This window comes from Schistocerca piceifrons, chromosome 4 (assembly GCF_021461385.2).
Source record: "Schistocerca piceifrons isolate TAMUIC-IGC-003096 chromosome 4, iqSchPice1.1, whole genome shotgun sequence".
NCBI lineage: Eukaryota > Metazoa > Arthropoda > Insecta > Orthoptera > Acrididae > Schistocerca > Schistocerca piceifrons.
In genome coordinates this window covers 820,719,633-820,791,721 of record NC_060141.1, presented here as the reverse complement: position 1 = coordinate 820,791,721, position 72,089 = coordinate 820,719,633, and positions in this window count along the sequence as shown.

Genomic DNA, 72,089 nt, shown 5'->3' with positions numbered 1-72,089 from the left:
AAGCATTACTCTCCCGGAGAGAAATCGTTATGGTGCCTGTTGTATTCAATTCCGTCGCAATTTCTGTGTTTCATCGTCAAGTTGAAGGTCCACAGGTTACAGTAAACCTAGCCCTGTCCATCGGAACCTATTACTGGATTCCCAGGAATGGATCAAAGAACAGACAGTTAGATACATTATTCTCCCGGAGAGAGGTCGGCATGGTGCCTGTTGGAATATATTCCGACGCAATTTCTGTGTTTCATTGTCAAGTTGAAGGTCTACAGGTTACAGTAAACCTTCCCATGTCCATCGGAATCTATTACTGGAAACCCAGGATGGAATCAGAGCACAGACTGTTGGAAGCAATACTCTCCCGGAGGGAAGTCGGCATGGTGCCTGTTGTATTCAATTCCGACGCAATTTCTGTGTTTCATCGTCAAGTTGAAGGTCCACAGGTTGCGGTAGACCTTCCCATGTCCATCGGAATCTATTACTGGAATCCCAGGAAAGAATCAAAGCACAGACAGTTTTAAGCATTACTCTCCCGGAGAGAAGTCGGCACGGTGTTTGTTGTATTCAATTCCGACGCAATTTCAGTGTTTCATCGTCAAGTTGATGGTCCACAGGTTACAGTAATCCTTCGCATGTCCATCGGAATTTATTACTGAATTCCCAGGAAAGAATCAAAGCACAGATAGTTAGAAGCATTACTCTCCCGTAGAGAAACTGGCATGGTGCCTGTTGTATTCAATTCCGACGCAATTTCTGTGTTTCATCGTCAAGTTGAAGGTCCACAGGTCACAGTAAACCTTCCCATGTCCATCGGAATCTATTAATGGAATCCCTTGAAAGTATCAAAACACAGACAGTTAGAAGCATTAGTCTCCCGGAGAAAAGTCGGCATGGTGCCTGTTGTATTCAATTCCGACGCAATTTCTGTGTTTCATCGTCACGTTGAAGGTCCACAGGTTACGGTACACCTTCCCATGTCCATCGGAATCGATAACTGGAATCCCAGGAAATAATCAAAGCACAGACAGTTAGAAGCGTTACTCTCCCGGACAGAAATCGGCATGGTGCCTGTTGCATTCAATTCCGACGCAATTTCTGTGTTTCATCGTCACGTTGATGGTCCACAGGTTACAGTAAACCTTCTCATGTCCATCGGAATCGATTACTGAACTCCCAGGAAAGAATCAAACGACAGACAGTTAGAAGCATTACTCTCCCGGAGGGAAGTCGGCATGGTGCCTGTTTTATTCAATTCCGACGCAATTTCTGTGTTTCATCGTCAAGTTGAATTTCCACAGGCTACAGTACACCTTCCCATGTTCATCGGAATGTAATACTGGGATCCTAGGAAGGAATCAAAGCACAGACAGTGAGAAGCTTTCCTCCCCCGGAGAGAAGTCGGCATGGTGCCTGTTGTATTCAATTCCGACGCAATTTCTGTGTTTCATCGTCAAGTTGAAGGTCCACAGGTTATAGTAAACCTTCCCATGCCCATCGAAATCTATTACTGGTATCCCAGGAAAAAATCAAAGCACAGACAGTTAGAAGCATTTCTCTCCTGGAGAGAAGTCGGCATGGTGCTTGTTGGATTATATTCCGACGCAATTTCTGTGTTTCATTGTCAAGTTGAAGGTCTACAGGTTACAGTAAACCTTCCCATGTCCATCGGAATCTATTACTGAATTCCCAGGAAAGAATCAAAGCACAGAGAGTTAGAAGCACTACTCTCCCGGAGAGAAAACGGCATGGTGCCTGTTGTATTCAATTCCGACGCAATTTCTGTTTTTCATCGTCAAGTTGAAGGTACACAGGTTACAGTAAACCCTCCATTGTCCATCGGAAACTATTACAGGAATCCCAGGAAAGAATCAAAACACAGACTGTTACAAGCATTAGTCTCCCGGAGAGAAATCGGCATGGAGCCTGTTGTATTCAATTCCGACGCAATTTCTGTGTTTCATCGTCAAGTTGAGGGTCCACAGATTCCTGTAATCCTTTCCATGTCCATCGGAATCTATTACTGGAATCCCAGGAAAGAATCAAAGCACAGACAGTTAGAAGCATTACTCTAGCGGAGAGAAGTTGGCATGGTGCCTGTTGGATTCAATTCCGACGCAATTTCTGTGTTTCATCGTCAAGTTGAAGGTCCACTGGTTACAGTAAACCATCCCATGTCCATCGGAATCTATTACTGGAAACCCAGGAAGGAAACAAAGCACAGACCGTTGGAAGCAATACCCTCCCGGAGAGAAGTCGGCATGGTGAATGTTGTACTCAATTCCGACGCAATTTCTGTGTTTCATCGTCAAGTTGAAGGTCCACAGGTTGCAGTAAACCTTCCCATGTCCATCGGAATCTATTACTGGAATCCCAGGAAAGAATCAAACCACAGACAGTTTTAAGCATTACTCTCCCGGAGAGAAGTCGGCGCGGTGTTTGTTGTATTCAAATCCGACGCAATTTCTGTGTTTCATCGTCAAGTTGATGGTACACAGGTTAGAGTAATCCTTCGCATGTGCATCGGAATCTATTACCGGAATCCCAGGAAAGAATCAAAGCACAGAGAGTTGGAAGCATTAATCTCCCGGAGAGAAACCGGAATGGTGTCTGTTGGATTCAATTCCGACACAATTTCTGTGTTTCATCGTCAATTTGAAGGTCCACAGGTCACAGTAAACCTTCCCATATCCATCGAAATTTATTACTGGAATCCCAGGAAAAAATCAAAACACAGACAGTTAGAAGCATTAGTCTCCCGGAGAGAAATCGGCATTGAGCCTGTTGTATTCAATTCCGACGCAATTTCTGTGTTTCATCGTCAAGTTGAAGGTCCACAGGTTACAGTAAACCTTTCCATGTCCATCGGAATCTATTACTGGAATACCAGGAAAGAATCAAGGCACAGACAGTTAGAAGCATTACTCTTCCGGAGAGAAGTCGGCATGGTGCCTGTTGTATTCAATTCCGACGCAATGTCTGTGTTTCATCGTCAAGTTGAAGGTCCACAGGTTACAGTAATCCTTCCCATGTCCATCGGAATCTACTACCGGAAACCCACTAACAATTAAAGCACAGAATGTTAGAAGCGTTTCTCTCCCGGAGAGAAGTTGGCATGGTGCCTGTTGTATTCAATTCCGACGCAATTTCTGTGTTTCATCGTCAAGTTGAAGGTCCACAGGTTACAGTAAAACTTCCCATGTCCATCGGAATCTATTACTGGAATCCCAGGAAAGAGTCAAAGCACAGACAGTTAAAGCATTACTCTCCAGCGCAAAAGTCGGCTTAGAGCCTGTTGGATTCAATTCCGACGCAATTTCTGTGTTTCATCGTCAAGTTGAAGGTCCACAGGTTACAGTAAACCTTCCCAAGTCTATCGGTATCTATTATTGCAATCCTAGGAGTGAATTAAGGCACAGACAGTTAGAAGCATTACTATCCCGGACAGAAGTCGGCATGGTGCCTGTTGTATTCCATTCCGACGCAATTTCTGTGTTTCATCGTCAAGTTGAAGGTGCACATGTTACAGTAAGGCTTCCCATGCCCATCGGAATCTATTACTGGTATCCCAGGAAAATATCAAAGCACAGACAGTTAGAAGCGATACTCATCCGGAGAGAAATCGGCATGGTGCCTGTTGGAATATATTCCGACGCAATTTCTGTGTTTCATTGTCAAGTTGAAGGTCTATAGGTTACAGTAAACCTTTCCATGTCCATCGGAATCTATTACTGGAATCCCACGAAAGAATCAAGGCACAGACAGTTAGAAGCATTAGTCTCCCGGAGAAAAGCCAACATGGTGCCTGTCGGATTCAATTCCGACGCAATTTCTGTGTCTCATCGTCAAGTTGAAGCTCAACAGGTTACAATAAACCTTCCCATGACCATCGGAAGCTATTACTGGAATCCCAGGGAAGAATTAAAACACAGACAGTTACAAGCATTAGTCTCCCGGAGAGAAATCGGCATGGAGCCTGTTGTATTCAATACCGACGCAACTTCTGTGTTTCATCGTCAAGTTGAAGGTGCACATGTTACAGTAGGGCTTCCCATGCCCATCGGAATCTATTACTGGAATCCCAGGAAAGAATCAAAGCACAGACGGTTAGAAGCATTACTCTCCCGGAGAGAAGTCGGCAATGTGCCTGTTGTATTCAATTCCGACGCAATTTCTGTCTTTCATCGTCAAGTCGAATGTCTACAGGTTACAGTAAACCTTCCCATGTCCATCGGAATCTATTACTGGAATCCCAGGAAAGAATCAAAGCACAGACAGTTAGAAGCATTACTCTCCCGGAGAGAAGCCGGCATGGTGCCTGTTGGATTCAATTCCGACGCAATTTCTTTGTTTCATCTTCAAGTTGAAGGTCCACAGGTCACAGTAAACCTTCCCATGTCCATTGGAATCTATTACTGTAATCCCAGGAAAGAATCAAGGCACAGACAGTTAGAAGCATTAGTCTCCCGGAGACACGTCGGCATGGTGCCTGTTGTATTCAATTCCGACGCAATTTCTGTGTTTCATCGTCAAGTTGAAGGTCCACAGGTTACAGTAAACCTTCCCATGTCCATCGGAATCTATTACTGGAAACCCAGGAAAGAATCAAAGCACAGACAGTTAGAAACATTACTCTCCCGAACAGAAGTCGGCTTTTGGCTGTTGTATTCAATTCCGACGCAATTTCTGTGTTTCATCATCAAGTTGAAGGTCCACAGGTTACTGCAAAACTTCCAATGTCCATCGGAATCTATTACTGGAATCCCAGGAAAGAATCAAAGCTCAGACAGTTAGAAGCGTTACTCTCCCGGAGAGAAGTCGGAATGGTGCCTGTTGTATTCAATTCCGACGCAATTTCTGTGTTTCATCGTCAAGTTGAAGGCCACAGGTTACAGTAAACCTTCCCATGCCCATCGAAATCTATTACTGGTATCCCAGGTAAAAATCAGAGCACAGACAGTTAGAAGCACTACTCTCCTGGGGAGAAGTCGGCATGGTGCCTGTTGGATTATATTCCGACGCAATTTCTGTGTTTCATTGTCAAGTTGAAGGTCTACAGGTTACAGTAAACCTTCCCATGTCCATCGGAATCTATTACTGAATTCCCAGGAAAGAATCATAGCACAGAGACTTAGAAGCATTACTCTCCCGGAGAGAAAACGGCATGGTGCCTGTTGTATTCAATTCCGACGCAATTTCTGTTTTTCATCGTCAAGTTGAAGGTACACAGGTTACAGTAAACCCTCCATTGTCAATCGGGATCTATTATTGGAATCCCAGGAAAGAATCAAAGCACAGACAGTTAGAAGCATTACTCTCCCGGAGAGAAGTCGGCATGGTGCCTGTTGTATTCTAATCGGACGCAATTTCTGCGTTTCATCGTCAAGGTGAAGGTCCAGAGGTCACAGTAAAACATCCCATGTCCATCGGAATCTATTAATGGAATCTCTTCAAAGAATCAAAACACAGACAGTTACAAGCATTAGTTTCCCGGAGACACGTCGGCATGGTGGCTGTTGTATTCAATTCCGACGCAATTTCTGTTTTTCATCGTCAAGTTGAAGGTACACAGGTTACAGTAAACCCTCCATTGTCCATCGGAATCGATTACTGGAATCCCAGGAAATAATCAAAGCACAGACAGTTAGAAGCGTTACTCTCCCGGACAGAAGTCGGCATGGTGCCTTTTGCATTCAATTCCGACGCAATTTCTGTGTTTCATCGTCACGTTGAAGGTCCACAGGTTACAGTAAACTTTCTCATGTCCATCAGAATCTATTACTGAATTCCCAGGAAAGAATCAAATCACAGACAGTTAGAAGCATTACTCTCCCGGAGGGAAGTCGGCATGGTGCCTGTTTTATTCAATTCCCACGCAATGTCTGTGTTTCATCGTCAAGTTGAATTTCCACAGGGTACAGTAAACCTTCCCATGTCCATCGTAATCTATTACTGGAATCCTAGGAAGGAATTAAAGCACAGACAGTTAGAAGCATTACTCTCCCGGACATATGCCGGCTTGGTGCTTGTTGTATTCAATTCCGACGCAATTTCTGTGTTTCATCGCCAAGTTGAAGGTCCACAGGTTACAGTAAACCTTCCCATGTCCATCGGAACCTATTACTGGAATCCCAGGAAAGAGTTAAAGCACAGACAGTTAGAAGCATTACTCTCCCGGAGAGAAATAAGCATGGTGCCTGTTGTATTCAATTCCGACGCAATTTCAGTGTTTCATCATCATGTTGAAGGTCCACAGGTTACAGTAAACCTTCCCATGTCCATCCGAATCAATTACTGGAATCCCAGGAAAGAATCAAAGCACAGACAGTTAGAAGCATTACTCTCCCGGAGAGAAGTCGGATGATGCCTGTTGTATTCAATTCCGACGCAATTTCTGTGTTTCATTGTCCAGTTGAAGGTCCACAGATTACAGTAAACCTTCCCATGTCCATCGGAATCTACTACTGGAATCCTAGGAAAGAATCAAAACTCAGACAGTTAGAAGCGTTACTCTCCCGGAGAGATGTCAACATGGTGCCTGTTGTATACAATTCCGACGCAATTTCTGTGTTTCATCATCAAGCTGAATGTCCACAGGTTACAGTGAACCTTCCCATGTCCATTGGAATCTATTACTGGAATCCCAGCAAGGAATCAAAGCACAGACAGTTAGAAGCATTACTCTGCAGGAGAGAAGCCGGCATGGTGCCTATTGGATTAAATTCCGACGCAATTTCTGTGTTTCATCGTGAATTTGAAGGTCCACAGGTTACAGTAAACCTTCCCATGTCCATCGGAATCTATTACTCAATTCCCAGGAAAGAACAAAGCACAGAGAGTTAGAAGCATTAATCTTCCGGAGGGAAGTCGTCATGGTGCCTGATGTATTCAATTCCGACGCATTTTCTGTATTTCATCGTCACGTTGAAGGTCCATAGGTTAGAGTAAACCTTCCCATGTCCATCGCAATCTATTACTGGAATCCCAGGAAAGAATCAAAGCACTGACAGTTAGAAGCATTACTCTCCCGAACAAAGTCGGCATGGAACCTGTTGGATTCAATTCCGACGCAATTTCTGTAATTCATCGTCAAGTTGAAGGTCAACAGGTTACAATAAACCTTCCCATCTCCATCGGAATCTTTTACTGGAATCCCAGGAAAGAATCAAAACACAGACAGTTACAAGCATTAGTCTCCCGGAGAGAAATCGGCATGGAGCCTGTTGTATTCAATTCCAACGCAATTTCTGTGTTTCATTGTCAAGTGGAAGGTCTACAGGTTACAGTATTCCTTTCCATGTCCATCAGAATCTATTACTGGAATCCCAGGAAAGCATCAAAGCACAGACAGTCAGAAGCATTACTCTCCTGGACAGAAGACGGCACGGTGCATGTTGTATTTAATTCCGAAGCAATTTCTGATTTCTGTGTTTCATTGTCAAGTTAAAGGTCCAAAGGTTACAGTAAACCTTCCCATGTCCATCGGAATCTATTACTCAATTCCCAGGAAAGTACCAAAGCACCGAGAGTTAGAAGCATTACTCTTCCGGAGGGAAGTCGTCATGGTGCCTGTTGTATTCAATTCCGACGCATTTCCTGTGTTTCGTCGTCACGTTGAAGGTCCACAGGTTACAGTAAAGCTTCCCATGTCCATCGGAATCTATTACTTGAATGCCAGGAAAGAATCAAAACACAGACAGTTAGAAGCATTACTCTCCCGGACAAAGTCGGCATGGTGCCTGTTGGATTCAATTCCGACCCAATTTCTGTGTTTCATCGTCAAGTTGAAGGTCACCAGGTTACAATAAACCTTCCCGTGTCCATCGGATTCTATTACTGGAATCACAGGAAAGAATCAAAACACAGACAGTTACAAGCATTAGCCTCCCGGAGAGAAATCGGCATGGAGCCTGTTGTATTCAATTCCGACGCAATTTCTGTGTTTCATCCTCACGTTGAAGGTCCACAGGTTACAGTAAACCTACCCATGTCCATCGGAATCTATTACTGGAATCCCAGGAAAGAATCAAAACACAGACAGTTGAAAGCATTACTCTCCCGGAGAGAAGTCGGCATGGTGTTTGTTGTATTCAATTCCGACGCAAATTCTGTGTTTCATCGGCAAGTTGATGGTCCACAGGTTACAGTAATCCTTCCCATGTCCATCGGAATCTATTACCGAAATCCCAGGAAAGAGTCAATGCACAGAGAGTTGGAAGCATTACTCTCCCGGAGAGAAGTCGGCATGGTGCCTGTTGTATTCAATTCCGACGCAATTTCAGTGTTTCATTGTCAAGTTGAAGGTCCACAGGTTACAGTAAACCTTCCCATGTCCATCGGAATCTATTACTGGAATCCCAGGAAAGAGTCAAATCACAGTCAATTGAAAGCATTATTCTCCCGGAGAGAAGCCGGCATGGTGCCTGTTGTATTCAATTCCGACGCAACTTCTGTGTTTCATCGTCCAGTTGAACGTCCACAGGTAACAGTAAACCTTCTCATGTCCATCGGAATCTATTACTGGAATCCCAGGAAAGAATCAAATCACATACAGTTGGAAGCATTACTCTCCCGGAGAGAAGTCGGCATGGTGCCTGTTGTATTCAATTCCGACGCAATTACTGTGCTTCATCGTCAAGGTGAAGGTCCACAGGTTACAGTAAACCTTCCCATGTCCATCGGAATCTATTACTGGAACCCCAGGAAAGAATCAAAGCACAGACAGTTAGAAGCATTACTCTCCCGGAGAGAAGTCGGCATGGTGCCTGTTATATTCATTTCCGACGCAATTTCTGTGTTTCATCGTCAAGTTGAAGGTCCACAGGTTACAGTAAACCTTCCCATGTCCATCGGAATCTATTACTGGAAACCCAGGAAGGAATCAACGCACAGACAGTTAGAAGCAATACTCTCCCGGAGAGAAGTCGATATGGTGCCTGTTGTATTCAATTCCGACGCAATTTCTGTGCTTCATCGACAAGTTGAAGGTCCACAGGTTACAGTAAACCTTCCCATGTCCATCGGAATCTATTACTGGAATCCCAGGAAAGAATCAAAGCACAGACAGTTGGAAGCATTACTCTCCCGGAGATAAGTCGTCATGGTGATTGTTGTATTCAGTTCCGACGCAATTTCTTTGTTTCATCGTCAAGTTGATGGTCCACAGGTTACAGTAATCCTTCCCATTTCCATCGGAATCTATTACCGGAATCCCAGGAAAGAATCAAATCACAGAGAGTTGGAAGCATTACTCTCCCGGAGAGAAGTCGGCATGGTGCCTGTTGTATTCAATTCCGACGCAATTTCAGTGTTTCATCGTCCAGTTGAAGGTCCACAGGTTACAGTAAACCTTCCCATGTCCATCGGTATCCGTTACGGGAATCCCAGGAAAGAATCAAGGCTCAGACAGTTAGAAGCATTACTCTCCCGGACAGATGTCGGCATGGTGCCTGTTGTATTCAATTCCGACGCAATTTGTGTGTTTCATCGCCAAGTTGAAGGTCCTCAGGTTACAGTAAACCTTCCCATGTCAATCGGAATCTATTACTGGAATCCCAGGAAAGAATGAAAGCGCAGACAGTTAGAAGCATTACTCTCCTGGAGAGAAATCGGAATGGTGCCTGTTGTATTCAATTTCGACGCAATTTCTATGTTTCATCGTCCAGTTGAAGGTCCATAGTTTACAGTAAACCTTCCCATGTCCATCGGAATCTACTACTGGAACTCTAGGAAAGAATCTAAGCTGAGACAGTTAGAAGCGTTACTCACCCGGAGAGATGTCGGCATGGAGCCTGTTGTATTCAATTCCGACGCAATTTGTGTGTTTCATCGCCAAGTTGAAGGTCCACAGGGTACAGTAAACCTTCCCACGTCCATCGGAATCTATTACTGGAATCCCAGGAAAGAATTAAAGCACAGACAGTTAGAAGCATTACTCTCCCGGAGAGAAGTCGGCAACGTGGCTGTTGTATTCAATTTCGACGCAATTTCTGTGTTTCATAGTCAAGTTGAAGGTCCACAGGTTACAGTAAACCTTCCCATGTCAATCGGGATCTATTACTGGAATCCCAGGAAAGAATCAAAGCACAGAAAGTTAGAAGCATTACTCTCCCGGAGAGAAGTCGGGATGATGCCTGTTGTATTCAATTCCGACGCAATTTCTGTGTTGCATCGTCCAGTTGAAGGTCCACAGGTTACAGTTATCCTTCCCATGTCCATCGGAATCTATTACTGGAATCCCAGGAAAGAATCAAAGCACAGACAGTTAGTAGCATTACTCTCCTGGAGAGAAGTTGGCATGGTGCCTGTTGTATTCAATTCCGACGCAATTTCTGTGTTTCATCGACAAGTTGAAGGTCCACAGGTTACAGTAAACCTTCCCATGTCCATCGGAATCTATTACTGGAAACCCAGGAGGGAATCAAAGCACAGACGGTTAGAAGCAACACTCTCCCGGAGAGAAGTCGGCATGGTGCCTGTTATATTCAATTCCGACGCAATTTCTGTGTTTCTTCGACAAGTTGAAGGTCCACAGGTTACAGTAAACCTTCCCATGTCCATCGGAATCCGTTACGGGAATCCCAGGAAAGAATCAAGGCTCAGACAGTTAGAAGCATTACTCTCCCGGACAGATGTCGGCATGGTGCCTGTTGTATTCAATTCCGACGCAATTTGTGTGTTTCATCGCCAAGTTGAAGGTCCTCAGGTTACAGTAAACCTTCCTATGTCAATCGGAATCTATTACTGGAATCCCAGGAAAGAATGAAAGCGCAGACAGTTAGAAGCATTACTCTCCTGGAGAGAAATCGGAATGGTGCCTGTTGTATTGAATTTCGACGCAATTTCTGTGTTTCATCGTCCAGTTGAAGGTCCATAGTTTACAGTAAACCTTCCCATGTCCATCGGAATCTACTACTGGAATCCTAGGAAAGAATCTAAGCTGAGACAGTTAGAAGCGTTACTCTCCCGGAGAGATGTCGGCATGGAGCCTGTTGTATTCAATTCCGACGCAATTTGTGTGTTTCATCGCCACGTTGAAGGTCCACAGGGTACAGTAAACCTTCCCACGTCCATCGGAATCTATTACTGGAATCCCAGGAAAGAATTAAAGCACAGACAGTTAGAAGCATTACTCTCCCGGAGAGAAGTCGGCAATGTGGCTGTTGTATTCAATTCCGACGCAATTTCTGTGTTTCATAGTCAAGTTGAAGGTCCACAGGTTACAGTAAACCTTCCCATGTCCATTGGGATCTATTACTGGAATCCCAGGAAAGAATCAAAGCACAGAAAGTTAGAAGCATTACTCTCCCGGAGAGAAGTCGGGATGATGCCTGTTGTATTCAATTCCGACGCAATTTCTGTGTTGCATCGTCCAGTTGAAGGTCCACAGGTTACAGTAAACCTTCCCATGTCCATCGGAATCTATTACTGGATTCCCAGGAAAGAATCAAAGCCCAAACAGTTAGAAGCATTAGTCTCCCGCAGAGAAGTCGGCATTTTGCCTGTTGCATTCAATTCCGACGCAATTTCTGTGGTTCATCGTGAAGGCGAAGGTCCACAGGTAACAGTTAACCTTCCCATGCCCATCGGAATATATTACTGGAATCCCAGGAAAGAATCAAAGCACAGACAGTTAGAAGCATTACTCTCCTGCACAGAAGTCGTCATGGTGCCTGTTGTATTCAATTCCGACGCGATTTCTGAGTATCATTGTCAAATTGAAGGCCCACAGGTTACAGTAAACCTTCCCATGTCCATCGGAATCTATTACTGGAATCCCAGGAAAGAATCAAAGCTCAGACAGTTAGAAGCATTACTCTCCAGGAGAGATGCCACCATGGTGCCTGTTGGATTCAATTCCGACGCAATTTCTGTGATTCATCGCCAAGTTGAAGGTCCACAGGTCACAGTAAACCTTCCCATGTCCATCGGAAACTATTACTGGAATCTCAGGAAAGATTCAAAGCACAGACAGTTAGAAGCATTAGTCTCCCGGAGCGAAGTCGGCATGTTGCCTCTTGGATTCATTTCCGACGCAATTTCTGTGTTTCATCGTCAAGTTGAAGGTCCACAGGTTACAGTAAACCTTCCCATATCCATTGGAATCTATTACTGGAATCCCAGGAAAGAATCAAAGCACAGACAATTACAAGCATTACTCGACCGAAGAGAAGTTGGCATGGTGCCTGTTGTATTCAATTCCGACGCAATTTCTGTGTTTCATCGTCAAGCTGAAGGTCCACAGGTTACTGTAAACCTTCCCATGTCCATCGGAATCTATTACTGGATCCCCAGGAATGAATCAAAACACAGACATTTAGAAGCATTACTCTCCCGGAGAGAAGTTGGCATGGTGCCTGTTGTATTCAATCCCGAGGCAATTTCTGTGTTTCATCGTCAAGTTGATGGTCCACAGGTTACAGTAAACCTTCCCATGTCCATCGGAATCTACTACTAAAATCCTAGGAAAGAATCTAAGCTGAGACAGTTAGAAGCGTTACTCTCCCGGAGAGATGTCGGCATGGAGCCTGTTGTATTCAATTCCGACGCAATTTGTGTGTTTCATCGCCAAGTTGAAGGTCCACAGGTTACAGTAAGCCTTCTCATGTCCATCGGAATCTATTACTGGATCCCCAGGAATGAATCAAAACACAGACAGTTAGAAGCATTACTCTCCCGGAGTGAAGTTGGCATGGTGCCTGTTGTATTCAATTCCGACGCAACTTCTGTGTTTCATCGTCAAGTTGGCGGTCCACAGGTTACAGTAAACCTTCCCATGTCCATCGGAATCTATTACTGGAAACCCAGGAAGGAATCAAAGAAAAGACTGTTAGATGCAATACTCTGCCGGAGAGAAGTCGGCATGGTGCCTGTTGTATTCAATTCCGACGCAATTTCTGTGTTTCATCGTCAAGTTGAAGGTCCACAGGTTACAGTAAACCTACCCATGTCCATCGGAATCTATTACTGGAATCCCAAGAAAGAATCAAAGCACAGACTGTTGGAAGCATTACTCTACCGGAGAGAAGTCATCATGGTGTTTGTTGTATTCAATTCCGACGCAAATTCTGTGTTTCATCGTCAAGTTAATGGTCCACAGGTTACAGTAATTTTTCCCATGTCCATCGGAATCTATTACCGGAATCCCAGGAAAGAATCAATGCACAGTGAGTTGGAAGCATTACTCTCCCGGAGAGAAGTCGGCATGGTGCCTGTTGTATTCAATTCCGACGCAATTTCTGTGTTTCATCGTCACGTTGAAGGTCCACAGGTTACAGTAAACCTTCCCATGTCCATCGGAATCTATTACCGGAATCCCAGGAAAGAATCAAAGCACAGAGAGTTGGAAGCATTACTCTCCCGGAGAGAAGTCGGCATGGTGCCTGTTGTATTCAATTCCGACGCAATTTCTGTGTTTCATCGCCACGTTAAAGGTCCACAGGTCACAGTAAACCTTCCCATGTCCATCGGAATCTATTACTGGAATCCGAGGATAGAATCAAAGCACAGACAGTTAGAAGCATTACTCTCCCGGAGAGAAGCCGGAATGGTGCCTGTTGTATTGAATTCCGACGCAATTTCTGTGTTTCATGGTCAAGTTGAAGGACCACAGGTTGCAGTAAGCCTTCCCATGTACATCGGAATCCATTACGGGAATCCCAGGAAAGAATCAAGGCTCAGACAGTTAGAAGCATTACTCTCCCGGACAGAAGTCGGCATGGTGCCTGTTGTATTCAATTCCTTCGCAATTTCTGTGTTGCATCGTCAAGCTGAAGGTCCACAAGGTACAGTAAACCTTCCAATGTCCATCGGAATCTATTACTGGAATCCCAGGAAAGAATTAAAGCACAGACAGTTAGAAGCATTACTTTCCCGGAGAGAAGTCGGCAATGTGGCTGTTGTATTCAATTCCGACGAAATTTCTGTGTTTCATCGTCAAATTGAAGGTCCACAGGTTAGAGTAAACCTTCCCATGTCCATCGGAATCTATTACTGGAATCCCAGGAAGGAATCAAAGCACAGACAGTTAGAAGCATTAGTCTCCCGGAGAGAAGTCGGCATGGTGAATGTTGCATTCAATTCCGACGCAATTTCTGTGGTTCATCGTGAAGGCGAAGGTCCATAGGTAACAGTTAACCTTCCCATGCCCATCGGAATATATTACTGGAATCCCAGGAAGGAATCAAAGCACAGACAGTTATAAGCATTACTCTCCCGGAGAGAAGTCGGCATGGTGTTTGTTGTATTCAATTCCGACGCAATTTCTGTGTTTCATCGTCAAGTTGAAGGTCCACAGGTTACAGTAAACCTTCCCATGTCCATCGGAATCTATTACTGGAATCTCAGGAAAGAATCAAAGCACAGGCAGTTGGATGCATTACTCTCCCGGAGAGAAGTCGGCATGGTGCCTGTTGTATTCAATTCCGACGCAATTTCTGTTTTTCATGGTCACGTTGAAGGTCCACAGGTTACAGTAAACCTTCCCATGTCCATCGGAATCCATTACGGGAATCCCAGGAAAGAATCAAGGCTCAGACAGTTAGAAGCATTACTCTCCCGGACAGAAGTCGGCATGGTGCCTGTTGTATTCAATTCCGACGCAATTTCTGTGTTGCATCGTCAAGCTGAAGGTCCACAAGGTACAGTAAACCTTCCAATGTCCATCGGAATCTATTACTGGAATCCCAGGAAAGAATTAAAGCACAGACAGTTAGAAGCATTACTCTCCCGGAGAGAAGTCGGCATGGTACCTGTTGGATTCAATTCCGACGCAATTTCTGTGTTTCATCGCCAAGTTGAAGGTCCACAGGTCACAGTAAACCTTCCCATGTCCATCGGAATCTATTACTGGAATCCCAGGAAAGAATCAAGGCACAGGCAGTTGGATGCATTACTCTCCCGGAGAGAAGTCGGCATGGTGCCTGTTGTATTTAATTCCGACGCAATTTCTGTGTTTCATCGTGAATTTGAAGGTCCACAGGTTACAGTAAACCTTCCCATGCCTATCGGACTCTATTACTGGAATCCCAGGAAAGAATCAAAGCACAGACAGTTAGAAGCATTACTCTCCTGCACAGAAGTCGTCATGGTGCCTGTTGTATTCAATTCCGACGCAATTTCAGAGTTTCATTGTCAAGTTGAAGGCCCACAGGTTACAGTAAACCTTCCCATGTCCATCGGAATCTATTACTGGATTCCCAGGCAAGAATCAAGGCACAGACAGTTAGAAGCATTGCTCTCCAGGAGAGAAGCCGGCATGGTGCCTGTTGTATTCGATTCCGACGCAATTTCTGTGTTTCGTCATCACGTTGAAGGTCCACAGGTTACAGTAAACCTTCCCATGTCCATCGGAATCCATTAATGGAATCCCAGGAAAGAATCAAAGCACAGACAGTTATAAGCATTACTCTCCCGGAGAGAAGTCGGCATGGTGCCTGTTGTATTTAATTCCGTCGCAAATTCTCTGTTTCATCGTGAAGTTGAAGGTTACAGGTTACAGAAAACCTTCCCATGTCCATCGGAATCTATTACTGGAATCCCAGGAAAACATCAAAGCACAGACAGTTAGAAGCATTACTCTCCTAGACAGAAGTCGGAATGGTGCCTGTTGTATTCAATTCCGACACAATTTCTGTGTTTCATTGTCAAGTTGAAGGTCCGAAGGGTACAGTAAACCTTCCCATGTCCATCGGAATCTATTACTCAATTCCCAGGAAAGAATCAAAGCACAGAGAGTTAGAAGCATTACTCTTCCGGAGGGAAGTCGGCATGGTGCCTGTTGTATTCAATTCCGACGCATTTTCTGTGTTTCATCGTCACGTTAAAGGTCCACAGGTTACAGTAAACCTTCCCATGTCCATCGGAATTTATTCCTGGAATCCCAGGAAAGAATCAAAGCTCAGACAGTTAGAACCATTACTCCACGGACAGAAGTCGGCATGGTGCCTGTTGTATTCAGTTCCGACGCAATTTCTGTGTTTCGTCGACAAGTTGAAGGTCCACAGGTTACAGTAAACCTTCCCATGTCCATCGGAATCTATTACTGGAATTCCAGGAAAGAATCAAAGCACAGACAGTTGGAAGCATTACTCTCCCGGAGAGAAGTCGGCATGGTGCCTGTTGTATTCAATTCCGACGCAATTTCTGTGTTTCATCGTCACGTTGACGGTCCACAGGTTACAGTAAACTTTCCCATGTCCATCGGAATCTATTACTGGAATCCCAGGAAAGAATCAAAGCACAGACAGTTAGAAGCATTACTCTCCCGGAGATAAGTCATGATGATGCCTGTTGTATTCAATTCCGACGCAATTTCTGTGTTTCATCGTCATGTTGAAGGTCCACAGGTTACAGTAAACCTTCCCATGTCCATCGGAATCTATTACTGGAATCGCAGGAAAGAATGAAAGTACAGGCAGTTGGATGCATTACTCTCTCGGAGAGATGTCGGCATGGTGCCTGTTGTATTTAATTCCGACGCAATTTCTGTGCTTCATCCTGAATTTGAAGGTCTACAGGTTATAGTAAACTTTCCCATGCCTATCGGAATCCAATACTGGAATCCCAGGAAAGAATCAAAGCACAGACCGTTAGAAGCACTACTCTCCTGCACAGAAGTCGTCATGGTGCCTGTTGTATTCAATTCCGACGCAATTTCTGAGTTTCATTGTCAAATTGAAGGCCCACAGGTTCCAGTAAACCTTCCCATGTCCATCGGAATCTATTACTGGAATCCCAGGAAAGAATCAAAGCACAGACAGTTAGATGCATTACCCTCCAGGAGAGAAGCCGGCATGGTGCCTGTTGGATTCAATTCCGACGCAATTTCTGTGTTTCATCGCCACGTTAAAGGTCCACAGGTCACAGTAAACCTTCCCATGTCCATCGGAATCTATTACTGGAATCTCAGGAAAGAATCAAAGCACAGACAGTTAGAAGCATTAGTCTCCCGGAGAGAAGTCTGCATGGTGCCTGTTGTATTCAATTCCGATGCAATTTCGGTGTTTCATCATCACGTTGAAGGGCACAGGTTGCAGTAAACCTTCCCATGTCCATCGGAATCTATTACTGGAAACCCAGGAAACAATTAAAGTACAGATAGTTAGAAGCATTACTCTCCCGGAGAGAAGTCGGCAATGTGGCTGTTGTATTCAATTCCGACGCAATTTCTGTGTTTCATCGTGAATTTGAAAGTCCACAGGATACAGTAAACCTTCTCATGCCTATCGTAATCTATTACTGGAATCCCAGGAAAGAATCAAAGCACAGACAGTTAGAGGCGTTACTCTCTTGCACAGAAGTCGTCATGGTGCCTGTTGTGTTCAATTCCGAGGCAATTTCTGAGTTTCATTGTCAAGTTGAAGGCCCACAGGTTAGAGTAAACCTTCCCATGTCCATCGGAATTTATTCCTGGAATCCCAGGAAAGAATCAAAGCTCAGACAATTAGAACCATTACTCCACGGACAGAAGTCGCCATGCTGCCTGTTGTTTTCAATTCCGACGCAATTACTGTGTTTCATCGTACAGTTGTAGGTCCACAGGTTACAGTAAACCTTCCCATGTCCATCGGAATCTATTACTGGAATTCCAGTAAAGAATCAAAGCCCAGACAGTTAGAAGCATTAGTCTCCCGGAGAGAAGTCGGCATGGTGCCTGTTGCATTAAATTCCGACGCAATTTCTGTAGTTCATCGTCAAGGCGAAGGTCTACAGGTAACAGTTAGCCTTCCTATGCCAATCGGAATCTATTACTGGAATCCCAGGACAGAATCAAAGCACAGACAGTTATAAGCATAAATCTCCCGGAGAGAAGTCGGCATGGTGTTTGTTGTATTCAATTCCGACGCAATTTCTGTGTCTCATCGTAAAGTTGAATGTCCACAGGTTACAGTAAACCTTCCCATGTCCATCGGAATCTATTACAGGAATCCCAGGATAGAATGAAGGTACAGGCAGTTGGATGCTTTACTCTCCCGGAGAGAAGTCGGCATGGTGCCTGTTGTATTTAATTCCGACGCAATTTCTGTGCTTCATCGTGAATTTGAAGGTCCACAGGTTATAGTAAACCTTCCCATGCCTATCGGAAACTATTACTGGAATCCCAGGAAAGAATCAGAGCACAGACAGTTAGAAGCATTACTCTCCTGCACAGAAATCGTCATGGTGCCTGTTGTATTCAGTTCCGACGCAATTTCTGAGTTTCATTGTCAAATTGAAGGCCCACAGGTTCCAGTAAACCTTCCCATGTCCATCGGAATCTATTACTGGAATCCCAGGAAAGAATCAAAGCACAGACAGTTAGATGCATTACTCTCCAGGAGAGAAGCCGGCATGGTGCCTGTTGGATTCAATTCCGACGCAATTTCTGTGTTTCATCGCCAAGTTGAAGGTCCACAGGTCACAGTAAACCTTCCCATGTCCATCGGAATCTATTATTGGAATCTCAGGAAAGAATCAAAGCACAGACAGTTAGAAACATTAGTCTCCCGGAGAGAAGTCGGCATGGTGCCTGTTGTATTCAATTCCAACGCAATTTCAGTGTTTCATCATCACGTTGAAGGTCCACAGGCTGCAGTAAACCTTCCCATGTTCATCGGAATCTATTACTGGAAACCCAGGAAACAATTAAAGTACAGACAGTTAGAAGCATTACTCTCCCGGAGAGAAGTCGGGATGGTGCCTATTGCATTCAATTCCGATGCAATTTCTGTGTTTCATCGTCAAGGCGAAGGTCCACAGGTAACAGTTAACCTTCGCATGCCCATCGGAATCTGTTACTGGAACACCAGGAAAGAATCAAAGCACAGACATTTATAAGCATTACTCTCCCGGAGAGAAGTCGGGATGGTGCCTGTTGTATATAATTCCGACGCAATTTCTGTGTTTCATCGTGAATTTGAAGGTCACAGGTTACAGTAAACCTTCCCATGTCCATCGGAATCTATTACTGGAATCCCAGGAAAGAATCAAAGCACAGACAGTTAGAAGCATTACTCTCCAGGATAGAAGCCGGCATGGTGCCTGTTGGATTCAATTCCGACGCAATTTCTGTGTTTCATCGCCAAGTTGAAGGTCCACAGGTCACAGTAAACCTTCCCATGTCCATCGGAATCTATTACTGGAATTCCAGGAAAGAATCAAAGCACAGACAGTTGGAAGCATTACTCTCCCGGAGAGAAGACGGCATGGTGCCTGTTGAATTCAATTCCGACGCAATTTCTGTGTTTCATCGTAAAGTTGAAGGACCACAGGTTACAGTAAACCTTCTAATGTCCATCGGAATCTATTACTGGATTCCCTGGAAAGAATCAAAGCCCAGACAGTTAGAAGCATTAGTCTCCCGGAGAGAAGTCGGCATGGTGCCTGTTGCATTCAATTCCGGCGGATTTTCTGTGTTTCATCGTCAAGGCGAAGGTCTACAGGTAACAGTTAGCCTTCCTATGCCAATCGGAATCTGTTACTGGAATCCCAGGAAAGAATCAAAGCACAGACAGTTAGAAGCATTACACTCCTGCACAGAAGTCGTCATGGTGCCTGTTGTATTCAATTCCGACGCAATTTCGGAACTTCATTGTCAAATTGAAGGCCCACAGGTTCCAGTAAACCGTCCCATGTCCATCGGAATCTATTACTGGAATCCCAGGAAAGAATCAAAGCACAGACAGTTAGATGCATTACTCTCCAGGAGACAAGCCGGCATGGTGCCTGTTGGGTTCAATTCCGACGCAATTTCTGTGTTTCATCGCCACGTTAAAGGTCCACAGGTCACAGTAAACCTTCCCATGTCCATCGGAATCTATTACTGGAATCTCAGGAAAGGATCAAAACACAGACAGTTAGAAGCATTAGTCTCCCGGAGAGAAGTCGGCATGGTGCCTGTTGTATTCAATTCCGATGCAATTTCTGTGTTTCATCATCACGTTGAAGGTCCACAGGTCACAGTAAACCTTCCCACGTCCATCGGAATCTATTACTGGAATCTCAGGAAAGAATCAAAGCACAGACAGTTAGAAGCATTAGTCTCCCGGAGAGAAGTCGGCATGGTGCCTGTTGTAGTCAATTCCGATGCAATTTCTGTGTTTTAACATCACGTTGAAGGTCCACAGGTTACAGTAAACCTTCCCATGTCCATCGTAATCTATTACTGGAATCCCAGGAAAGAATCAAAGCACAGACAGTTAGAAGCATTACTCTCCAGGATAGAAGCCGGCATGGTGCCTGTTGGATTCAATTCCGACGCAATTTCTGTGTTTCATCGCCAAGTTGAAGGTCCACAGGTCACAGTAAACCTTCCCATGTCCATCGGAATCTATTACTGGAATTCCAGGAAAGAATCAAAGCACAGACAGTTGGAAGCATTACTCTCCCGGAGAGAAGTCGGCATGGTGCCTGTTGTATTCAATTCCGACGCAATTTCTGTGTTTCATCGTCAAGGCGAAGGTCCACAGGTAACAGTTAACCTTCCCATGCCCATCGGAATCTATTACTGGAATCCCAGCAAAGAATCAAAGCACAGACAGTTATAAGCATTACTCTCCCGGAGAGAAGTCGGCATGGTGTTTGTTATATTCAATTCCGACGCAATTTCTGTGTTTCATCGTCAAGTTGAAGGTCCACAGGTTACAGTAAACCTTCCGATGTCCATCGGAATCTATTACTGGAATCCCAGGAAAGAATCAAAGCACATTCAATTGGATGCATTACTCTCCCGGAGAGAAGTCGGCATGGTGCCTGTTGTACTTATTTCCGACGCAATTTCTGTGTTTCATCGTGAATTTGAAGGTCCACAGGTTACAGTAAACCTTCCCATGCCTATCGGAATCTATTACTGGAATCCCAGGAAAGAATTGTAGCACAGACAGTTAGAAGCATTACTCTAATGCACAGAAGTCGTCATGGTGCCTGTTGTATTCAATGCCGACGCAATTTCTGAGTTTCATTGTCAAATTGAAGGCCCACAGGTTACAGTAGACTCTCCCATGTCCATCGGAATCTATTACTGGAATCCCAGGAAAGAATCAAAGCACAGACAGTTAGAAGCATTACTCTCCAGGAGAGAAGCTGGCATGGTGCCTGTTGGATTCAATTCCGACGCAATTTCTGTGTTTCATCGCCAAGTTGAAGGTCCACAGGTCACAGTAAACCTTCCCATGTCCATCGGAATCTATAACAGGAATCTCAGGAAAGAATCAAAGCACAGACAGTTAGAAGCATTAGTCTCTCGGAGAGAAGTCGGCAATGTGGCTGTTGTATTCAATTCCGACGCAATTTCTGTGTTTCATCGTCAAGTTGAAGGTCCACAGGTTACAGTAATCCTTCCCATGTCCATCGGAACCTATTACTGGAATCCCAGGAAAGAATCAAAGCACAGACAGTTAGAAACATTAGTCTCTCGGAGAGAAGTCGGGATGATGCCTGTTGTATTCAATTCCGACGCAATTTCTGTGTTTCATCGTCCAGTTGAAGGTCCACAGGTTACAGTAAACCTTCCCATGTCCATCGGAATCTATTACTGTATTCCCAGGAAAGAATCAAAGCCCAGACAGTTAGGAGCATTAGTCTCCCGGAGATAAGTCGGGATGGTGGCTGTTGCATTCAATTCCGATGCAATTTCTCTGTTTCATCGTCAAGGCGAAGGTCCACAGGTAACAGTTAAACTTCCCATGCCCATCGGAATCTGTTACTGGAACACCAGGAAAGAATCAAAGCACAGACAGTTATAAGCAATACTCTCCCGGAGAGAAGTCGGCATGGTGTTTGTTGTATTCAATTCCGACGCAATTTCTGTGTTTCATCGTCAAGTTGAAGGTCCACAGATTACAGTAAACCTTCCCATGTCCATCGGAATCTATTTTTGGAATCCCAGGAAAGAATCAAAGCACAGACAGTTAGAGGCGTTACTCTCCTGCACAGAAGTCGTCATGGTGCCTGTTGTATTCAATTCCGACGCAATTTCTGAGTTTCATTGTCAAGTTGAAGGCCCACAGGTTAAAGTAAACCTTCCCATGTCCATCGGAATTTATTCCTGGAATCCCAGGAAAGAATCAAAGCTCAGACAGTTAGAACCATTACTCCACGGACAGAAGTCGGCATGCTGCCTGTTGTTTTCAATTCCGACGCAATTACTGTGTTTCATCGTAATGTTGAAGGTCCACAGGTTACAGTATTCCTTCCCATGTCCATCGGAATCTATTACTGGAAACCCAGAAAGGAATCAAACCACAGACTGTTAGAAGCAATACTCTCCCGGAGAGAAGTCGGCATGGTGCCTGTTGTATTCAATTCCGACGCAATTTCTGTGTTTCATCGTCACGTTAAAGGTCCACAGGTTACAGTAAACCTGCCCATGTCCATTGGAATCTACTACTGGAATCCCAGGAAATAATCAAAGCACAGACAGTTATAAGCATTACTCTCAAGGAGAGAAGTTGGCATGGTGCCTGTTGTATTCAATTCCGACGCAATTTCTGTGTTTCATCGTCAAGTTGAAGGTCCACAGGTTACAGTATTCCTTCCCATGTCCATCGGAATCTATTACTGGAAACCCAGAAAGGAATCAAACCACAGACTGTTAGAAGCAATACTCTCCCGGAGAGAAGTCGGCATGGTGCCTGTTGTATTCAATTCCGACGCAATTTCTGTGTTTCGTCGACAAGTTGAAGGTCCACAGGTTACAGTAAACCTTCCCATGTTTATCTGAATCTATTACTGGAATTCTAGGAAAGAATCAAAGCACAGACAGTAGAAAGCATTACTCTCCCGGAGAGAAGTCGGCATGGTGCCTGTTGTATTCAATTCCGACGCAATTTCTGTGTTTTATCGTCACGTTGAAGGTCCACAGGTTACAGTAAACCTTCCCATGTCCATCGGAATCTATTACTGGAATCCCAGGAAAGAATCAAAGCACAGACACTTAGAAGCATTACTCTCCCGGAGAGAAGTCATGATGATGCCTGTTGTATTCAATCCCGACGCAATTTCTGTGTTTCATCGTCATGTTGAAGGTCCACAGGTTACAGTAAACCTTCCCATGTCCATCGGAATCTATTACTGGATTCCCTGGAAAGAATCAAAGCCCAGACAGTTAGAAGCATTAGTCTCCCGGAGAGAAGTCGGCATGGTGCCTTTTGCATTCAATTCCGACGCAATTTCTGTGTTTCATCGTCCAGTTGAAGGTCCACAGGTTACAGTAAACCTTCCCATGTCCATCGGAATCTACTACAGGAATCCTAGGAAAGAATCAAAGCCCAGACAGTTAGAAGCATTAGTCTCCCGGAGAGAATTCGGCATGGTGCCTGTTGGATTCAATTCCGACGCAATTTCTGTGTTTCATCGTCAAGGCGAAGGTCCACAGGTAACAGTTAACCTTCCCATGCCCATCGGAATCTATTAATGGAATCCCAGCAAAGATTCAAAGCACAGACAGTTAGAAGCATTACTCTCCCGGAGAGAAGTCGGCATGGTGTTTGTTGTATTCAATTCCGACGCAATTTCTGTGTTTCATCATCAAGTTGAAGGTCCACAGGGTACAGTAAACCTTCCCATGTCCATCGGAATCTATTACTGGAATCCCAGGAAAGAATCAAAGCACAGGCAGTTGGATGCATTACTCTCCCGGAGTGAAGTCGGCATGGTGCCTGTTGTATTTACTTCCGACGCAATTTCTGTGTTTCATCATGAATTTGAAGGTCCACAGGTTACAGTAAACCTTCCCATGCCTATCGGAATCTATTACTGGAATCCCAGGAAAGACTTAAAGGACAGACAGTTAGAAGCATTACTCTCCTGCACAGAAGTCGTCATGGTGCCTGTTGTATTCAATTCCGACGCAATTTCTGAGTTTCATTGTCAAATTGAAGGCCCACAGGTTACAGTAGACCTTCCCATGTCCATCGGAATCTATTACTGGAATCCCAGGAAAGAATCAAAGCACAGACAGTTAGAAGCATTACTCTCCAGGAGAGAAGCCGGCATGGTGCCTGTTGGATTCAATTCCGACGCAATTTCTGTGTTACATCGCCAAGTTGAAGGTGCACAGGTCAAAGTAAACCTTCCCATGTCCATCGGAATCTATTACTGGAATCTCAGGAAAGAATCAAAGCACAGACAGTTGGAAGCATTTGTCTCCCGGAGAGAAGTCGGCATGGTGCCTGTTGTATTCAATTCCGACGCAATTTCTGTGTTTCATCATCACGTTAAAGGTCCACAGGTTGCAGTAAACCATCCCATGTCCATCGGAATCTATTACTGGAAACCCAGGAAACAATTAAAGTACAGACAGTTAGAAGCATTACTCTCCCGGAGAGAAGTCGGCAATGTGGCTGTTGTATTCAATTCCGACGCAATTTCTGTGTTTCATCGTCAAGTTGAAGGTCCACAGATTACAGTAAACGTTCCCATGTCCATCGGAATCTATTTTTGGAATCACGGGAAAGAATCAAAGCACAGGCAGTTGGATGCATTACTCTCCCGGAGAGAAGTCGGCATGGTGCCTGTTGTATATAATTCCGACGCAATCTCTGTGTTTCATCGTGAATTTGGAGGTCCACAGGTTACAGTAAACCTTCTCATGCCTATCGGAATCTATTACTGGAATCCCAGGAAAGAATCAAAGCACAGACAGTTAGAGGCGTTACTCTCCTGCACAGAAGTCGTCATGGTGCCTGTTGTATTCAATTCCGACGCAATTTCTGAGTTTCATTGTCAAGTTGAAGGCCCACAGGTTAAAGTAAGTATTCCCATGTCCATCGGAATTTATTCCTGGAATCCCAGGAAAGAATCAAAGCTCAGACAGTTAGAACCATTACTCCACGGACAGAAGTCGGCATGCAGCCTGTTGCTTTCAATTCCGACGCAATTACTGTGTTTCATCGTAAAGTTGAAGGTCCACAGGTTACAGTAAACCTTCCCATGTCCATCGGAATCTATTACTGGAATCCCAGTAAAGAATCAAACCACAGACAGTTAGAAGCATTACTCTCCCGGAGAGAAGTTGGCATGGTGCCTGTTGTATTCAATTCCGACGCAATTTCTGTGTTTGATCGTCAAGTTAAAGGTCCACAGGTTACAGTAAACCTGCACATGTCATTTGGAATCTACTACTGGAATCCCAGGAAAGAATCAAAGCACATGCAGTGGGATGCATTACTCTCCCGGAGGGAAGTCGGCATGGTGCCTGTTGTATTTATTTCCGACGCAATTTCTGTGTTTCATCGTGAATTTGAAGGTCCACAGGTTACAGTAAACCTTCCCATGCCTATCGGAATCTATTACTGGAATCCCAGGAAAGAATTAAAGCACAGACAGTTAGAAGCATTACTCTCCTGCACAGAAGTCGTCATGGTGCCAGTTGTATTCAATTCCGACGCAACTTCTGAGTTTCATTGTCAAATTGAAGGCCCACAGGTTACAGTAGACCTTCCCATGTCCATCGGAATCTATTACTGGAATCCCAGGAAAGAATCAAAGCACAGACAGTTAGAAGCACTACTCTCCAGGAGAGAAGCCGGCATGGTGCCTGTTGGATTCAATTCCGACGCAATTTCTGCGTTTCATCGCCAAGTTGAAGGTCCACAGGTCACAGTAAACCTTCCCATGTCCATCGGAATCTATTACTGGAATCTCAGGAAAGAATCAAAGCACAGACAGTTAGAAGCATTAGTCTCCCGGAGAGAAGTCGGTTTGGTGACTGTTGTATTCAATTCCGACGCAATTTCTGTGTTTCATCATCACGTTAAAGGTCCACAGGTTGCAGTAAACCATCAAATGTCCATCGGAATCTATTACTGGAAACCCATGAAACAATTAAAGTACAGACAGTTAGAAGCATTACTCTCCCGGAGAGAAGTCGGCAATGTGGCTGTTGTATTCAATTCCGACGCAATTTCTGTGTTTCATCGTCAAGTTGAAGGTCCACAGGTTACAGTAATCCTTCCCATGTCCATCGGAACCTATTACTGGAATCCCAGGAAAGAATCAAAGCACAGACAATTAGAAGCATTAGTCTCCCGGAGAGAAGTCGGGATGATGCCTGTTGTATTCAATTCCGACGCAATTTCTGTGTTTCATCGTCCAGTTGAAGGTCCACAGGTTACAGTAAACCTTCCCATGTCCATCGGAATCTATTACTGGATTCCCAGGATAAAATCAAAGCCCAGACAGTTAGGAGCATTAGTCTCCCGGAGATAAGTCGGGATGGTGGCTGTTGCATTCAATTCCGATGCAATTTCTCTGTTTCATCGTCAAGGCGAAGGTCCACAGGTAACAGTTAACCTTCCCATGCCCATCGGAATCTATTACTGGAATCCCAGCAAAGAATCAAAGCACAGACAGTTATAAGCATTACTCTCCCGGAGAGAAGTCGGCATGGTGTTTGTTGTATTCAATTCCGACGCAATTTCTGTGTTTCGTCGACAAGTTGAAGGTCCACAGGTTACAGTAAACCTTCCCATGTTTATCGGAATCTATTACTGGAATTCTAGGAAAGAATCAAAGCACAGACAGTAGAAAGCATTACTCTCCCGGAGAGAAGTCGGCATGGTGCCTGTTGTATTCAATTTCGACGCAATTTCTGTGTTTCATCGTCACGTTGAAGGTCCACAGGTTACAGTAAACCTTCCCATGTCCATCGGAATCTATTACTGGAATCCCAGGAAAGAATCAAAGCACAGACAGTTAGAAGCATTACTCTCCCGGAGAGAAGTCATGATGATGCCTGTTGTATTCAATCCCGACGCAATTTCTGTGTTTCATCGACATGTTGAAGGTCCACAGGTTACAGTAAACCTTCCCATGTCCATCGGAATCTATTACTGGATTCCCTGGAAAGAATCAAAGCCCAGACAGTTAGAAGCATTACTCTCCCGGAGAGAAGTCGGTATGGTGCCTGTTGTATTCAATTCCGACGCAATTTCTGTGTTTCATCGTCACGTTGAAGGTCCACAGGTTACAGCAAACCTTCCCATGTCCATCGGAATCTATTACTGGAATCCCAGGAAAGAATGAAAGTACAGGCAGTTGGATGCATTACTCTCCCGGAGAGAAGTCGGCATGGAGCCTGTTGTATTTAATTCCGACGCAATTTCTGTGTTTCATCGTGAATTTGAAGGTCCACAGGTTATAGTAAACCTTCCCATGCCTATCGGAATCTATTACTGGAATCCCAGGAAAGAATCAAAGCACAGACAGTTAGAAGCATTACTCTCCTGCACAGAAGTCGTCATGGTGCCTGTTGTATTCAATTCCGACGCAATTTCTGTGTTTCATCATCACGTTAAAGGTCCACAGGTTGAAGTAAACCATCCCATGTCCATCGGAATCTATTACTGGAAACCCAGGAAACAATTAAAGTACAGACAGTTAGAAGCATTACTCTCCCGGAGAGAAGTCGGCAATGTGGCTGTTGTATTCAATTCCGACGCAATTTCTGTGTTTCATCGTCAAGTTGAAGGTCCACAGATTACAGTAAACGTTCCCATGTCCATCGGAATCTATTTTTGGAATCACGGGAAAGAATCAAAGCACAGGCAGTTGGATGCATTACTCTCCCGGAGAGAAGTCGGCATGGTGCCTGTTGTATATAATTCCGACGCAATCTCTGTGTTTCATCGTGAATTTGGAGGTCCACACTTTACAGTAAACCTTCTCATGCCTATCGGAATCTATTACTGGAATCCCAGGAAAGAATCAAAGCACAGACAGTTAGAGGCGTTACTCTCCTGCACAGAAGTCGTCATGGTGCCTGTTGTATTCAATTCCGACGCAATTTCTGAGTTTCATTGTGAAGTTGAAGGCCCACAGGTTAAAGTAAACATTCCCATGTCCATCGGAATTTATTCCTGGAATCCCAGGAAAGAATCAAAGCTCAGACAGTTAGAACCATTACTCCACGGACAGAAGTCGGCATGCAGCCTGTTGTTTTCAATTCCGACGCAATTACTGTGTTTCATCGTAAAGTTGAAGGTCCACAGGTTACAGTAAACCTTCCCATGTCCATCGGAATCTATTACTGGAATCCCAGTAAAGAATCAAAGCACAGACAGTTAGAAGCATTACTCTCCCGGAGAGAAGTTGGCATGGTGCCTGTTGTATTCAATTCCGACGCAATTTCTGTGTTTGATCGTCAAGTTAAAGGTCCACAGGTTACAGTAAACCTGCCCATGTCATTTGGAATCTACTACTGGAATCCCAGGAAAGAATCAAAGCACATGCAGTGGGATGCATTACTCTCCCGGAGGGAAGTCGGCATGGTGCCTGTTGTATTTATTTCCGACGCAATTTCTGTGTTTCATCGTGAATTTGAAGGTCCACAGGTTACAGTAAACCTTCCCATGCCTATCGGAATCTATTACTGGAATCCCAGGAAAGAATTAAAGCACAGACAGTTAGAAGCATTACTCTCCTGCACAGAAGTCGTCATGGTGCCAGTTGTATTCAATTCCGACGCAACTTCTGTGTTTCATCGCCAAGTTGAAGGTCCACAGGTCACAGTAAACCTTCCCATGTCCATCGGAATCTATTACTGGAATCTCAGGAGAGAATCAAAGCACAAACAGTTAGAAGCATTAGTCTCCCGGAGAGAAGTCGGTTTGGTGACTGTTGTATTCAATTCCGACGCAATTTCTGTGTTTCATCATCACGTTAAAGGTCCACAGGTTGCAGTAAACCATCAAATGTCCATCGGAATCTATTACTGGAAACCCAGGAAACAATTAAAGTACAGACAGTTAGAAGCATTACTCTCCCGGAGAGAAGTCGGCAATGTGGCTGTTGTATTCAATTCCGACGCAATTTCTGTGTTTCATCGTCAAGTTGAAGGTCCACAGGTTACAGTAATCCTTCCCATGTCCATCGGAACCTATTACTGGAATCCCAGGAAAGAATCAAAGCACAGACAATTAGAAGCATTAGTCTCCCGGAGAGAAGTCGGGATGATGCCTGTTGTATTCAATTCCGACGCAATTTCTGTGTTTCATCGTCCAGTTGAAGGTCCACAGGTTACAGTAAACCTTCCCATGTCCATCGGAATCTATTACTGGATTCCCAGGATAAAATCAAAGCCCAGACAGTTAGGAGCATTAGTCTCCCGGAGATAAGTCGGGATGGTGGCTGTTGCATTCAATTCCGATGCAATTTCTCTGTTTCATCGTCAAGGCGAAGGTCCACAGGTAACAGTTAACCTTCCCATGCCCATCGTAATCTATTACTGGAATCCCAGCAAAGAATCAAAGCACAGACAGTTATAAGCACTACTCTCCCGGAGAGAAGTCGGCATGGTGTTTGTTGTATTCAATTCCGACGCAATTTCTGTGTTTCGTCGACAAGTTGAAGGTCCACAGGTTACAGTAAACCTTCCCATGTTTATCGGAATCTATTACTGGAATTCTAGGAAAGAATCAAAGCACAGACAGTAGAAAGCATTACTCTCCCGGAGAGAAGTCGGCATGGTGCCTGTTGTATTCAATTCCGACGCAATTTCTGTGTTTCATCGCCACGTTGAAGGTCCACAGGTTACAGTAAACCTTCCCATGTCCATCGGAATCTATTACTGGAATCCCAGGAAAGAATCAAAGCACAGACAGTTAGAAGCATTACTCTCCCGGAGAGAAGTTATGATGATGCCTGTTGTATTCAATCCCGACGCAATTTCTGTGTTTCATCGACATGTTGAAGGTCCACAGGTTACAGTAAACCTTCCCATGTCCATCGGAATCTATTACTGGATTCCCTGGAAAGAATCAAAGCCCAGACAGTTAGAAGCATTACTCTCCCGGAGAGAAGTCGGCATGGTGCCTGTTGTATTCAATTCCGACGCAATTTCTGTGTTTCATCGTGAATTTGAAGGTCCACAGGTTATAGTAAACCTTCCCATGCCTATCGGAATCTATTACTGGAATCCCAGGAAAGAATCAAAGCACAGACAGTTAGAAGCATTACTCTCCTGCCCAGAAGTCGTCATGGTGCCTGTTGTATTCAATTCCGACGCAATTTCTGAGTTTCATTGTCAAATTGAAGGCCCACAGGTTCCAGTAAACCTTCCCATGTAGATCGGAATCTATTACTGGAATCCCAGGAAAGAATCAAAGCACAGACAGCTAGATGCATTACTCTCCAGGAGAGAAGCCGGCATGGTGCCTGTTGGATTCAATTCCGACGCAATTTCTGTGTTTCATCGCCACGTTAAATGTCCACAGGTCACAGTAAACCTTCCCATGTCCATCGGAATCTATTACTGGAATCTCAGGAAAGAATCAAAGCACAGACAGTTAGAAGCATTAGTCTCCCGGAGAGAAGTCCGCATGGTGCCTGTTGTATTCAATTCCGATGCAATTTCTGTGTTTTATCATCACGTTGAAGGTCCACAGGTTACAGTAAACCTTCCCATGTCCATCGGAATCTATTACTGGAATCCCAGGAAGGAATCAAAGCACAGACAGTTAGAAGCATTACTCTCCCGGAGAGAAGTCGGGATGATGCCTGTTGTATTCAATTCCGACGCAATTTCTGTGTTTCATCGTCCAGTTGAAGGTCCACAGGTTACAGTAAACCTTCCCATGTCCATCGGAATCTACTACAGGAATCCTAGGAAAGAATCAAAGCCCAGACAGTTAGAAGCATTAGTCTCCCGGAGAGAATTCGGCATGGTGCCTGTTGCATTCAATTCCGACTCAATTTCTGTGTTTCATCGTCAAGGCGAAGGTCCACAGGTAACAGTTAACCTTCCCATGCCCATCGGAATCTATTACTGGAATCGCAGCAAAGAATCAAAGCACAGACAGTTATAAGCATTACTCTCCCGGAGAGAAGTCGGCATGGTGTTTGTTGTATTCAATTCCGACGCAATTTCTGTGTTTCATCGTCAAGTTGAAGGTCCACAGGTTACAGTAAACCTTCCGATGTCCATCGGAATCTATTACTGGAATCCCAGGAAAGAATCAAAGCACAGGCAGTTGGATGCATTACTCTCCCGGAGAGAAGTCGGCATGGTGCCTGTTGTATTTATTTCCGACGCAATTTTTGTGTTTCATCGTGAATTTGAAGGTCCACAGGTTACAGTAAACCTTCCCATGCCTATCGGAATCTATTACTGGAATCCCAGGAAAGAATTAAAGCACAGACAGTTAGAAGCATTATTCTCCTGCACAGAAGTCGTCATGGTGCCTGTTGTATTCAATTCCGACGCAATTTCTGAGTTTCATTGTCAAGTTGAAGGCCCACAGGTTAAAGTAAACATTCCCATGTCCATCGGAATTTATTCCTGGAATCCCAGGAAAGAATCAAAGCTCAGACAGTTAGAACCATTACTCCACGGACAGAAGTCGGCATGCAGCCTGTTGCTTTCAATTCCGACGCAATTACTGTGTTTCATCGTAAAGTTGAAGGTCCACAGGTTACAGTAAACCTTCCCATGTCCGTCGGAATCTATTACTGGAATCCCAGTAAAGAATCAAAGCACAGACAGTTAGAAGCATTACTCTCCCGGAGAGAAGTTGGCATGATGCCTGTTGTATTCAATTCCGACGCAATTTCTGTGTTTGATCGTCAAGTTAAAGGTCCACAGGTTACAGTAAACCTGCCCATGTCATTTGGAATCTACTACTGGAATCCCAGGAAAGAATCAAAGCACATGCAGTGGGATGCATTACTCTCCCGGAGGGAAGTCGGCATGGTGCCTGTTGTATTTATTTCCGACGCAATTTCTGTGTTTCATCGTGAATTTGAAGGTCCACAGGTTACAGTAAACCTTCCCATGCCTATCGGAATCTATTACTGGAATCCCAGGAAAGAATTAAAGCACAGACAGTTAGAAGCATTACTCTCCTGCACAGAAGTCGTCATGGTGCCAGTTGTATTCAATTCCGACGCAACTTCTGAGTTTCATTGTCAAATTGAAGGCCCACAGGTTACAGTAGACCTTCCCATGTCCATCGGAATCTATTACTGGAATCCCAGGAAAGAATCAAAGCACAGACAGTTAGAAGCACTACTCTCCAGGAGAGAAGCCGGCATGGTGCCTGTTGGATTCAATTCCGACGCAATTTCTGTGTTTCATCGCCAAGTTGAAGGTCCACAGGTCACAGTAAACCTTCCCATGTCCATCGGAATCTATTACTGGAATCTCAGGAAAGAATCAAAGCACAGACAGTTAGAAGCATTAGTCTCCCGGAGAGAAGTCAGTTTGGTGACTGTTGTATTCAATTCCGACGCAATTTCTGTGTTTCATCATCACGTTAAAGGTCCACAGGTTGCAGTAAACCATCAAATGTCCATCGGAATCTATTACTGGAAACCCAGGAAACAATTAAAGTACAGACAGTTAGAAGCATTACTCTCCCGGAGAGAAGTCGGCAATGTGGCTGTTGTATTCAATTCCGACGCAATTTCTGTGTTTCATCGTCAAGTTGATGGTCCACAGGTTACAGTAATCCTTCCCATGTCCATCGGAACCTATTACTGGAATCCCAGGAAAGAATCAAAGCACAGACAATTAGAAGCATTAGTCTCCCGGAGAGAAGTCGGGATGATGCCTGTTGTATTCAATTCCGACGCAATTTCTGTGTTTCATCGTCCAGTTGAAGGTCCACAGGTTACAGTAAACCTTCCCATGTCCATCGGAATCTATTACTGGATTCCCAGGATAAAATCAAAGCCCAGACAGTTAGGAGCATTAGTCTCCCGGAGATAAGTCGGGATGGTGGCTGTTGCATTCAATTCCGATGCAATTTCTCTGTTTCATCGTCAAGGCGAAGGTCCACAGGTAACAGTTAACCTTCCCATGCCCATCGGAATCTATTACTGGAATCCCAGCAAAGAATCAAAGCACAGACAGTTATAAGCATCACTCTCCCGGAGAGAAGTCGGCATGGTGTTTGTTGTATTCAATTCCGACGCAATTTCTGTGTTTCGTCGACAAGTTGAAGGTCCACAGGTTACAGTAAACCTTCCCATGTTTATCGGAATCTATTACTGGAATTCTAGGAAAGAATCAAAGCACAGACAGTAGAAAGCATTACTCTCCCGGAGAGAAGTCGGCATGGTGCCTGTTGTATTCAATTCCGACGCAATTTCTGTGTTTCATCGTCACGTTGAAGGTCCACAGGTTACAGTAAACCTTCCCATGTCCATCGGAATCTATTACTGGAATCCCAGGAAAGAATCAAAGCACAGACAGTTAGAAGCATTACTCTCCCGGAGAGAAGTCATGATGATGCCTGTTGTATTCAATCCCGACGCAATTTCTGTGTTTCATCGACATGTTGAAGGTCCACAGGTTACAGTAAACCTTCCCATGTCCATCGGAATCTATTACTGGATTCCCTGGAAAGAATCAAAGCCCAGACAGTTAGAAGCATTACTCTCCCGGAGAGAAGTCGGTATGGTGCCTGTTGTATTCAATTCCGACGCAATTTCTGTGTTTCATCGTCACGTTGAAGGTCCACAGGTTACAGCAAACCTTCCCATGTCCATCGGAATCTATTACTGGAATCCCAGGAAAGAATGAAAGTACAGGCAGTTGGATGCATTACTCTCCCGGAGAGAAGTCGGCATGGAGCCTGTTGTATTTAATTCCGACGCAATTTCTGTGTTTCATCGTGAATTTGAAGGTCCACAGGTTATAGTAAACCTTCCCATGCCTATCGGAATCTATTACTGGAATCCCAGGAAAGAATCAAAGCACAGACAGTTAGAAGCATTACTCTCCTGCACAGAAGTCGTCATGGTGCCTGTTGTATTCAATTCCGACGCAATTTCTGAGTTTCATTGTCAAATTGAAGGCCCACAGGTTACAGTAGACCTTCCCATGTCCATCGGAATCTATTACTGGAATCCCAGGAAAGAATCAAAGCACAGACAGTTAGAAGCATTGCTCTCCAGGAGAGAAGCCGGCATGGTGCCTGTTGGATTCAATTCCGACGCAATTTCTGTGTTACATCGCCAAGTTGAAGGTCCACAGGTCAAAGTAAACCTTCCCATGTCCATCGGAATCTATTACTGGAATCTCAGGAAAGAATCAAAGCACAGACAGTTAGAAGCATTTGTCTCCCGGAGAGAAGTCGGCATGGTGCCTGTTGTATTCAATTCCGACGCAATTTCTGTGTTTCATCATCACGTTAAAGGTCCACAGGTTGAAGTAAACCATCCCATGTCCATCGGAATCTATTACTGGAAACCCAGGAAACAATTAAAGTACAGACAGTTAGAAGCATTACTCTCCCGGAGAGAAGTCGGCAATGTGGCTGTTGTATTCAATTCCGACGCAATTTCTGTGTTTCATCGTCAAGTTGAAGGTCCACAGATTACAGTAAACGTTCCCATGTCCATCGGAATCTATTTTTGGAATCACGGGAAAGAATCAAAGCACAGGCAGTTGGATGCATTACTCTCCCGGAGAGAAGTCGGCATGGTGCCTGTTGTATATAATTCCGACGCAATCTCTGTGTTTCATCGTGAATTTGGAGGTCCACAGGTTACAGTAAACCTTCTCATGCCTATCGGAATCTATTACTGGAATCCCAGGAAAGAATCAAAGCACAGACAGTTAGAGGCGTTACTCTCCTGCACAGAAGTCGTCATGGTGCCTGTTGTATTCAATTCCGACGCAATTTCTGAGTTTCATTGTCAAGTGAAGGCCCACAGGTTAAAGTAAACATTCCCATGTCCATCGGAATTTATTCCTGGAATCCCAGGAAAGAATCAAAGCTCAGACAGTTAGAACCATTACTCCACGGACAGAAGTCGGCATGCAGCCTGTTGTTTTCAATTCCGACGCAATTACTGTGTTTCATCGTAAAGTGGAAGGTCCACAGGTTACAGTAAACCTTCCCATGTCCATCGGAATCTATTACTGGAATCCCAGTAAAGAATCAAAGCACAGACAGTTAGAAGCATTACTCTCCCGGAGAGAAGTTGGCATGGTGCCTGTTGTATTCAATTCCGACGCAATTTCTGTGTTTGATCGTCAAGTTAAAGGTCCACAGGTTACAGTAAACCTGCCCATGTCATTTGGAATCTACTACTGGAATCCCAGGAAAGAATAAAAGCACATGCAGTGGGATGCATTACTCTCCCGGAGGGAAGTCGGCATGGTGCCTGTTGTATTTATTTCCGACGCAATTTCTGTGTTTCATCGTGAATTTGAAGGTCCACAGGTTACAGTAAACCTTCCCATGCCTATCGGAATCTATTACTGGAATCCCAGGAAAGAATTAAAGCACAGACAGTTAGAAGCATTACTCTCCTGCACAGAAGTCGTCATGGTGCCAGTTGTATTCAATTCCGACGCAACTTCTGTGTTTCATCGCCAAGTTGAAGGTCCACAGGTCACAGTAAACCTTCCCATGTCCATCGGAATCTATTACTGGAATCTCAGGAAAGAATCAAAGCACAAACAGTTAGAAGCATTAGTCTCCCGGAGAGAAGTCGGTTTGGTGACTGTTGTATTCAATTCCGACGCAATTTCTGTGTTTCATCATCACGTTAAAGGTCCACAGGTTGCAGTAAACCATCAAATGTCCATCGGAATCTATTACTGGAAACCCAGGAAACAATTAAAGTACAGACAGTTAGAAGCATTACTCTCCCGGAGAGAAGTCGGCAATGTGGCTGTTGTATTCAATTCCGACGCAATTTCTGTGTTTCATCGTCAAGTTGAAGGTCCACAGGTTACAGTAATCCTTCCCATGTCCATCGGAACCTATTACTGGAATCCCAGGAAAGAATCAAAGCACAGACAATTAGAAGCATTAGTCTCCCGGAGAGAAGTCGGGATGATGCCTGTTGTATTCAATTCCGACGCAATTTCTGTGTTTCATCGTCCAGTTGAAGGTCCACAGGTTACAGTAAACCTTCCCATGTCCATCGGAATCTATTACTGGATTCCCAGGATAAAATCAAAGCCCAGACAGTTAGGAGCATTAGTCTCCCGGAGATAAGTCGGGATGGTGGCTGTTGCATTCAATTCCGATGCAATTTCTCTGTTTCATCGTCAAGGCGAAGGTCCACAGGTAACAGTTAACCTTCCCATGCCCATCGGAATCTATTACTGGAATCCCAGCAAAGAATCAAAGCACAGACAGTTATAAGCACTACTCTCCCGGAGAGAAGTCGGCATGGTGTTTGTTGTATTCAATTCCGACGCAATTTCTGTGTTTCGTCGACAAGTTGAAGGTCCACATGTTACAGTAAACCTTCCCATGTTTATCGGAATCTATTACTGGAATTCTAAGAAAGAATCAAAGCACAGACAGTAGAAAGCATTACTCTCCCGGAGAGAAGTCGGCATGGTGCCTGTTGTATTCAATTCCGACGCAATTTCTGTGTTTCATCGCCACGTTGAAGGTCCACAGGTTACAGTAAACCTTCCCATGTCCATCGGAATCTATTACTGGAATCCCAGGAAAGAATCAAAGCACAGACAGTTAGAAGCATTACTCTCCCGGAGAGAAGTTATGATGATGCCTGTTGTATTCAATCCCGACGCAATTTCTGTGTTTCATCGACATGTTGAAGGTCCACAGGTTACAGTAAACCTTCCCATGTCCATCGGAATCTATTACTGGATTCCCTGGAAAGAATCAAAGCCCAGACAGTTAGAAGCATTACTCTCCCGGAGAGAAGTCGGCATGGTGCCTGTTGTATTCAATTCCGACGCAATTTCTGTGTTTCATCGTCACGTTGAAGGTCCACAGGTTACAGCAAACCTTCCCATGTCCATCGGAATCTATTACTGGAATCCCAGTTAAGAATGAAAGTACAGGCAGTTGGATGCATTACTCTCCCGGAGAGAAGTCGGCATGGAGCCTGTTGTATTTAATTCCGACGCAATTTCTGTGTTTCATCGTGAATTTGAAGGTCCACAGGTTATAGTAAACCTTCCCATGCCTATCGGAATCTATTACTGGAATCCCAGGAAAGAATCAAAGCACAGACAGTTAGAAGCATTACTCTCCTGCCCAGAAGTCGTCATGGTGCCTGTTGTATTCAATTCCGACGCAATTTCTGAGTTTCATTGTCAAATTGAAGGCCCACAGGTTCCAGTAAACCTTCCCATGTAGATCGGAATCTATTACTGGAATCCCAGGAAAGAATCAAAGCACAGACAGCTAGATGCATTACTCTCCAGGAGAGAAGCCGGCATGGTGCCTGTTGGATTCAATTCCGACGCAATTTCTGTGTTTCATCGCCACGTTAAATGTCCACAGGTCACAGTAAACCTTCCCATGTCCATCGGAATCTATTACTGGAATCTCAGGAAAGAATCAAAGCACAGACAGTTAGAAGCATTAGTCTCCCGGAGAGAAGTCCGCATGGTGCCTGTTGTATTCAATTCCGATGCAATTTCTGTGTTTTATCATCACGTTGAAGGTCCACAGGTTACAGTAAACCTTCCCATGTCCATCGGAATCTATTACTGGAATCCCAGGAAGGAATCAAAGCACAGACAGTTAGAAGCATTACTCTCCCGGAGAGAAGTCGGGATGATGCCTGTTGTATTCAATTCCGACGCAATTTCTGTGTTTCATCGTCCAGTTGAAGGTCCACAGGTTACAGTAAACCTTCCCATGTCCATCGGAATCTACTACAGGAATCCTAGGAAAGAATCAAAGCCCAGACAGTTAGAAGCATTAGTCTCCCGGAGAGAATTCGGCATGGTGCCTGTTGCATTCAATTCCGACGCAATTTCTGTGTTTCATCGTCAAGGCGAAGGTCCACAGGTAACAGTTAACCTTCCCATGCCCATCGGAATCTATTACTGGAATCGCAGCAAAGAATCAAAGCACAGACAGTTATAAGCATTACTCTCCCGGAGAGAAGTCGGCATGGTGCCTGTTGTATTCAATTCCGACGCAATTTCTGTGTTTCATCGTCACGTTGAAGGTCCACAGGTTACAGTAAACCTTCCCATGTCCATCGGAATCTATTACTGGAATCCCAGGAAAGAATCAAAGCACAGACAGTTAGAAGCATTACTCTCCCGGAGAGAAGTCATGATGATGCCTGTTGTATTCAATCCCGACGCAATTTCTGTGTTTCATCGACATGTTGAAGGTCCACAGGTTACAGTAAACCTTCCCATGTCCATCGGAATCTATTACTGGATTCCCTGGAAAGAATCAAAGCCCAGACAGTTAGAAGCATTACTCTCCCGGAGAGAAGTCGGTATGGTGCCTGTTGTATTCAATTCCGACGCAATTTCTGTGTTTCATCGTCACGTTGAAGGTCCACAGGTTACAGCAAACCTTCCCATGTCCATTGGAATCTATTACTGGAATCCCAGGAAAGAATGAAAGTACAGGCAGTTGGATGCATTACTCTCCCGGAGAGAAGTCGGCATGGAGCCTGTTGTATTTAATTCCGACGCAATTTCTGTGTTTCATCGTGAATTTGAAGGTCCACAGGTTATAGTAAACCTTCCCATGCCTATCGGAATCTATTACTGGAATCCCAGGAAAGAATCAAAGCACAGACAGTTAGAAGCATTACTCTCCTGCACAGAAGTCGTCATGGTGCCTGTTGTATTCAATTCCGACGCAATTTCTGAGTTTCATTGTCAAATTGAAGGCCCACAGGTTACAGTAGACCTTCCCATGTCCATCGGAATCTATTACTGGAATCCCAGGAAAGAATCAAAGCACAGACAGTTAGAAGCATTGCTCTCCAGGAGAGAAGCCGGCATGGTGCCTGTTGGATTCAATTCCGACGCAATTTCTGTGTTACATCGCCAAGTTGAAGGTCCACAGGTCAAAGTAAACCTTCCCATGTCCATCGGAATCTATTACTGGAATCTCAGGAAAGAATCAAAGCACAGACAGTTAGAAGCATTTGTCTCCCGGAGAGAAGTCGGCATGGTGCCTGTTGTATTCAATTCCGACGCAATTTCTGTGTTTCATCATCACGTTAAAGGTCCACAGGTTGAAGTAAACCATCCCATGTCCATCGGAATCTATTACTGGAAACCCAGGAAACAATTAAAGTACAGACAGTTAGAAGCATTACTCTCCCGGAGAGAAGTCGGCAATGTGGCTGTTGTATTCAATTCCGACGCAATTTCTGTGTTTCATCGTCAAGTTGAAGTTCCACAGATTACAGTAAACGTTCCCATGTCCATCGGAATCTATTTTTGGAATCACGGGAAAGAATCAAAGCACAGGCAGTTGGATGCATTACTCTCCCGGAGAGAAGTCGGCATGGTGCCTGTTGTATATAATTCCGACGCAATCTCTGTGTTTCATCGTGAATTTGGAGGTCCACAGGTTACAGTAAACCTTCTCATGCCTATCGGAATCTATTACTGGAATCCCAGGAAAGAATCAAAGCACAGACAGTTAGAGGCGTTACTCTCCTGCACAGAAGTCGTCATGGTGCCTGTTGTATTCAATTCCGACGCAATTTCTGAGTTTCATTGTCAAGTTGAAGGCCCACAGGTTAAAGTAAACATTCCCATGTCCATCGGAATTTATTCCTGGAATCCCAGGAAAGAATCAAAGCTCAGACAGTTAGAACCATTACTCCACGGACAGAAGTCGGCATGCAGCCTGTTGTTTTCAATTCCGACGCAATTACTGTGTTTCATCGTAAAGTGGAAGGTCCACAGGTTACAGTAAACCTTCCCATGTCCATCGGAATCTATTACTGGAATCCCAGTAAAGAATCAAAGCACAGACAGTTAGAAGCATTACTCTCCCGGAGAGAAGTTGGCATGGTGCCTGTTGTATTCAATTCCGACGCAATTTCTGTGTTTGATCGTCAAGTTAAAGGTCCACAGGTTACAGTAAACCTGCCCATGTCATTTGGAATCTACTACTGGAATCCCAGGAAAGAATCAAAGCACATGCAGTGGGATGCATTACTCTCCCGGAGGGAAGTCGGCATGGTGCCTGTTGTATTTATTTCCGACGCAATTTCTGTGTTTCATCGTGAATTTGAAGGTCCACAGGTTACAGTAAACCTTCCCATGCCTATCGGAATCTATTACTGGAATCCCAGGAAAGAATTAAAGCACAGACAGTTAGAAGCATTACTCTCCTGCACAGAAGTCGTCATGGTGCCAGTTGTATTCAATTCCGACGCAACTTCTGTGTTTCATCGCCAAGTTGAAGGTCCACAGGTCACAGTAAACCTTCCCATGTCCATCGGAATCTATTACTGGAATCTCAGGAAAGAATCAAAGCACAAACAGTTAGAAGCATTAGTCTCCCGGAGAGAAGTCGGTTTGGTGACTGTTGTATTCAATTCCGACGCAATTTCTGTGTTTCATCATCACGTTAAAGGTCCACAGGTTGCAGTAAACCATCAAATGTCCATCGGAATCTATTACTGGAAACCCAGGAAACAATTAAAGTACAGACAGTTAGAAACATTACTCTCCCGGAGAGAAGTCGGCAATGTGGCTGTTGTATTCAATTCCGACGCAATTTCTGTGTTTCATCGTCAAGTTGAAGGTCCACAGGTTACAGTAATCCTTCCCATGTCCATCGGAACCTATTACTGGAATCCCAGGAAAGAATCAAAGCACAGACAATTAGAAGCATTAGTCTCCCGGAGAGAAGTCGGGATGATGCCTGTTGTATTCAATTCCGACGCAATTTCTGCGTTTCATCGTCCAGTTGAAGGTCCACAGGTTACAGTAAACCTTCCCATGTCCATCGGAATCTATTACTGGATTCCCAGGATAAAATCAAAGCCCAGACAGTTAGGAGCATTAGTCTCCCGGAGATAAGTCGGGATGGTGGCTGTTGCATTCAATTCCGATGCAATTTCTCTGTTTCATCGTCAAGGCGAAGGTCCACAGGTAACAGTTAACCTTCCCATGCCCATCGGAATCTATTACTGGAATCCCAGCAAAGAATCAAAGCACAGACAGTTATAAGCACTACTCTCCCGGAGAGAAGTCGGCATGGTGTTTGTTGTATTCAATTCCGACGCAATTTCTGTGTTTCGTCGACAAGTTGAAGGTCCACAGGTTACAGTAAACCTTCCCATGTTTATCGGAATCTATTACTGGAATTCTAGGAAAGAATCAAAGCACAGACAGTAGAAAGCATTACTCTCCCGGAGAGAAGTCGGCATGGTGCCTGTTGTATTCAATTCCGACGCAATTTCTGTGTTTCATCGCCACGTTGAAGGTCCACAGGTTACAGTAAACCTTCCCATGTCCATCGGAATCTATTACTGGAATCCCAGGAAAGAATCAAAGCACAGACAGTTAGAAGCATTACTCTCCCGGAGAGAAGTTATGATGATGCCTGTTGTATTCAATCCCGACGCAATTTCTGTGTTTCATCGACATGTTGAAGGTCCACAGGTTACAGTAAACCTTCCCATGTCCATCGGAATCTATTACTGGATTCCCTGGAAAGAATCAAAGCCCAGACAGTTAGAAGCATTACTCTCCCGGAGAGAAGTCGGCATGGTGCCTGTTGTATTCAATTCCGACGCAATTTCTGTGTTTCATCGTCACGTTGAAGGTCCACAGGTTACAGCAAACCTTCCCATGTCCATCGGAATCTATTACTGGAATCCCAGTTAAGAATGAAAGTACAGGCAGTTGGATGCATTACTCTCCCGGAGAGAAGTCGGCATGGAGCCTGTTGTATTTAATTCCGACGCAATTTCTGTGTTTCATCGTGAATTTGAAGGTCCACAGGTTATAGTAAACCTTCCCATGCCTATCGGAATCTATTACTGGAATCCCAGGAAAGAATCAAAGCACAGACAGTTAGAAGCATTACTCTCCTGCCCAGAAGTCGTCATGGTGCCTGTTGTATTCAATTCCGACGCAATTTCTGAGTTTCATTGTCAAATTGAAGGCCCACAGGTTCCAGTAAACCTTCCCATGTAGATCGGAATCTATTACTGGAATCCCAGGAAAGAATCAAAGCACAGACAGCTAGATGCATTACTCTCCAGGAGAGAAGCCGGCATGGTGCCTGTTGGATTCAATTCCGACGCAATTTCTGTGTTTCATCGCCACGTTAAATGTCCACAGGTCACAGTAAACCTTCCCATGTCCATCGGAATCTATTACTGGAATCTCAGGAAAGAATCAAAGCACAGACAGTTAGAAGCATTAGTCTCCCGGAGAGAAGTCGGGATGATGCCTGTTGTATTCAATTCCGACGCAATTTCTGTGTTTCATCGTCCAGTTGAAGGTCCACAGGTTACAGTAAACCTTCCCATGTCCATCGGAATCTATTACTGGATTCCCAGGATAAAATCAAAGCCCAGACAGTTAGGAGCATTAGTCTCCCGGAGATAAGTCGGGATGGTGGCTGTTGCATTCAATTCCGATGCAATTTCTCTGTTTCATCGTCAAGGCGAAGGTCCACAGGTAACAGTTAACCTTCCCATGCCCATCGGAATCTATTACTGGAATCCCAGCAAAGAATCAAAGCACAGACAGTTATAAGCACTACTCTCCCGGAGAGAAGTCGGCATGGTGTTTGTTGTATTCAATTCCGACGCAATTTCTGTGTTTCGTCGACAAGTTGAAGGTCCACAGGTTACAGTAAACCTTCCCATGTTTATCGGAATCTATTACTGGAATTCTAGGAAAGAATCAAAGCACAGACAGTAGAAAGCATTACTCTCCCGGAGAGAAGTCGGCATGGTGCCTGTTGTATTCAATTCCGACGCAATTTCTGTGTTTCATCGCCACGTTGAAGGTCCACAGGTTACAGTAAACCTTCCCATGTCCATCGGAATCTATTACTGGAATCCCAGGAAAGAATCAAAGCACAGACAGTTAGAAGCATTACTCTCCCGGAGAGAAGTTATGATGATGCCTGTTGTATTCAATCCCGACGCAATTTCTGTGTTTCATCGACATGTTGAAGGTCCACAGGTTACAGTAAACCTTCCCATGTCCATCGGAATCTATTACTGGATTCCCTGGAAAGAATCAAAGCCCAGACAGTTAGAAGCATTACTCTCCCGGAGAGAAGTCGGCATGGTGCCTGTTGTATTCAATTCCGACGCAATTTCTGTGTTTCATCGTCACGTTGAAGGTCCACAGGTTACAGCAAACCTTCCCATGTCCATCGGAATCTATTACTGGAATCCCAGTTAAGAATGAAAGTACAGGCAGTTGGATGCATTACTCTCCCGGAGAGAAGTCGGCATGGAGCCTGTTGTATTTAATTCCGACGCAATTTCTGTGTTTCATCGTGAATTTGAAGGTCCACAGGTTATAGTAAACCTTCCCATGCCTATCGGAATCTATTACTGGAATCCCAGGAAAGAATCAAAGCACAGACAGTTAGAAGCATTACTCTCCTGCCCAGAAGTCGTCATGGTGCCTGTTGTATTCAATTCCGACGCAATTTCTGAGTTTCATTGTCAAATTGAAGGCCCACAGGTTCCAGTAAACCTTCCCATGTAGATCGGAATCTATTACTGGAATCCCAGGAAAGAATCAAAGCACAGACAGCTAGATGCATTACTCTCCAGGAGAGAAGCCGGCATGGTGCCTGTTGGATTCAATTCCGACGCAATTTCTGTGTTTCATCGCCACGTTAAATGTCCACAGGTCACAGTAAACCTTCCCATGTCCATCGGAATCTATTACTGGAATCTCAGGAAAGAATCAAAGCACAGACAGTTAGAAGCATTAGTCTCCCGGAGAGAAGTCGGGATGATGCCTGTTGTATTCAATTCCGACGCAATTTCTGTGTTTCATCGTCCAGTTGAAGGTCCACAGGTTACAGTAAACCTTCCCATGTCCATCGGAATCTATTACTGGATTCCCAGGATAAAATCAAAGCCCAGACAGTTAGGAGCATTAGTCTCCCGGAGATAAGTCGGGATGGTGGCTGTTGCATTCAATTCCGATGCAATTTCTCTGTTTCATCGTCAAGGCGAAGGTCCACAGGTAACAGTTAACCTTCCCATGCCCATCGGAATCTATTACTGGAATCCCAGCAAAGAATCAAAGCACAGACAGTTATAAGCACTACTCTCCCGGAGAGAAGTCGGCATGGTGTTAGTTGTATTCAATTCCGACGCAATTTCTGTGTTTCGTCGACAAGTTGAAGGTCCACAGGTTACAGTAAACCTTCCCATGTTTATCGGAATCTATTACTGGAATTCTAGGAAAGAATCAAAGCACAGACAGTAGAAAGCATTACTCTCCCGGAGAGAAGTCGGCATGGTGCCTGTTGTATTCAATTCCGACGCAATTTCTGTGTTTCATCGCCACGTTGAAGGTCCACAGGTTACAGTAAACCTTCCCATGTCCATCGGAATCTATTACTGGAATCCCAGGAAAGAATCAAAGCACAGACAGTTAGAAGCATTACTCTCCCGGAGAGAAGTTATGATGATGCCTGTTGTATTCAATCCCGACGCAATTTCTGTGTTTCATCGACATGTTGAAGGTCCACAGGTTACAGTAAACCTTCCCATGTCCATCGGAATCTATTACTGGATTCCCTGGAAAGAATCAAAGCCCAGACAGTTAGAAGCATTACTCTCCCGGAGAGAAGTCGGCATGGTGCCTGTTGTATTCAATTCCGACGCAATTTCTGTGTTTCATCGTCACGTTGAAGGTCCACAGGTTACAGCAAACCTTCCCATGTCCATCGGAATCTATTACTGGAATCCCAGTTAAGAATGAAAGTACAGGCAGTTGGATGCATTACTCTCCCGGAGAGAAGTCGGCATGGAGCCTGTTGTATTTAATTCCGACGCAATTTCTGTGTTTCATCGTGAATTTGAAGGTCCACAGGTTATAGTAAACCTTCCCATGCCTATCGGAATCTATTACTGGAATCCCAGGAAAGAATCAAAGCACAGACAGTTAGAAGCATTACTCTCCTGCCCAGAAGTCGTCATGGTGCCTGTTGTATTCAATTCCGACGCAATTTCTGAGTTTCATTGTCAAATTGAAGGCCCACAGGTTCCAGTAAACCTTCCCATGTAGATCGGAATCTATTACTGGAATCCCAGGAAAGAATCAAAGCACAGACAGCTAGATGCATTACTCTCCAGGAGAGAAGCCGGCATGGTGCCTGTTGGATTCAATTCCGACGCAATTTCTGTGTTTCATCGCCACGTTAAATGTCCACAGGTCACAGTAAACCTTCCCATGTCCATCGGAATCTATTACTGGAATCTCAGGAAAGAATCAAAGCACAGACAGTTAGAAGCATTAATCTCCCGGAGAGAAGTCCGCATGGTGCCTGTTGTATTCAATTCCGATGCAATTTCTGTGTTTTATCATCACGTTGAAGGTCCACAGGTTACAGTAAACCTTCCCATGTCCATCGGAATCTATTACTGGAATCCCAGGAAGGAATCAAAGCACAGACAGTTAGAAGCATTACTCTCCCGGAGAGAAGTCGGGATGATGCCTGTTGTATTCAATTCCGACGCAATTTCTGTGTTTCATCGTCCAGTTGAAGGTACACAGGTTACAGTAAACCTTCCCATGTCCATCGGAATCTACTACAGGAATCCTAGGAAAGAATCAAAGCCCAGACAGTTAGAAACATTAGTCTCCCGGAGAGAATTCGGCATGGTGCCTGTTGCATTCAATTCCGACGCAATTTCTGTGTTTCATCGTCAAGGCGAAGGTCCACAGGTAACAGTTAACCTTCCCATGCCCATCGGAATCTATTACTGGAATCGCAGCAAAGAATCAAAGCACAGACAGTTATAAGCATTACTCTCCCGGAGAGAAGTCGGCATGGTGTTTGTTGTATTCAATTCCGACGCAATTTCTGTGTTTCATCGTCAAGTTGAAGGTCCACAGGTTACAGTAAACCTTCCGATGTCCATCGGAATCTATTACTGGAATCCCAGGAAAGAATCAAAGCACAGGCAGTTGGATGCATTACTCTCCCGGAGAGAAGTCGGCATGGTGCCTGTTGTATTTATTTCCGACGCAATTTTTGTGTTTCATCGTGAATTTGAAGGTCCACAGGTTACAGTAAACCTTCCCATGCCTATCGGAATCTATTACTGGAATCCCAGGAAAGAATTAAAGCACAGACAGTTAGAAGCATTACTCTCCTGCACAGAAGTCGTCATGGTGCCTGTTGTATTCAATTCCGACGCAATTTCTGAGTTTCATTGTCAAATTGAAGGCAAACAGGTTACAGTAGACCTTCCCATGTCCATCGGAATCTATTACTGGAATCCCAGGAAAGAATCAAAGCACAGACAGTTAGAAGCATTACTCTCCAGGAGAGAAGCCGGCATGGTGCCCGTTGGATTCAATTCCGACGCAATTTCTGTGTTTCATCGCCAAGTTGAAGGTCCACAGGTTACAGTAATCCTTCCCATGTCCATCGGAACCTATTACTGGAATCCTAGGAAAGAATCAAAGCACAGACAGTTAGAAGCATTAGTCTCCCGGAGAGAAGTCGGGATGATGCCTGTTGTATTCATTTCCGACGCAATTTCTGTGTTTCATCGTCCAGTTGAAGGTCCACAGGTTACAGTAAACCTTCCCATGTCCATCGGAATCTATTACTGGATTCCCAGGAAAGAATCAAAGCCCAGACAGTTAGGAGCATTAGTCTCCCGGAGATAAGTCGGGATGGTGCCTGTTGCATTCAATTCCGATGCAATTTCTGTATTTCATCGTCAAGGCGAAGGTCCACAGGTAACAGTTAACCCTCCCATGCCCATCGGAATCTGTTACTGGAACTCCAGGAAAGAATCAAAGCACAGACAGTTATAAGCATTACTCTCCCGGAGAGAAGTCGGCATGGTGTTTGTTGTATTCAATTCCGACGCAATTTCTGTGTTTCATCGTCAAGTTGAAGGTCCACAGATTACAGTAAACCTTCCCATGTCCATCGGAATCTATTACTGGAATCCCAGGAAAGAATCAAAGCACAGACAGTTAGAGGCGTTACTCTCCTGCACAGAAGTCGTCATAGTGCCTGTTGTATTCAATTCCGACGCAATTTCTGTGTTTCATCGCCAAGTTGATTGTCCACAGGTCACAGTAAACCTTCCCATGTCCATCGGAATCTATTACTGGAATCTCAGGAAAAAATCAAAGCACAGACAGTTAGAAGCATTAGTCTCCCAAAGGGAAGTCTTCATGGTGCCTGTTGTATTCAATTCCGACGCAATTTCTGTGTTTCATCATCACGTTGAAGGTCCACAGGTTACAGTAAACCTTCCCATGTCCATCGGAATCTACTACAGGAATCCTAGAAAAGAATCAAAGCCCAGACAGTTAGAAGCATTAGTCTCCCGGAGAGAAGTCGGCATGGTGCCTGTTGTATTCAATTCCGATGCAATTTCTGTGTTTTATCATCACGTCGAAGGTCCACAGGTTACAGTAAACCTTCCCATGTCCATCGGAATCTATTACTGGAATCCCACGAAGGAATCAAAGCACAGACAGTTAGAAGCATTACTCTCCCGGAGAGAAGTCGGGATGATGCCTGTTGTATTCAATTCCGACGCAATTTCTGTGTTTCATCGTCCAGTTGAAGGTCCACAGGTTACAGTAAACCTTCCCATGTCCATCGGAATCTACTACAGGAATCCTAGGAGAGAATCAAAGCCCAGACAGTTAGAAGCATTAGTCTCCCGGAGAGAATTCGGCATGGTGCCTGTTGCATTCAATTCCGACGCAATTTCTGTGTTTCATCGTCAAGGCGAAGGTCCACAGGTAACAGTTAACCTTCCCATGCCCATCGGAATCTATTACTGGAATCGCAGCAAAGAATCAAAGCACAGACAGTTATAAGCATTACTCTCCCGGAGAGAAGTCGGAATGGTGTTTGTTGTATTCAATTCCGACGCAATTTCTGTGTTTCATCGTCAAGTTGAAGGTCCACAGGTTACAGTAAACCTTCCGATGTCCATCGGAATCTATTACTGGAATCCCAGGAAAGAATCAAAGCACAGGCAGTTGGATGCATTACACTCCCGGAGAGAAGTCGGCATGGTGCCTGTTGTATTTATTTCCGACGCAATTTCTGTGTTTCATCGTGAATTTGAAGGTCCACAGGTTACAGTAAACCTTCCCATGCCTATCGGAATCTATTACTGGAATCCCAGGAAAGAATTAAAGCACAGACAGTTTGAAGCATTACTCTCCTGCACAGAAGTCGTCATGGTGCCTGTTGTATTCAATTCCGACGCAATTTCTGAGTTTCATTGTCAAATTGAAGGCAAACAGGTTACAGTAGACCTTCCCATGTCCATCGGAATCTATTACTGGAATCCCAGGAAAGAATCAAAGCACAGACAGTTAGAAGCATTACTCTCCAGGAGAGAAGCCGGCATGGTGCCCGTTGGATTCAATTCCGACGCAATTTCTGTGTTTCATCGCCAAGTTGAAGGTCCACAGGTTACAGTAATCCTTCCCATGTCCATCGGAACCTATTACTGGAATCCTAGGAAAGAATCAAAGCACAGACAGTTAGAAGCATTAGTCTCCCGGAGAGAAGTCGGGATGATGCCTGTTGTATTCAATTCCGACGCAATTTCTGTGTTTCATCGTCCAGTTGAAGGTCCACAGGTTACAGTAAACCTTCCCATGTCCATCGGAATCTATTACTGGATTCCCAGGAAAGAATCAAAGCCCAGACAGTTAGGAGCATTAGTCTCCCGGAGATAAGTCGGGATGGTGCCTGTTGCATTCAATTCCGATGCAATTTCTGTATTTCATCGTCAAGGCGAAGGTCCACAGGTAACAGTTAACCTTCCCATGCCCATCGGAATCTGTTACTGGAACTCCAGGAAAGAATCAAAGCACAGACAGTTATAAGCATTACTCTCCCGGAGAGAAGTCGGCATGGTGTTTGTTGTATTCAATTCCGACGCAATTACTGTGTTTCATCGTCAAGTTGAAGGTCCACAGATTACAGTAAACCTTCCCATGTCCATCGGAATCTATTACTGGAATCCCAGGAAAGAATCAAAGCACAGACAGTTAGAGGCGTTACTCTCCTGCACAGAAGTCGTCATAGTGCCTGTTGTATTCAATTCCGACGCAATTTCTGTGTTTCATCGCCAAGTTGATTGTCCACAGGTCACAGTAAACCTTCCCATGTCCATCGGAATCTATTACCGGAATCTCAGGAAAAAATCAAAGCACATACAGTTAGAAGCATTAGTCTCCCAAAGGGAAGTCGGCATGGTGCCTGTTGTATTCAATTCCGACGCAATTTCTGTGTTTCATCATCACGTTGAAGGTCCACAGGTTACAGTAAACCTTCCCATGTCCATCGGAATCTACTACAGGAATCCTAGAAAAGAATCAAAGCCCAGACAGTTAGAAGCATTAGTCTCCCGGAGAGAAGTCGGCATGGTGCCTGTTGCATTCAATTCCGACGCAATTTCTGTGTTTCATCGTCAAGGCGAAGGTCCACAGGTAACAGTTAACCTGCCCATGTCCATCGGAATCTGTTACTGGAACACCAGGAAAGAGTCAAAGCACAGACAGTTATAAGCATTACTCTCCCGGAGAGAAGTCGGCATGGTGTTTGTTGTATTCAATTCCGACGCAATTTCTGTGTTTCATCGTCAAGTTGAAGGTCCACAGATTACAGTAAACCGTCCCATGTCCATCGGAATCTATTACTGGAATCCCAGGAAAGAATCAAAGCACAGACAGTTAGAGGCGTTACTCTCCTGCACAGAAGTCGTCATAGTGCCTGTTGTATTCAATTCCGACGCAATTTCTGTCTTTCATCGCCAAGTTGATAGTCCACAGGTCACAGTAATCCTTCCCATGTCCATCGGAATCTATTACTGGAATCTCAGGAAAAAATCAAAGCACAGACAGTTAGAAGCATTAGTCTCCCAAAGGGAAGTCTTCATGGTGCCTGTTGTATTCAATTCCGACGCAATTTCTGTGTTTCATCATCACGTTGAAGGTCCACAGGTTACAGTAAACCTTCCCATGTCCATCGGAATCTACTACAGGAATCCTAGAAAAGAATCAAAGCCCAGACAGTTAGAAGCATTAGTCTCCCGGAGAGAAGTCGGCATGGTGCCTGTTGTATTCAATTCCGATGCAATTTCTGTGTTTTATCATCACGTCGAAGGTCCACAGGTTACAGTAAACCTTCCCATGTCCATCGGAATCTATTACTGGAATCCCACGAAGGAATCAAAGCACAGACAGTTAGAAGCATTACTCTCCCGGAGAGAAGTCGGGATGATGCCTGTTGTATTCAATTCCGACGCAATTTCTGTGTTTCATCGTCCAGTTGAAGGTCCACAGGTTACAGTAAACCTTCCCATGTCCATCGGAATCTACTACAGGAATCCTAGGAGAGAATCAAAGCCCAGACAGTTAGAAGCATTAGTCTCCCGGAGAGAATTCGGCATGGTGCCTGTTGCATTCAATTCCGACGCAATTTCTGTGTTTCATCGTCAAGGCGAAGGTCCACAGGTAACAGTTAACCTTCCCATGCCCATCGGAATCTATTACTGGAATCGCAGCAAAGAATCAAAGCACAGACAGTTATAAGCATTACTCTCCCGGAGAGAAGTCGGAATGGTGTTTGTTGTATTCAATTCCGACGCAATTTCTGTGTTTCATCGTCAAGTTGAAGGTCCACAGGTTACAGTAAACCTTCCGATGTCCATCGGAATCTATTACTGGAATCCCAGGAAAGAATCAAAGCACAGGCAGTTGGATGCATTACACTCCCGGAGAGAAGTCGGCATGGTGCCTGTTGTATTTATTTCCGACGCAATTTCTGTGTTTCATCGTGAATTTGAAGGTCCACAGGTTACAGTAAACCTTCCCATGCCTATCGGAATCTATTACTGGAATCCCAGGAAAGAATTAAAGCACAGACAGTTTGAAGCATTACTCTCCTGCACAGAAGTCGTCATGGTGCCTGTTGTATTCAATTCCGACGCAATTTCTGAGTTTCATTGTCAAATTGAAGGCAAACAGGTTACAGTAGACCTTCCCATGTCCATCGGAATCTATTACTGGAATCCCAGGAAAGAATCAAAGCACAGACAGTTAGAAGCATTACTCTCCAGGAGAGAAGCCGGCATGGTGCCCGTTGGATTCAATTCCGACGCAATTTCTGTGTTTCATCGCCAAGTTGAAGGTCCACAGGTTACAGTAATCCTTCCCATGTCCATCGGAACCTATTACTGGAATCCTAGGAAAGAATCAAAGCACAGACAGTTAGAAGCATTAGTCTCCCGGAGAGAAGTCGGGATGATGCCTGTTGTATTCAATTCCGACGCAATTTCTGTGTTTCATCGTCCAGTTGAAGGTCCACAGGTTACAGTAAACCTTCCCATGTCCATCGGAATCTATTACTGGATTCCCAGGAAAGAATCAAAGCCCAGACAGTTAGGAGCATTAGTCTCCCGGAGATAAGTCGGGATGGTGCCTGTTGCATTCAATTCCGATGCAATTTCTGTATTTCATCGTCAAGGCGAAGGTCCACAGGTAACAGTTAACCTTCCCATGCCCATCGGAATCTGTTACTGGAACTCCAGGAAAGAATCAAAGCACAGACAGTTATAAGCATTACTCTCCCGGAGAGAAGTCGGCATGGTGTTTGTTGTATTCAATTCCGACGCAATTACTGTGTTTCATCGTCAAGTTGAAGGTCCACAGATTACAGTAAACCTTCCCATGTCCATCGGAATCTACTACAGGAATCCTAGAAAAGAATCAAAGCCCAGACAGTTAGAAGCATTAGTCTCCCGGAGAGAAGTCGGCATGGTGCCTGTTGTATTCAATTCCGATGCAATTTCTGTGTTTTATCATCACGTCGAAGGTCCACAGGTTACAGTAAACCTTCCCATGTCCATCGGAATCTATTACTGGAATCCCACGAAGGAATCAAAGCACAGACAGTTAGAAGCATTACTCTCCCGGAGAGAAGTCGGGATGATGCCTGTTGTATTCAATTCCGACGCAATTTCTGTGTTTCATCGTCAAGTTGAAGGTCCACAGATTACAGTAAACCGTCCCATGTCCATCGGAATCTATCACTGCAATCCCAGGAAAACATCAAAGCACAGACAGTTAGAAGCATTACTCTCCTGGACAGAAGTCGGCATGGTGCCTGTTGTGTTCAATTCCGACGCAATTACTGTGTTTCACTGTCAAGTTGAAGGTCCACAGGTTACAGTAAACCTTCCCATGTCCATCGGAATCTATCACTCAATTCCCAGGAAAGAATCAAAGCACAGAGAGTTAGAAGCATTATTCTTCCTTAGGGAAGTCGGCATGGTGCCTGTTGTATTCAATTCCGACGCATTTTCTGTGTTTCATCGTCACGTTGAAGGTCCACAAGTTACAGTAAACCTTCCCATGTCCATCGGAATCCATTACTGGAATCCCAGGAAAGAATCAAAGCACAGACAGTGAGAAGCATTACTCTCCCGGAGAGAAGTCGGGATGATGCCTGTTGTATTCAATTCCGACGCAGTTTCTGTGTTTCATCGAACAGTTGAAGGTCCACAGGTTACAGTAAACCTTCCCATGTCCATCGGAATCTACTACAGGAATCCTAGAAAGGAATCAAAGCCCAGACAGTTAGAAGCATTAATCTCCCGGAGAGAAGTCGGCATGGTGCCTGTTGCATTCAATTCCAACGCAATTTTTGTGTTTCATCGTCAAGGCGAAGGTCCACAGGTAACAGTTAACCTTCCCATGTCCATCGGAATCTGTTACTGGAACACCAGGAAAGAATCAAAGCACAGACATTTATAAGCATTACTCTCCCGGAGAGAAGTCGGGATGGTGCCTGTTGTATATAATTCCGACGCAATTTTTGTGTTTCATCGTGAATTTGAAGGTCCACAGGTTACAGTAAACCTTCTCATGCCTATCGGAATCTATTACTGGAATCCCAGGAAAGAATCAAAGCACAGACAGTTAGAGGCGTTACTCACCTGCACAGAAGTCGTCATGGTGCTTGTTGTATTCAATTCCGACGCAGTTTCTGTGTTTCATTGTCAAGTTCAAGGTCCACAGGGTACAGTAAACCTTCCCATGTCGATCGGAATCTTTTACTCAATTCCCAGGAAAGAATCTAAGCACAGAGAGTTAGAAGCATTACTCTTCCGGAGGGAAGTCGGCATGGTGCCTGATGTATTCAATTCCGACGCATTTTCTGTGTTTCATCGTCACGTTGAAGGTCCACAGGTTACAGTAAACCTTCCCATGTCCATCGGAATTTATTCCTGGAATCCCAGGAAAGAATCAAAGCTCAGACAGTTAGAACCATTACTCCACGGACAGAAGTCGGCATGCTGCCTGTTGTTTTCAATTCCGACGCAATTACTGTGTTTCATCGTAAAGTTGAAGGTCCACAGGTTACAGTAAACCTTCCCATGTCCATCGGAATCTATTACTGGAATCCCAGTAAAGAATCAAAGCACAGACAGTTAGAAGCATTACTCTCCCGGAGAGAAGTTGGCATGGTGCCTGTTGTATTCAATTCCAACGCAATTTCTGTGTTTCATCGTCAAGTTGAAGGTCCACAGGTTACAGTCAACCTGCCCATGTCCATTGGAATCTACTACTGGAATCCCAGGAAAGAATCAAAGCACAGACAGTTAGAAGCATTACTCTCACGGAGAGATTTTGGCATGGTGCCTGTTGTACTCAATTCCGACGCAACTTCTGTGTTTCATCGTCAAGTTGAAGGTCCACAGGTTACAGTAAACCTTCCCATGTCCATCGGAATCTATTACTGGAAACCCAGGAAGGAGTCAAACCACAGACTGTAAGAAGCAATACTCTCCCGGAGAGAAGTCGGCATGGTGCCTGTTGTATTCAATTCCCACGCAATTTCTGTGTTTCGTCGACAAGTTGAAGGTCCACAGATTACAGTAAACCTTCCCATGTCCATCGGAATCTATTACTGGGAGTCCAGGAAAGAATCAAAGCACAGACAGTTGGAAGCATTACTCTCCCGGAGAGAAGTCGGCATGGTGATTGTTGTATTCAATACCGACGCAATTTCTGTGTTTCATCGTCAAGTTGATGGTCCACAGGTCACAGTAATCCTTTCCATGTCCATCGGAATCTATTTCCGGACTCCCAGGAAAGAATCAAGGCACAGACAGTTGGAAGCATTACTCTCCCGGAGAGAAGTCGGCATGGTGCCTGTTGTATTCAATTCCGACGCAATTTCTGTGTTTCATCGTCACGTTGAAAGTCCACAGGTTACAGTAAACTTTCCCATATCCATCGGAATCTATTACTGGAATCCCAGGAAAGAATCAAAGCACAGACAGTTAGAAGCATTACTCTCCCGGAGAGAAGACATGATGATGCCTGTTGTATTCAATTCCGACGCAATTTCTGTGTTTCATCGTCATGTTGAAGGACCACAGGCTACAGTAAACCTTCCCATGTCCATCGGAATCTATTACTGGATTCCCTGGAAAGAATCGAAGCCCAGACAGTTAGAAGCATTAGTCTCCCGGAGAGAAGTCGGCATGGTGCCTGTTGCATTCAATTCCGACGCAATTACTGTGTTTCATCGTCAAGGCGAAGGTCCACAGGTAACAGTTAGCCTTCCTATGCCCATCGGAATCTATTACTGGAATCCCAGGAAAGAATCAAAGCACAGACAGTTATAAGCATTACTCTGCCGGAGAGAAGTCGGCATGGTGTTTGTTGTATTCAATTCCGACGCAATTTCTGTGTTAGATCGTCAAGTTGAAGGTCCACAGATTACAGTAAACCTTCCCATGTCCATCGGAATCAATTACTGGAATCCCAGGAAAGAATGAAGTACAGGCAGTTGGATGCATTACTCTCCCGGAGAGAAGTCGGCATGTTGCCTGTTGTATTTAACTCCGACGCAATTTCTGTGTTTCATCGTGAATTTGAAGGTCCACAGGTTATAGTAAACCTTCCCATGCCTATCGGAATCTATTACTGGAATCCCAGGAAAGAATCAAAGCACAGACAGTTAGAAGCATTACTCTCTTGCACAGAAGTCGTCATGGTGCCTGTTGTACTCAATTCCGACGCAATTTCTGAGTTTCATTGTCAAATTGAAGGCCAACAGGTTACAGTAAACCTTCCCATGTCCATCGGAATCTATTACTGGAATCCCAGGAAAGAATCAAAGCACAGACAGTTAGATGCATTACTCCCCAGGAGAGAAGCCGGCATGGTGCCTGTTGGAATCAATTCCGACGCAATTTCTTTGTTTCATCGCCACGTTAAAGGTCCACAGGTCACAGTAAACCTTCCCATGTCCATCGGAATCTATTACTGGAATCTCAGGAAAGAATCAAAGCACAGACAGTTAGAAGCATTTGTCTCCCGGAGAGAAGTCGGCATGGTGCCTGTTGTATTTAATTCCGATGCAATTTCTGTGTTTTATCATCACGTTGAAGGTGCACAGGTCACAGTAAACCTTCCCATGTCCATCGGAATCTATTACTGGAATCTCAGGAAAGATTAAAAGCACAAACTGTTAGAAGCATTAGTCTCCCGGAGAGATGTCGGAATGGTGCCTGTTGTATTCAATTCCGATGCAATTTCTGTGTTTTATCATCACGTTGAAGGTCCACAGGTTGCAGTAAACCTTCCCATGTCCATCGGAATCTACTACAGGAATCCTAGCAATGAATCAAAGCCCAGACAGTTAGAAGCATTAGTCTCCCGGAGAGAAGTCGGCATGGTGCCTGTTGTATTCAATTCCGATGCAATTTCTGTGTTTTATCATCACGTTGAAGGTCCACAGGTTGCAGTAAACCTTCCCATGTCCATCGGAATCTACTACAGGAATCCTAGGAAAGAATCAAAGCCCAGACAGTTAGAAGCATTAGTCTCCCGGAGAGAAGTCGGCATGGTGCCTATTGTATTCAATTCCGACGCAATTTCTGTGTTTCATCGTCAAGTTGAAGGTCCACAGGTTACAGTAAACCTTCCCATGTCCATCGGAATCTATTACTGGAATCCCAGGAAAGAATCAAATCACAGGCAGTTGGATGCATTACTCTCCCGGAGAGAAGTCGGCATGGTGCCTGTTGTATTTATTTCCGACGCAAGTTCTGTGTTTCATCGTGAATTTGAAGGTCCACAGGTTACAGTAAACCTTCCCATGCCTATCGGAATCTATTACTGGAATCCCAGGAAAGAATTAAAGCACAGACAGTTAGAAGCAATACTCACCTGCACAGAAGTCGTCATGGTGCCTGTTGTGTTCAATTCCGACGCAATTTCTGAGTTTCATTGTCAAATTGAAGGCCCACAGGTTACAGTAGACCTTCCCATGTCCATCGGAATCTATTACTGGAATCCCAGGAAAGAATCAAAGCACAGACAGTTAGAAGCATTACTCTCCAGGAGAGAAGCCGGCATGGTGCCTGTTGGATTCAATTCCGACGCAATTTCTGTGTTTCATCGCCACGTTGAAGGTCCACAGGTCACATTAAACCTTCCCATGTCCATCGGAATCTATTACTGGAATCTCAGGAAAGAATCAAAGCACAGACAGTTAGAAGCATTAGCCTCCCGGAGAGAAGTCGGCATGGTGCCTGTAGTATTCAATTCCGACGCAATTTCTGTTTTTCATCATCACGTTGAAGGTCCACAGGTTGCAGTAAACCTTCCCATGTCCATCGGAATCTGTTACTGGAATCCCAGGAAAGAATTAAAGTACAGACAGTTAGAAGCATTACTCTCCCGGAGAGAAGTCGGTATGATGCCTGTAGTATTCAATTCCGACGCAATTTCTGTGTTTCATCGTCCAGTTGAAGGTCCACAGGTTACACTAAACCATCCCATGTCCATCGGAATGTATTACTGGATTCCCAGGAAAGAATCAAAGCCCAGACAGTTAGGAGCATTAGTCTCCCGGAGAGAAGTCGGGAAGGTGCCTGTTGCACTCAATTCCGATGCAATTTCTGCGTTTCATCGTCAAGGCGAAGGTCCACAGGTAACAGTTAACCATCCCATGCCCATCGGAATCTGTTACTGGAACACCAGGAAAGAATCAAAGCACAGACAGTTATAAGCATTACTCTCCCGGACAGAAGTCGGCATGGTGTTTGTTGTATTCAATTCCGACGCAATTTCTGTGCTTCATCGTCAAGTTGAAGGTCCACAGATTACAGTAAACCTTCCCATGTCCATCGGAATCTATTACTGGAATCCCAGGAAAGAATCAAAGCACAGGCAGTTGGATGCATTACTCTCCCGGAGAGAAGTCGGCATGGTGCCTGTTGTATATAATTCGGACGCAATTTCTGTGTTTCATCGTGAATTTGAAGGTCCACAGGTTACAGTAAACCTTCTCATGCCTATCGGAATCTATTACTGGAATCCCAGGAAAGAATCAAAGCACACACAGTTAGAGGCGTTACTCTCCTGCACAGAAGTCGTCATGGTGCCTGTTGTATTCAATTCCGACGCAATTTCTGAGTTTCATTGTCAAGTTGAAGGCCCACAGGTTACAGTAAACCTTCCCATGTCCATCGGAATCTATTACTGGAATCCCAGGAAAGAATCAAAGCACAGACAGTTAGAAGCATTACTCTCCAGGAGAGAAGCCGGCATGGTGCCTGTCGGATTCAATTCCGACGCAATTTGTGTGTTTCATCGCCAAGTTGAATGTCCACAGGTCACAGTAAACCTTCATATGTCCATCGGAAACTATTACTGGAATCTCAGGAAAAAATCAAAGCACAGACAGTTAGAAGCATTAGTCTCCCGGAGGGAAGTCGGCATGGTGCCTGTTGTATTCAATTCCGACGCAATTTCTGTGTTTCATCATCACGTTGAAGGTCCACAGGTTACAGTAAACCTTCCCATGTCATCGGAATCTATTACTTGAATCCCAGGAAAGAACCAAAGCACAGACAGTTATAAGCATTACTCTCCCGGAGAGAAGTCGGCATGGTGCCTGTTGTATTTAATTCCGACGCAAATTCTCTGTTTCACCGTGAAATTGAAGGATACAGGTTACAGTAAACCTTCCCATGTCCATCGGAATCTATTACTGGAATCCCAGGAAAACATCAAAGCACAGACAGTTGGAAGCATTACTCTCCTGGACAGAAGTCAGCATGGTGACTGTTGTATTCAATTCCGACGCAATTACTGTGTTTAATTGTCAAGTTGAAGGTCCACAGGTTACAGTAAACCTTCCCATGTCCATCGGAATCTATCACTCAATTCACAGGAAAGAATCAAAGCACAGAGAGTTAGAAGCATTACTCTTCCTTAGGGAAGTCGTCATGGTGCCTGTTGTATTCAATTCCGACGCATTTTCTGTGTTTCATCGTCACGTTGAAGGTCCACAGGTTACAGTAAACCTTCCCATGTCCATCGGAATCTATTACTGGAATCCCAGGAAAGAATTAAAGCACAGACAGTTAGAAGCATTACTCTCCCGGAGAGATGTCGGCATGGTGCCTGTTGTATTCAATTCCGACGCAATTTCTGTGTTTCATCGTCACGCGGAAGGTCCACAGGTTACAGTAAACCTTCCCATGTCCATCGGAATCTATTACTGGAATCCCAGGAAAGAATTAAAGCACAGACAAATAGAAGCATTACTCTCCCGGAGAGAAGTCGGCAATGTGGCTTTTGTATTCAATTCCGACGCAACTTCTGTGTTTCATCGTCAGGTTGAAGGTCCACAGGTTACAGTAAACCTTCCCATGTCCATCGGAATCTACTACAGGAATCCTAGGAAAGAATCAAAGCCCAGACAGTTAGAAGCATTAGTCTCCCGGAGAGAATTCGGCATGGAGCCTGTTGCATTCAATTCCGACGCAATTTCTGTGTTTCATCGTCAAGGCGAAGGTCCACAGGTAACAGTTAACCTTCCCATGCCCATCGGAATCTATTACTGGAATCCCATCAAAGAATCAAAGCACAGACAGTTATAAGCATTACTCTCCCGGAGAGAAGTCGGCATGGTGTTTGTTGTATTCAATTCCGACGCAATTTCTGTGTTTCATCGTCAAGTTGAACGGCCACAGGCTACAGTAAACCTTCCCATGTCCATCGGAATCTATTACTCAATTCCCAGGAAACAATCAAAGCACAGACAGTTAGTAGCATTACTCTCCTGCACAGAAGTCGTCATGGTGCCTGTTGTATTCAATTCCGACGCCATTTCTGAGTTTCATTGTCAAATTGAAGGCCCACACGTTACAGTAAACCTTCCCATGCCCATCGGAATCTATTACTGGAATCCTAGGAAAGAATCAACACGCAGACAGGTAGAAGCATTAGTCTCCCGGAGAGAAGTCGGCATGGTGCCTGTTGTATTCAATTCAGACGCAATTTCTGTGTTTCATCATCACGTTGAAGGTCCACAGGTCACAGTAAACCTTCCCATGTCCATCGGAATCTATTACTGAAATCTCACGAAAGAATCAAAGCACAGACAGTTAGAAGCATTAGTCTCCCGGAGAGAAGTCGGCATGGTGCCTGTTGTATTCAATTTCGATGCAATTTCTGTGTTTTATCATCACGTTGAAGGTCCACAGGTTACAGTAAACCTTCCCACGTCCATCGGAATCTATTACTGGAATCCCAGGAAAGAATTAAAGCACAGACAGTTAGAAGCATTACTCTCCCGAAGAGATGTCGGCATGGTGCCTGTTGTATTCAATTCCGACGCAATTTCTGTGTTTCATCGTCAAGTTGAAGGTCCACAGGTTACAGTAAACCTTCCCATGTCCATCGGGATCTGTTACTGGAATCCCAGGAAAGAATCAAAGCACAGACAGTTTGAAGCATTACTCTCCCGGTGAGAAGTCGGGATGATGCCTGTTGTATTCAATTCCGACGCAATTTCTGTGTTTCATCGTCCAGTTGAAGGTCCACAGGTTACAGTAAACCTTCCCATGTCCATCGGAATCTGCTACAGGAATACTTGGAAAGAATCAAAGCCCAGAGAGTTAGAAGCATTAGTCTCCCGGAGAGAAGTCGGCATGGTGCCTGTTGCATTCAATTCCGACGCAATTTCTGTGTTTCATCGTCATGGCGTAAGTCCACAGGTAACAGTTAACCTTCCCATGCCCATCGGAATCTATTACTGGTATCCCAGGAAAGAATCAAAGCACAGACTGTTAGAAGCATTACTCTCCCGGATTGAAGTCGGCATGGTGTTTGTTGTATTCAATTCCGACGCAATTTCTGTGTTTCATCGTCAAGTTGAAGGTCCACAGGTTACAGTAAACCTTCCCATGTCCATCGAAATCTATTACTGGAATCCCAGGAAAGAATCAAAGCAAAGACATTTAGAAGCATTACTCTCCCGGAGAGAAGTCAGGATGATGCCTGTTGTATTCAATTCCGACGCAATTTCTGTGTTTCATCGTCAAGTTGAAGGTCCACAGGTTACAGTAATCCTTCCCATGTTCATCGGAATCTATTACTGGATTCCCAGGAAAGAATCAAAGCACAGACAGTTAGGAGCATTAGTCTCCCGGAGAGAAGTCGGGATGGTGCCTGTTGCATTCAATTCCGATGCAATTTCTGTGTTTCATCGTCAAGGCGAAGGTCCACAGGTAACAGTTAAACTTCCCATGCCCATCGGAATCTATTACTGGAATACCAGGAAAGAATCAAAGCACAGACAGTTATAAATTACTCTCCCAGAGAGAAGTCGGCATGGTGTTTGTTGTATTCAATTCCGACGCAATTTCTGTGTTTCATCGTCAAGTTGAAGGTCCACACGTTACAGTAAACCTTCCCATGTCCATCGGAATCTATTAGTGGAATCCCAGGAAAGAATCAAAGAACAGGCAGTTGGATGCATTACTCTCCCGGAGAGAAGTCGGTATGGTGCCTGTTGTATTTAATTCCGACGCAATTTCTGTGTTTCATCGTGAATTTGAAGGTCCACAGGTTACAGTATACCTTCTCATGTCTATCGGAATCTATTACTGGAATCCCAGGAAAGAATCAAAGCACAGACAGTTAGAGGCATTACTCTCCAGGAGAGAAGCCGGCATGGTGCCTGTTGGATTCAGTTCCGACGCAATTTCTGAGTTTCATTGTCAAATTGAAGCCCCACAGGTTACAGTAAACCTTCCCATGTCCATCGGAATCTATTACTCAATTCCCAGGAAAGAATCAAAGCACAGAGAGTTAGCAGCATTACTCCTCCTTAGGGAAGTCGGCATGGTGCCTGTTGTATTCAATTCCGACGCATTTTCTATGTTTCATCGTCACGTTGAAGTTCCACAGGTTACAGTAAACCTTCCCATGTCCATCGGAATCTATTACTGGAATCCCAGGAAAGAATCAAAGCACAGACAGTTAGAAGCATTACTCTCCTGCACAGAAGTCGTCATGGTGCCTGTTGTATTCAATTCCGACGCAATTTCTGAGTTTCATTGTCAAATTGAAGCCCCACAGGTTACAGTAAACCTTCCCATGTCCATCGAAATCTATTACTGGAATCCCAGGAAAGAATCAAAGCACAGACAGTTAGAAGCATTACTCTCCAGGAGAGAAGCCGGCATGGTGCCTGTTGGATTCAATTCCGACGCAATTACTGTGTTTCATCGCCAAGTTGAAGGTCCACAGGTCACAGTAAACCTTCCCATGCCCATCGGAATCTATTACTGGAATCTCAGGAAAGAATCAAAGCGCAGACAGGTAGAAGCATTAGTCTCCCGGAGAGAAGTCGGCATGGTGCCTGTTGTATTCAATTCCGACGCAATTTCTGTGTTTCATCATCACGCTGAAGGTCCACAGGTTAGAGTAAACCTTCCCATGTCCATCGGAATCTATTACTGGAATCCCAGGAAAGAATTAAAGTACAGACAGTTAGAAGCATTACACTCCTGGAGAGAAGTCGGCAATGTGACTGTTGTATTCAATTCCGACGCAATTTCTGTGTTTCATCGTCAAGTTGAAGGTCCACAGGTTACAGTAATCCTTCCCAAGTCCATCGGAATCTGTTACTGGAATCCCAGGAAAGAATCAAAGCACAGACAGTTAGAAGCATTACTCTCCCGGAGAGAAGTCGGCATGGTGCCTGTTGTATTTAATTCCGACGCAAATTCTCTGTTTCATCGTGAAGTTGAAGGTTACAGGTTACAGTAAACCTTCCCATGTCCATCGGAATCTATTACTGGAATCCCTGGAAAACATCAAAGCACAGACAGTTAGAAGCATTACTCTCCTAAACAGAGGTCGGCATGGTGCCTGTTGTATTCAATTCCGACGCAATCACTGTGTTTCATTGTCACGTTGAAGGTCCACAGGTTACAGTAAACCTTCCCATGTCCATCGGAATCTATTACTGGAATCCCAGGAAAGAATTAAAGCACAGACAGTTAGAAGCATTACTCTCCCGGAGAGAAGTCGGCAATGTGGCTGTTGCATTCAATTCCGACGCAATTTCTGTGTTTCATCGTCAAGTTGAAGGTCCACAGGTTACAGTAAACCTTCCCATGTCCATCGGAATCTTTTACTGGAATCCCAGGAAAGAATCAAAGCACAGACAGTTAGAAGCATCACTCTCCCAGAGAGAAGTCTGGATGATGCCTGTTGTATTCACTTCCGACGCAATTTCTGTGTTTCATCGTCCAGTTGAAGGTCCACAGGTTACAGTAAACCTTCCCATGTCCATCGGAATCTACTACAGGAATCCTAGGAAAGAATCAAAGCCCAGACAGTTAGAAGCATTAGTCTCCAGGAGAGAAGTCGGCATGGTGCCTGTTGCATTCAATTCCGACGCAATTTCTGTGTTTCATCGTCAAGGCGAAGGTCCACAGGTAACAGTTAACCTTCCCATGCCCATCGGAATCTATTACTGGAATCCCATCAAAGAATCAAAGCACAGACAGTTATAAGCATTACTCTCCCGGAGAGAAGTCGGCATGGTGTTTGTTGTATTCAATTCCGACGCAATTACTGTGTTTCATCGTCAAGTTGAACGGCCACAGTCTACAGTAAACCTTCCCATGTCCATCGGAATCTATTACTCAATTCCCAGGAAACAATCAAAGCACAGACAGTTAGTAGCATTACTCTCCTGCACAGAAGTCGTCATGGTGCCTGTTGTATTCAATTCCGACGCCATTTCTGAGTTTCATTGTCAAATTGAAGGCCCACAGGTTACAGTAAACCTTCCCATGTCCATCGGAATCTATTACTTGAATCCTAGGAAAGAATCAAAGCGCAGACAGGTAGAAGCATTAGTCTCCCGGAGAGAAGTCGGCATGGTGCCTGTTGTATTCAATTCAGACGCAATTTCTGTGTTTCATCATCACGTTGAAGGTCCACAGGTCACAGTAAACCTTCCCATGTCCATCGGAATCTATTACTGAAATCTCAGGAAAGAATCAAAGCACAGACAGTTAGAAGCATTAGTCTCCCGGAGAGAAGTCGGCATGGTGCCTGTTGTATTCAATTTCGATGCAATTTCTGTGTTTTATCATCACGTTGAAGGTTCACAGGTTACAGTAAACCTTCCCACGTCCATCGGAATCTATTACTGGAATCCCAGGAAAGAATTAAAGCACAGACAGTTAGCAGCATTACTCTCCCGAAGAGATGTCGGCATGGTGCCTGTTGTATTCAATTCCAACGCAATTTCTGTGTTTCATCGTCACGCTGAAGGTCCACAGCTTACAGTAAACCTTCCCATGTCCATCGGAATCTATTACTGGAATCCCAGGAAAGAATTAAACCACAGACAGTTAGAAGCATTACTCTCCCGGAGAGCAGACGGCAATGTGGCTGTTGTATTCAATTCCGACGCAATTTCTGTGTTTCATCGTCAAGTTGAAGGTCCACAGGTTACAGTAAACCTTCCCATGTCCATCGGGATCTGTTACTGGAATCCCAGGAAAGAATCAAAGCACAGACAGTTAGAAGAATTACTCTCCCGGAGAGAAGTCGGGATGATGCCTGTTGTATTCAATTCCGACGCAATTTCTGTGTTTCATCGTCCAGTTGAAGGTCCACAGGTTACAGTAAACCTTCCCATGTCCATCGGAATCTGCTACAGGAATACTTGGAAAGAATCAAAGCCCAGAGAGTTAGAAGCATTAGTCTCCCGGAGAGAAGTCGGGATGGTGCCTGTTGCATTCAATTCCGATGCAATTTCTGTGTTTCATCGTCATGGCGAAGGTCCACAGGTAACAGTTAAACTTCCCATGCCCATCGGAATCTATTACTGGAATACCAGGAAAGAATCAAATCACAGACAGTTATAAGCATTACTCTCACAGAGAGAAGTCGGCATGGTGTTTGTTGTATTCAATTCCGACGCAATTTCTGTGTTTCATCGTCAAGTTGAAGGTCCACAGGTTACAGTAAACCTTCCCATGTCCATCGGAATCTATTAGTGGAATCCCAGGAAAGAATCAAAGCACAGGCAGTTGGATGCATTACTCTCCCGGAGAGAAGTCGGTATGGTGCCTGTTGTATTTAATTCCGACGCAATTTCTGTGTTTCATCGTGAATTTGAAGGTCCACAGGTTACAGTAAACCTTCTCATGCCTATCGGAATCTATTACTGGAATCCCAGGAAAGAATCAAAGCACAGACAGTTAGAGGCATTACTCTCCTGCACAGAAGTCGTCATGGTGCCTGTTTTATTCAATTCCGACGCAATTTCTGAGTTTCATTGTCAAGTTGAAGGCCCACAGGTTACAGTAAACCTTCCCATGTCCATCGGAATCTATTACTGGAATCCCAGGAGAGAATCAAAGCACAGACAGTTAGAAGCATTACTCTCCACGAGAGAAGCCGGCATGGTGCCTGTTGGATTCAATTCCGACGCAATTTCTGTGTTTCATCGCCATGTTGAAGGTCCACAGGTCACAGTAAACCTTCCCATGTCCATCGGAATCTATTACTGGAATCTCAGGAAACAATCAAAGCACAGACAGTTAGAAGCATTAGTCTCCCGGAGAGAAGTCGGCATGGTGCCTGTTGTATTCAATTCAGACGCAATTTCTGTGTTTCATCATCACGTTGAAGGTCCACAGGTTACAGTAAACCTTCCCATGTCCATCGGAATCTATTACTGGAATCCCAGGAAAGAATCAAAGCACAGACAGTTATAAGCATTACTCTCCCGGAGAGAAGTCGGCATGGTGCCTGTTGTATTTAATTCCGACGCAAATTCTCTGTTTCATCGTGTAGTTGAAGGTTACAGGTTACAGTAAACCTTCCCATGTCCATCGGAATCTATTACTGGAATCCCAGGAAATCATCAAAGCACAGACAGTTAGAAGCATTACTCTCCTGCACAGAAGTCGTCATGGTGCCTGTTGTATTCAATTCCGACGCAATTTCTGAGTTTCATTGTCAAATTGAAGCCCCACAGGTTACAGTAAACCTTCCCATGTCCATCGAAATCTATTACTGGAATCCCAGGAAAGAATCAAAGCACAGACAGTTAGAAGCATTACTCTCCAGGAGAGAAGCCGGCATGGTGCCTGTTGGATTCAATTCAGACGCAATTTCTGTGTTTCATCGCCAAGTTGAAGGTCCACAGGTCACAGTAAATCTTCCCATGCCCATCGGAATCTATTACTGGAATCTCAGGAAAGAATCAAAGCGCAGACAGGTAGAAGCATTAGTCTCCCGGAGAGAAGTCGGCATGGTGCCTGTTGTATTCAATTCCGACGCAATTTCTGTGTTTCATCATCACGCTGAAGGTCCACAGGTTAGAGTAAACCTTCCCATGTCCATCGGAATCTATTACTGGAATCCCAGGAAAGAATTAAAGTACAGACAGTTAGAAGCATTACTCTCCTGGAGAGAAGTCGGCAATGTGACTGTTGTATTCAATTCCGACGCAATTTCTGTGTTTCATCGTCAAGTTGAAGGTCCACTGGTTACAGTAATCCTTCCCAAGTCCATCGGAATCTATTACTGGAATCCCAGGAAAGAATCAAAGCACAGACAGTTAGAAGCATTACTCTCCCGGAGAGAAGTCAGGATGATGCCTGTTGTATTCAATTCCGATGCAATTTCTGTGTTTCATCGTCCAGTTGAAGGTCCACAGGTTACAGCAAACCTTCCAATGTCCATCGGAGTCTATTACTGGATTCCCAGGAAAGAATCAAAGCCCAGACAGTTAGGAGCATTAGTCTCCCGGAGAGAAGTCGGGATGGTGCCTGTTGCATTTAATTCCGATGCAATTTCTGTGTTTCATCGTCAAGGCGAAGGTCCACAGGTAACAGTTAAACTTCCCATGCCCATCGGAATCTATTACTGGAATACCAGGAAAGAATCAAAGCACAGACAGTTATAAGCATTACTCTCCCAGAGAGAAGTCGGCATGGTGTTTGTTGTATTCAATTCCGACGCAATTTCTGTGTTTCATCGTCAAGTTGAAGGTCCACAGGTTACAGTAAACCTTCCCATGTCCATCAGAATCTATTACTGGAATCCCAGGAAAGAATCAAAGCACATTCAGTTCGATGCATTACTCTCCCGGACAGAAGTCGATATGGTGCCTGTAGTATTTAATTCCGACGCAATTTCTGTGTTTTATCGTGAATTTGAAGGTCCACAGGTTACAGTAAACCTTTGCATGCCTATCGGAATCTATTACTGGAATCCCAGGAAAGAATCAAAGCACAGACAGTTAGAGGCATTACTCTCCTGCACAGAAGTCGTCATGGTGCCTGTTGGATTCAATTCCGACGCAATTTCTGAGTTTCATTGTCAAGTTGAAGGCCCACAGGTTACAGTAAACCTTCCCATGTCCATCGGTATCTATTACTGGAATCCCAGGAAAGAATCAAAGCACAGACAGTTAGAAGCATTACTCTCCAGGAAAAGCCGGCATGGTGCCTGTTGGATTCAATTCCGACGCAACTTCTGTGTTTCATCGCCATGTTGAAGGTCCACAGGTCACAGTAAACCTTCCCATGTCCATCGGAATCTATTACTGGAATCTCAGGAAACAATCAAAGCACAAACAGTTAGAAGCAATAGTCTCCCGGAGAGAATTCGGCATGGTGCCTGTTGTATTCAATTCCGACGCAATTTCTGTGTTTCATCATCACGTTGAAGGTCCACAGGTTACAGTAAACCTTCCCATGTCCATCGGAATCTATTACTGGAATCCCAGGAAAGAATCAAAGCACAGACAGTTATAAGCATTACTCTCCCGGAGAGAAGTCGGCATGGTGCCTGTTGTATTTAATTCCGACGCAAATTCTCTGTTTCATCGTGAAGTTGAAGGTTACAGGTTACAGTAAACCTTGCCATGTCCATCGGAATCTATTACTGGAATCCCTGGAAAACATCAAAGCACAGACAGTTAGAAGCATTACTCTCCTGAACAGAGGTCGGCATGGTGCCTGTTGTATTCAATTCAGACGCAATTTCTGTGTTTCATCATCACGTTGAAGGTCCACAGGTCACAGTAAACCTTCCCATGTCCATCGGAATCTATTACTGGAATCCCAGGAAAGAATTAAAGCACAGACAGTTAGAAGCATTACTCTCCCGGAGAGAAGTCGGCAATGTGGCTGTTGCATTCAATTCCGACGCAATTTCTGTGTTTCCTCGTCAAGTTGAAGGTCCACAGGTTTCAGTAAACCTTCCCATGTCGATCGGAATCTTTTACTGGAATCCCAGGAAAGAATCAAAGCACAGGCAGTTAGAAGCATTACTCTCCCGGAGAGAAATCTGGATGATGCCTGTTGTATAAAGTTCCGACGCAATTTCTGTGTTTCATCGTCCAGTTGAAGGTCCACAGGTTACAGTAAACCTTCCCATGTCCATCGGAATCTACTACAGGAATCCTAGGAAAGAATCAATGCCCAGACAGTTAGAAGCATTAGTCTCCAGGAGAGAAGTAGGCATGGTGCCGGTTGCATTCAATTCCGACGCAATTTCTGTGTTTCATCGTAGAGGCGAAGGTCCACAGGTAACAGTTAACCTTCCCATGCCCATCGGAATCTATTACTGGAATCCCAGGAAAGAATCAAAGCACAGACAGTTATAAGCATTACTCTCCCGGAGGGAAGTCGGCATGGTGTTTGTTGTATTCAATTCCGACGCAATTTCTGTGTTTCATCGTCAAGTTGAAGGTCCACAGGTTACAGTAAACCTTCCCATGTCCATCGGAATCTGCTACAGGAATCCTAGGAAAGAATCAAAGCCCAGGGAGTTAGAAGCATTAGTCTCCCGGAGAGAAGTCGGCATGGTGCCTGTTGCATTCAATTCCGACGCAATTTCTGTGTTTCATCGTCATGGCGAAAGTCCACAGGTAACAGTTAACCTTCCCATGCCCATCGGAATCTATTACTGGAATCCCAGGAAAGAATCAAAGCACAGACAGTTAGAAGCATTACTCTCCCGGAGAGAAGTCGGCATGGTGTTTGTTGTATTCAATTCCGACGCAATTTCTGTGTTTCATCGTCAAGTTGACGGTCCACAGGTTACAGTAAACCTTCCCATGTCCATCGGAATCTATTACTGGAATCCCAGGAAAGAATCAAAGCACAGGCAGTTCGATGCATTACTCTCCCGGAGAGAAGTCGGTATGGTGCCTGTTGTATTTAATTCCGACGCAATTTCTGTGTTTCATCGTGAATTTGAAGGTCCACAGGTTACAGTAAACATTCTCAAGCCTATCGGAATCTATTACTGGAACCCAGGAAAGAATCAAGCACAGACAGTTAGAGGCATTACTCTCCTGCACAGAAGTCGTCATGGTGCCTGTTGTATTCAATTCCGACGCAATTCCTGAGTTTCATTGTCAAGTTGAAGGCCCACAGGTTACAGTAAACCTTCCCATGTCGATCGGAATCTATTACTGGAATCCCAGGAAAGAATCAAAGCACAGACAGTTAGAAGCATTACTCTCCAGGAAAAGCCGGCATATTGCCTGTTGGATTCAATTCCGACGCAATTTCTGTGTTTCATCGCCATGTTGAAGGTCCACAGGTCACAGTAAACCTTCCCATGTCCATCGGAATCTATTACTGGAATCTCAGGAAACAATCAAAGCACAGACAGTTAGAAGCAATAGTCTCCCGGAGAGAAGTCGGCATGGTGCCTGTTGTATTCAATTCCGACGCAATTTCTGTGTTTTATCATCACGTTGAAGGTCCACAGGTTACAGTAAACCTTCCCATGTCCATCGGAATCTATTACTGGAATCCCAGGAAAGAATCAAAGCACAGACAGTTATAAGCATTACGCTCCGGGAGAGAAGTCGGCATGGTGCCTGTTGTATTTAATTTCGACGCAAATTCTCTGTTTCATCGTGAAGTTGAAGGTTACAGGCTACAGTAAACCTTCCCATGTCCATCGGAATCTATTACTGGAATCCCTGGAAAACATCAAACACAGACAGTTAGAAGCATTACTCTCCTGGACAGAGGTGGGCATGGTGCCTGTTGTATTCAATTCCGACGCAATCACTGTGTTTCATTGTCACGTTGAAGGTCCACAGGTTACAGTAAACCTTCCCATGTCCATCGGAATCTATTACTCAATTCCCAGGAAAGAATCAAAGCACAGAGAGTTAGAAGCATTACTCCTCCTTAGGGAAGTCGGCATGGTGCCTGTTGTATTCAATTACGACGCATTTTCTGTGTTTCATCGTCACGTTGAAGGTCCACAGGTTACAGTAAACCTTTGCATGCCTGTCGGAATCTATTACTGGAATCCCAGGAAAGAATCAAAGCACAGACAGTTAGAGGCATTACTCTCCTGCACAGAAGTCGTCATGGTGCCTGTTGGATTCAATTCCGACGCAATTTCTGAGTTTCATTGTCAAGTTGAAGGCCCACAGGTTACAGTAAACCTTCCCATGTCCATCGGTATCTATTACTGGAATCCCAGGAAAGAATCAAAGCACAGACAGTTAGAAGCATTACTCTCCAGGAAAAGCCGGCATGGTGCCTGTTGGATTCAATTCCGACGCAACTTCTGTGTTTCATCGCCATGTTGAAGGTCCACAGGTCACAGTAAACCTTCCCATGTCCATCGGAATCTATTACTGGAATCTCAGGAAACAATCAAAGCACAAACAGTTAGAAGCAATAGTCTCCCGGAGAGAATTCGGCATGGTGCCTGTTGTATGCAATTCCGACGCAATTTCTGTGTTTCATCATCACGTTGAAGGTCCACAGGTTACAGTAAACCTTCCCATGTCCATCGGAATCTATTACTGGAATCCCAGGAAAGAATCAAAGCACAGACAGTTATAAGCATTACTCTCCCGGAGAGAAGTCGGCATGGTGCCTGTTGTATTTAATTCCGACGCAAATTCTCTGTTTCATCGTGAAGTTGAAGGTTACAGGTTACAGTAAACCTTCCCATGTCCATCGGAATCTATTACTGGAATCCCTGGAAAACATCAAAGCACAGACAGTTAGAAGCATTACTCTCCTGAACAGAGGTCGGCATGGTGCCTGTTGTATTCAATTCCGACGCAATCACTGTGTTTCATTGTCACGTTGAAGGTCCACTGGTTACAGTAAACCTTCCCATGTCCATCGGAATCTATTACTGGAATCCCAGGAAAGAATTAAAGCACAGACAGTTAGAAGCATTACTCTCCCGGAGAGAAGTCGGCAATGTGGCTGTTGCATTCAATTCCGACGCAATTTCTGTGTTTCCTCGTCAAGTTGAAGGTCCACAGGTTTCAGTAAACCTTCCCATGTCGATCGGAATCTTTTACTGGAATCCCAGGAAAGAATCAAAGCACAGGCAGTTAGAAGCATTACTCTCCCGGAGAGAAATCTGGATGATGCCTGTTGTATAAAGTTCCGACGCAATTTCTGTGTTTCATCGTCCAGTTGAAGGTCCACAGGTTACAGTAAACCTTCCCATGTCCATCGGAATCTACTACAGGAATCCTAGGAAAGAATCAATGCCCAGACAGTTAGAAGCATTAGTCTCCAGGAGAGAAGTAGGCATGGTGCCGGTTGCATTCAATTCCGACGCAATTTCTGTGTTTCATCGTAGAGGCGAAGGTCCACAGGTAACAGTTAACCTTAACATGCCCATCGGAATCTATTACTGGAATCCCAGGAAAGAATCAAAGCACAGACAGTTATAAGCATTACTCTCCCGGAGGGAAGTCGGCATGGTGTTTGTTGTATTCAATTCCGACGCAATTTCTGTGTTTCATCGTCAAGTTGAAGGTCCACAGGTTACAGTAAACCTTCCCATGTCCATCGGAATCTGCTACAGGAATCCTAGGAAAGAATCAAAGCCCAGGGAGTTAGAAGCATTAGTCTCCCGGAGAGAAGTCGGCATGGTGCCTGTTGCATTCAATTCCGACGCAATTTCTGTGTTTCATCGTCATGGCGAAAGTCCACAGGTAACAGTTAACCTTCCCATGCCCATCGGAATCTATTACTGGAATCCCAGGAAAGAATCAAAGCACAGACAGTTAGAAGCATTACTCTCCCGGAGAGAAGTCGGCATGGTGTTTGTTGTATTCAATTCCGACGCAATTTCTGTGTTTCATCGTCAAGTTGACGGTCCACAGGTTACAGTAAACCTTCCCATGTCCATCGGAATCTATTACTGGAATCCCAGGAAAGAATCAAAGCACAGGCAGTTCGATGCATTACTCTCCCGGAGAGAAGTCGGTATGGTGCCTGTTGTATTTAATTCCGACGCAATTTCTGTGTTTCATCGTGAATTTGAAGGTCCACAGGTTACAGTAAACATTCTCAAGCCTATCGGAATCTATTACTGGAACCCAGGAAAGAATCAAAGCACAGACAGTTAGAGGCATTACTCTCCTGCACAGAAGTCGTCATGGTGCCTGTTGTATTCAATTCCGACGCAATTCCTGAGTTTCATTGTCAAGTTGAAGGCCCACAGGTTACAGTAAACCTTCCCATGTCGATCGGAATCTATTACTGGAATCCCAGGAAAGAATCAAAGCACAGACAGTTAGAAGCATTACTCTCCAGGAAAAGCCGGCATATTGCCTGTTGGATTCAATTCCGACGCAATTTCTGTGTTTCATCGCCATGTTGAAGGTCCACAGGTCACAGTAAACCTTCCCATGTCCATCGGAATCTATTACTGGAATCTCAGGAAACAATCAAAGCACAGACAGTTAGAAGCAATAGTCTCCCGGAGAGAAGTCGGCATGGTGCCTGTTGTATTCAATTCCGACGCAATTTCTGTGTTTTATCATCACGTTGAAGGTCCACAGGTTACAGTAAACCTTCCCATGTCCATCGGAATCTATTAC